This window comes from Phoenix dactylifera, chromosome 2 (genome assembly GCF_009389715.1).
Source record: "Phoenix dactylifera cultivar Barhee BC4 chromosome 2, palm_55x_up_171113_PBpolish2nd_filt_p, whole genome shotgun sequence".
Taxonomy (NCBI): domain Eukaryota; kingdom Viridiplantae; phylum Streptophyta; class Magnoliopsida; order Arecales; family Arecaceae; genus Phoenix; species Phoenix dactylifera.
The window spans coordinates 2872131-2937465 of NC_052393.1; the positions used below are offsets into that span (position 1 = coordinate 2872131).

The 65335-nt window shown below is 39.2% G+C and overlaps 5 protein-coding genes across 13 annotated transcripts in view; 2 read left to right on the top strand and 3 right to left on the bottom strand.

Annotated features, from left to right (window-relative positions):
• LOC103719904 overlaps positions 1–668 on the bottom strand; it is a 2796-nt gene extending 2128 nt beyond the window's left edge. The window contains exons 1-3 of the mRNA XM_039115816.1: positions 507–668; positions 323–453; positions 84–275 (exon numbers count right to left, since the gene is read on the bottom strand). Coding sequence (XP_038971744.1) covers positions 84–275; positions 323–453; positions 507–668 — 485 coding nt within the window. The remainder of the gene's footprint in view (positions 1–83; positions 276–322; positions 454–506) is intronic.
• Positions 669–4218: 3550 nt separating this feature from the next.
• LOC103719881 (protein SPA, chloroplastic) lies at positions 4219–9172 on the bottom strand. Of its 3 annotated transcripts, none has more exons than XM_039117347.1 (5): positions 8955–9171; positions 8755–8838; positions 8616–8667; positions 5803–5938; positions 4219–4607 (listed from the first exon to the last, which is right to left on the bottom strand). In XM_039117347.1, exons 1-5 carry the CDS (start codon positions 9111–9113, stop codon positions 4586–4588), a joined length of 453 nt encoding a protein of 150 aa, XP_038973275.1. In that variant the 5' UTR covers positions 9114–9171; the 3' UTR covers positions 4219–4585. The 3 variants fall into 3 exon arrangements, with proteins under 3 accessions (XP_038973275.1, XP_008807569.1, XP_038973277.1); XM_008809347.4 differs by having other exon boundaries at positions 5803–5959; XM_039117349.1 differs by lacking the exon at positions 8755–8838 and having other exon boundaries at positions 5803–5959; positions 8955–9172.
• Positions 9173–9815: 643 nt separating this feature from the next.
• LOC103719882 (probable diphthine methyl ester synthase) lies at positions 9816–16753 on the top strand. The gene is made up of 6 exons (XM_008809350.4): positions 9816–10101; positions 10198–10322; positions 11811–12040; positions 15029–15068; positions 15416–15507; positions 16381–16753. Exons 1-6 carry the CDS (start codon positions 9952–9954, stop codon positions 16563–16565), a joined length of 822 nt encoding a protein of 273 aa, XP_008807572.1. The 5' UTR covers positions 9816–9951; the 3' UTR covers positions 16566–16753.
• Positions 16754–28953: 12200 nt separating this feature from the next.
• LOC103719883 (putative HVA22-like protein g) lies at positions 28954–35950 on the top strand. Of its 3 annotated transcripts, none has more exons than XM_039117369.1 (7): positions 28954–29187; positions 29635–29735; positions 29896–29994; positions 30106–30162; positions 30270–30333; positions 30413–30631; positions 35322–35950. In XM_039117369.1, the coding sequence occupies exons 2-7, from the start codon at positions 29704–29706 to the stop codon at positions 35718–35720; spliced, it is 870 nt and encodes a 289-aa protein (XP_038973297.1). In that variant the 5' UTR covers positions 28954–29187; positions 29635–29703; the 3' UTR covers positions 35721–35950. The 3 variants fall into 3 exon arrangements, with proteins under 3 accessions (XP_038973297.1, XP_038973296.1, XP_038973294.1); XM_039117368.1 differs by having other exon boundaries at positions 29653–29735; XM_039117366.1 differs by lacking the exon at positions 28954–29187 and adding an exon at positions 29425–29443 and having other exon boundaries at positions 29653–29735.
• Positions 35951–36187: 237 nt separating this feature from the next.
• Positions 36188–54470, bottom strand: LOC103719884 (transcription factor E2FB-like). 5 transcript variants are annotated; one of them, XR_003388030.2, is made up of 14 exons: positions 54060–54467; positions 49858–50080; positions 49626–49679; positions 49430–49515; positions 49213–49301; positions 49083–49137; positions 39342–39394; positions 39207–39257; positions 39065–39113; positions 38905–38970; positions 38757–38833; positions 38421–38652; positions 38159–38345; positions 36188–37916 (listed from the first exon to the last, which is right to left on the bottom strand). XR_003388030.2 is itself a non-coding variant. In XM_026809551.2 (14 exons), coding segments are annotated over exons 1-14 (1314 nt in total). In that variant the 5' UTR covers positions 54270–54470; the 3' UTR covers positions 36188–37914. The 5 variants fall into 5 exon arrangements, 2 of the variants coding, with proteins under 2 accessions (XP_026665352.2, XP_026665351.2); XR_003388031.2 differs by having other exon boundaries at positions 49867–50080; positions 54060–54466; XR_003388032.2 differs by having other exon boundaries at positions 49888–50080; positions 54060–54465.
• Positions 54471–65335: the final 10865 nt, after the last annotated feature.

Sequence of the window (65335 nt, forward strand, 5' to 3'; positions counted from 1 at the left end):
AAACTATGGATTTTCAGTTCCAAGGAAAATCACAGCATTTGAAGTTAATTCACTACCAGTTAAGCCAAGCAATATGATGATACCTTTCGAAAAGCTTTTCCATTGATTGAAATTGCTTTTCTGAGGAAAGTGTGGTTTCTCTCACAATGATGTGACTGCTAAGGTAGGATGTCAATACCTCAAAATCTTTCTTTACATGACAAAGCTCTTGTTCATTTTCAGCAGCTCGTTGTTGCTGTCTAGGTGTTTCCTGTGCCATTTCTTCAACTTTTTTGCTGCATTTCATTCAACAATCATTTGCACAACACTGCAAATTTTAAACATCTCTTCAACTTTTGCAGACATGCTATCAATTTGGAGTGTCTTCCTTCTGATTTCTTCCATGCCTAGATTAACTCTCTCTTTTTCAATGGAAGCTTCAGTTTCTGCCATAATAACCCTCTTGGCATGAGACTGCATGACATCATTACCATTTTCACAGACTTTAGCATTTCACCAATTTATGCTCCATCATCTGCATCAATAGATTCAGGCTCATTGCCACTTGGCTGTAGTATTTCCTCATCTGAATTTTCAAACAACAAAAGATCAACATCCTTATACCAATCAGATAGAGGTATTCCATATCTGTCAACCAGTCCCACCCCTTTTGATGCTTGAACCCACATGAAGCACGGGCCAGGTGATGTGGATTAGCCATAATTCTTGCTTTCGACTTCAGGTAAGTTAGTAATGTGGCAGTTGTTTTGAATTTATGCCAAAGATGTTCGGACTCCCTCTTTGCATTATCTTCAGAAAACTTGATGCTAGCCTTTACCTCCATAAGTTTTTTTTTTTTTTTTTTGGAATGCCCTTTTTTGTAATGCTTCAGTTTGAGATTGGTGGCATTCTAACTCATGCCTCCACACACTGTTTGTTTGATTAAGCTGAGCTTTAAAAATCAATAGCACACCTTCCTTACAGTCCTCCATAACCTCTTTATGTTTGTGATGCTTACAGACGATGAGAAGGTTTGCTGTTGAAGAGGACAAATACTAGGCAACAAACAAAAAAGAGAGGAGATCAGAATTGTACGATTTTATCATTTGTTTTCATATTTTTCAATAACTAGTGACAAATCTTCAGTAAAACTAGGCAATGAAGAATGTGCTGGACTTGCTAGTTGTGTTTAACAGACAAATGGTAGAGACATGCACATAATTTGAAATCTAATATTGCACAGGAGAGAGCTTAATGAGTTAGATGAGAATGCCAACTGGATACAAATGCTAAAAAAATTTGAGTTCTTAATCCCTAGACAAAATCTACAACTCTGCTCAAGTAATACTCGGCAAATATTTTTGCACCTCTGGAAGCTTGCTTTCAACAGGAAAAACTAATTAGAATGTTCCCTGCTAGTCCACAGTCAATAGCAGCCTTGTCATCCTTTGAAGAAGTCAATCTGCAACCATGGAATCTTCTGATTTCTAAATTCCTGCTAACATGGACACATCAAGAATTTCCTGTGTGCTTGTCCACATTATCTCTGCCATAAACAAATACGATACAAATTTCGTTTGGACTTTTTTGTCCATAAGGCATTTATCACAAATCAAGTAGCAACTTCTCCATATTATACAACACCAGTTTTAACTTCTCCATATTATACAACACCAGTTTTGCTTAATCCATATCACTTTGTAAATGCACTGGCTCTGCTAAACAAACTATGTCCTCTATCCTTCCACCATTTTATGTAGGGAAAAAAATAGTGTGCAAACTAAAAAACTGAGTTAAAAATTTTCTGAAGATTTTGGTTCATTATGGCTCATAGTGACAAATTACAAAAATGTTGTTTGGCTACCTTTCATTCGAACTCATTGTGAAGAAAGAGATCATTCAGAAAACAGAATAACAAATTTATTTATTTATAGGTTTTCAATTAACTAGCTTTATGAAATTAGCAATCAAACATCTCTTCAACGATAATGCATGTAGCCCTTACAAGAACTGAATGGAGGGGAAGGATTTATTAAGATGGTCTCGAATAGTTAGGATGAAGCTTGATAGTTATAGTCAATGTTTATTAATGAGTGGGATTGCCACTTAACTGGCAGGTCATTTCTGAGGTCCCTTTTTTAGCAGGAAGTCCATGATTAAAGTTTCAGACTGAATGAAAAATTTCATCCACCACAGCTTATGAATCAGAATAAGTCCCTTGGTCAGAAAGGTGAATTATGCTCCTCTACCCATCCAATTTGCAACCTAAAGTTGAAAGTAGCCACCAAAGTCTTGACACCTTTAAGCAATCAACTCATAAACTCCCCTAAGGACCAATTACAACAAATCCTTCTACCTCCTTATATTCATGATTATTTCCCCCCATTGCTTTTATTGATACTCCAAAATCAACTTGGCGAGGCCAATATGAGGAAATATCTCATAGGTCAACAAATTGGAAGAAAAACCCCTAATTTAGTCTCCATCCATCCAGGTCTTTGTAGGATAAGAAAAGTCTAGAAGAAAGAGATATTTCGCTAGAATTAAGGACAAAGCCCTTGACTTTGACTTACTTTAAGAGCACCAAGATATGGCTTTAGAGATTAAGAAATTTAACATGGGTTTTAGGGCTAAGTAGTCTTTGGCTGACCTTCATAGCTGCAAATCTGCAATGGTTGGTGATGATGATTTTTACGATTCAACAATTTTAGTATGTATACATGTATATATGCATGCTTGTATCCATGCTGGTGATATCTTGGCTAAACTAAGCTTCAAAAATCGAAGGTTGCACAAACTTCGCCTGAAATACTTTTTTGAGTGAAATATTGGCCCAAGTCTAGCAGGCTTAGACCCAAACTTATATAACCCATGGTTGGCCTAGATACAAGACAACCCTACTCAAAAAGCCTTGAGTTAGGCTAGGCCCATTAATAGTCGAACCCTTGCCTTCAATTGGCCATCTGGTAACCTTTGCATAGCTCACACCTAGGTCTGCCGGCACAAGATATGCCCTAAACGCTGCGGCTCTTGCTCTGATTCAATAATCTAGCCATTCTAGTTTAGTTGCTCTTCCTCTCACTCGAAGTTTTTCCAATGCAAACTTAACAACATTTTGCACTGTGAGATACTGGCTTCAAAACCCAAACAGATACAAAAGGGAATACATGAGCTACGTGCATAAAGCTTATGGCTATCTTATAGGTAACATTAACAATTTCTTTGTTTTTTTTTTTGTTTTTTTTTTTCAGCTTCTTTTCTCAACATATATGTAAGACACAAATTAACTAGTATTAGCACGTGCAAACAACAAGAGGATGGGCTCCAGCTTCTAAAAATTCCTCTCCTTTTTTAGTTCATTCTTTCCACGCACAAACGCCCTGGCTCTATTATGGTTAGATTCAAAAGAACGGTTTTTCCATTCAATATCAACCAGCTAAGCATCTCATATTTGATTTCAATGGTATCAGCAGTGGTAGAAGAAAATATCAAAATGACAGTTAATTATACAAAGAAATCAACAGCACAATACATATTGTAGAAACTCTAGCCGAAGAAAACCCAAGGTTGTATTTTCAGACGATTCAGCACATAAAAAACCAAACGATTCCCTGATAAATAACTCGACTTTGTTCATCTTTGGAGAAACACAGTAGTCAAAACTATTCAAACACCCTAACCCTAACCCTAACCCTAGCATTGACCCTAATTTAACTCCGATTTCCAGTAGGAAAAACGGAAGAGCGATTGGACTAAAGAAATTAAAGGCCTTCGAATCCTGAAAAGTACCTATTTCTTCGACAAAAGAGCGTCGATCCTCCCTTGTCCTCTCTTCCCCCACCCTCTCTCCCCGCAGCTCCCTCTCCCTTCCCCCGTTTCTTCTTATTTGGCAGTCGGTGCGTGTATCTCGAAGCCAGCTTACAAACCCCGTCCTTGCCGCCATTGCGGTTTTGGTATAATAATTAACGTCAGAGCGACGCTTCGAGCCAACCAATAATCTTGTGACACGTTCGCCGTGGAGCCGTTTTCTCATTAGTATTAGTTGGATGAATGGATATGGAGGGCGTGTTCACAAGAAAGAGGAGTGGATTCATTGACAGGGGTTGTATCTTTTAGGATTGGCAAGTATCCACCGTTGGATTGCATCTTTTGAGTCCGTACGAAAAAAAATTATTTTTCTCCGCACAAATCTATCATTGGATGTGCAATAATTGCTTCAATATATATGCAACAGATGAATGCAGGAGTTTTGAATGCACTAAGATCTGCACAGAGTATGATCCAATGGTGGCCTCGCAAAACAAGACCAATCATACTTTTGTGCGAAAGATACAACCTGAACCTCCCTCGACATGACCAGTTTAGAACAACAAACTTCTGATTCAAGAAAAGAACTAATGTCTATGGCTACATCAAGGGAGATAACAATCATAATTGCAAAAACATTAAATACATGATCTTGGAATTCCCAAAATATTCCAAAAATGAATGAGAGAAACTATCCCAAAAGATGATCTTCCTTGAGTAAATGGGGATCCCTTGTGTTTTACAAATTTGTAACGGTGCTTGTACTGCCTCAGCTTGCAACTACCCCCTAGTTAAGGCTTCAATCATCATCCTTAAACTCCCTATTTCATGGACAAAAAAGAGAGGAAAAAAAAAATATATCATTGTCAACAAATTAAAGATATATATATCTGCATTGCATAAATCATAGGTCTAACTAGATCTACTACATAATAAAAATAATCTAAAAGTTAATTGTCTTCACTGACAAAGTTATAAGTATGATAGGTGAAAGCAGATAAACAATATCTACAGGTACGTCTCTACCAAAATATATGAACACGACCCTATTGATAAAATACAATGGAGAAATCAATTCTAGTAAATAATAAAGTGCAATATATTAAAATTATTATTGTAAAGAACACATAGGTACTCTTATAACTCTACATTGACCTAGATGACAACCTATCATATAACTCTTTACGATCATTTGGATCTACTATCAAGGTGCAGCATTTTAATATCCAACATTTTACAACTGTGCAGTAGGTTTTTCCTACTTTTCAGTAGCTAAATTTTTTAACAAAAATTTAATTATTAACAAAAAAATATTTGAAAATAAATACTAGTTTAATATCGATTGGATGGACTTTAGTAATACTATAGATAGAGGAATAAACAAAACAGTACTAGAGATCCAATGATACGAAAACGCAATTCCTATGTTCGTTTGATCTGACAATTAATTCCTATGTTCGTTTGAAATATTAAACTGTGTTCAAAGTCCATGTCTTAGGTCTCGCTACTTAGTGAACCTCGATGAAGGGTATATCTTCATCCATATCTTCATAAAATTATTTAAGAAGCAGATGATGTTTCATCGGGGAAAAGGAAACATCTAATTTCCAAAAACTGACTAGGCATGCAAACTTGGAGGTGATAGTTTCAACATTCATAGATTGTTAGGATAGTGATGGTTCTTTATTACGTGGAAGTATCTTACCTCAAAGCATATGCTCTCATATGAAAAATGTCAGCATCCTATGTCATAAATATCTTTCAAGATACTTAAATCATCATACTAAATGATTCTTGTTACTAATACAAAAATCAAATCAAAACTACTAATTTCTAGGGCATGCAGAGTTATCCCAGTTTTTTACAGCATCTCTCCTCTATATGAATATAGTTTTATGTCATGAAGAACGAATTAACGAAATCCATCTATTAGATCAGCCTGCACAAACTTTTATGTGGATAATGGAATATCTCATATGGAAGATGACTGCAACTGAATTTCGGATGATGTTTTACCTGCGATCAAGATAACGTGGTTGGATTCCAGTTCCTTGGCATGTGGTGCATGTTAATGTGCCAGCACCTTCACAATTGATGCATCGTGAGACTTCAGTTTCACCTCCCCCAAGAACTACAGTCACATTACCCGTTCCTGTGCAAAACCTGCATTGTTCTGGAAATCAACCATTTCCAGAAAAACTTCTCGGATGATTGTATGTTGACATTCATTTTGAGAAAACATACAAACTCAGACACTCAATATATAAAGGAAAAAACTGTTATGTTGATAAAAAGCTTACACCTCTTTTAAATATGTGGATTTGTGTGTGTAACAGCAATAAAGATATATTACCACAGTTACAATAATCTCTTCCAGTATAACGATCAACAGTTAATACGCTATCTGATTAATATATAGCATCATTACTCTATATTGCAGTGCCAAAACATTTACAAATTTATTGGCATCTGACATATGTGACATTTTCAATGCCTTCCATGTGAAACCAGGACACCTATCAGCTAGTTGAGCCTTCACAATTGTGATTGTCATTGTTAGAACCTGATTTTGATGGGAAAAATGTTTGATCAGGAATGAATCATGACAGGTAATATACTTGTTTTTGCATATTGATGTCAACATGTTAAACTAGCATATTCAGTGTGAAATTCTTGCTTGCCTTGCTGAAGACTGTTGAACGTATTTGTGATGTTATGTAACATAACTTTTTGGTTACCCCCTATATGGCTATTTTGTTTTAGAGCTTCAAATAGTGAAATTGATGTCACAAATTCTTGTTTATAAGGCAATTCGTATATTTTGATACCCACATAGTGATCTTGGAATTAAATATAGGATGCCTATCACATATTCCGAACCACATATCTCAACCATCCATGATACTTTAAAGCACTTTGGTGCCTAAAAACTCTTCTTAGTGCATATGTTTTTATGAAAGTTCATAGATGATGAATTCTGATTATCCAGCCAATTCTTGTGAAGAACATTTGCTTTATAATTGTAATTATCCTCTATCATTGGAAAATTTACCTTTAATTTCGGAGTCCATTATAAAGGATGAAAACAGTGGCTATATGAACAAAACCTCAAACAAAGTGGTAGAGAATATTTTAAAGCAACTACTAGTTCGCTATCACAGACAAAAACATTATTGTCATCTCTATGAACACTAAAAGATTCGTGCTGAATTTATTTTGTGCAGCTATCAGATATTTGCGAAGGCTAACTATTGCCAGCCCTTTCCTATAACTCCACATTACAGAGCTACGAGACAGAGGATATGGTGAGAACTCAGCATTCAACAGAGTCACCATTTTGGTGATTCTTAATTTTCTGTTTTGTAACTCAATTTTAGTGGATATCTAGCAGCTGAAAGTAAGTACTAATGGATTTATCAGTTTTGCTCATTAAATATTTTGTTGTGCCTCCATAAAATCAGGTAGTGCTTAAAAACCTGGGTAGCATATGCTTTCACCCTATATAAAATCTTTGAAATTGCACATGGCCGTGGGCATCATCATGTCTAAGTGAAATCAAACTGCTTAAAATCATACTCACACTTGCCAACCATGTTGATCTAGCATGCTAGACGTATACTAGGTTCTATGCATAAAGAACATAGCGGCTCAGTCCCTGCTCCGCCGCAGTTATTTTTTTTCAGGATTTAATTAATATAACATGAAACATACACAAAATCCTCTCGATACCCGACCACATTGATTACATGCATGGTATACTGTACCAATCGGTACCAGTCAGTACCAGACGTACCGTATCCGTACCGATGGGTACCGGTATCGGTACGCCAATATCGGTACGCCTGGCATACCGCATACCGTACCGTATCGACACTCGGTACGCCTATACTAGTGCGGCACCGATACGGGGTTCGGTACCGGTATGGCGAACCTTGGTTACATGTATCCTCATTCACCATTATTTCCTATCTAAGACCATGTCTTCTAAAGCACAAAGTATCATCTTTTTATTTCTAAGTGCTCTGTTCGCATCTTCTCTAATCTTCCCCTCCCATTTTCAACCCTTGCATTCGCCTCCCACCAACAATGGTGAGGTCATATCTAGCCTACCCTGTGGAATTGTGGACTATCTAAAACCAATTATGACTAAAAGTCTATTTTTTGTACTCCAAGTCTTCTTCAATACGCTCTTCTACGACTAAGTTATATAGTTTCACAGAGATGTGCCCAAAGTCCTGTACGCTCTCACTTCATATAAACTCTTGATATATTTATAGTGCTATGTTATGAGCCAGATCACAATGCTTAACAATGTTGGTCTACGAATAAAAACTAATCTAAAAAATTCTCTATTTTATATCCTTTCAAATCCCATCAATTTTAAATGATTGCGCAACTGTTCAGCAGCAATCCATTAAGTCATCCATTATGCTTGCTTTCCATCCAGAGGCACTCTTTAATATTTCTATCCTTTTAGAGAACATATTTTAAATTAACAAACGAATCTTAATGAGGATGTCTCTCAATCAACTTTGAGGTAAGCTATCCTGATCAAACTTTGAATTATCAAAACAAATGCAAGAAAAAGTTCATATGAATTTCTTCTTCTTATTCAAGTAGAATCGGAACAAATAATTACCGAAAACTTAAATTGATCATATATTATCTCAGCTTATAAAAAGTATCAAGTGAGAAAGTTTTGCCAAAAGAATGCAAAGAAGAGTCAACTCGGCCATGAGCTGTCATTCATAACTGATAGAAAAAAATATGATACCAGGACTACTAGCTAAAGAAAAGGTGGAGTTAATCTTCAGTAAATGAGGCCTTACGGGCACCGGAGCCATTACATGGGAAGCAAGGCTGCGTATTCTCCCGCTTAGCCTGCAAGACAAAGCCTCCTACCATCAAACTCCCAAACCTTTTATCTGTTCATTTATTTTTATCAGTAACGATCTAGGAGAAACTAACAGAATTATCTATCCGAGACTCGTAGAACACAGGGATCCCGATGCCCACCGCGACGCTGACGACCCCAACGGAGATGGCAACGATCTAAAAGAAAACATCGTTCAGATTTTTTTCAAAAATAGAGAGAGATGGAAGAAAAAAATGAGACCCAGCTGGTTAATACTAGCAGTGGAAAGGAGGAGGGGAGAGAAAGAGAGTACCGTGTTTTGGTCGAGCTCGAGGGCTCTGATGCGGGGATAGGAGAAGACGGACTCGCGTTTTATGGTGGTGGGGGGCTTGAAAGAGTGGGAGAGCTTCGTTTGGGGAGAGGAGAGGAGGAAGGAGGAGCGCAGGCTGGGAACCAAAGGCGCCATGGCCATGCCTCTCTGCCTGGGGAGCGCGGCTGATGGCTTCCCTTTTCTTTTTTTCGTTTCCTTTTCCAGGGAGGGTGAGCTTTCGTTCCCGAGAGACGTATCCCAGCCGCACGTTTAGGATGAGGCGCACCCGCATCCGAATTTGCCTCTTTTGTTGTGGGCCCCAGTTGGGAGCTGCACGATTTTCCACACCACACTTGTGCCTTGAGGAGCTTAATGAGCGGCCCCCTCTGCCCCTATATCGCGAAGGTACGTCCTTCGGCCTTCACCGGGCCAACTAAAGGTGCACTTCAACAATAGTCTGTCTGATACTAGAGTTGTATTTGTGATCAAAAACTACGGTTTCAGACCGATTGCTATGGAGGTGGCATATCTTTGAGGCATTAGTTTCTAAGGTAGAATCAGAGCTGTGTGAGAGAAAATCTTCTATATGAGATGAATGATAGAGGCTAGAAACATCATTTTTGAAAAAGACTCAGCGGAGGTAATTGAGCGGATTTTATAAAAAAGGCTAGACGGGACAGATCACCCGCTTCTAAATGATATTCGGAGGTTATCGAGAGAGTGTGGTGACTTTCAAATGGTGCATGTATACCAAAAGATCGACAAAATTGTTGATTAAGACATCTTCTTTGTTGTATATTATTATTATTACTATTATTATTTTGGCTTAAATGGTAGTGCTCGCACCAGATTAGCGCGAGTAGCAGGTGTAAAAAAGAAAAATAAAATAAAACCGCCTCCGCCTAGGTCTGGTCGCTTCGATCGCAAAAGATAGAAAGACTTCGCCTCCGCCATCGCGGCCACGGTCTTCTCCCAGTCCTCGTGGAGGAGCAAGAGGAGGATGCTATATATCGTGGGGTTGGGGCTGGGGAACGAGAGGGACATCACCCTCCGAGGCCTCGACGCCGTCCGCAGCTGCCACAAGGTCTACGTCGAGGCCTACACCTCTCTCCTGTCCTTCGGCATCTCCTCTGACGGACTCTCCCGATTGGTACGCCGCCTCCTTTCTCGTCTCCTCGCCCTCCTTTATCTTCATATCGGATTACGACGGAGTATTTGATTCGATTCTATTTGGCGTGCGTTTTAGGAGAAACTCTATGGAAAAGAGATCACGGTCGCTGATCGGGAGATGGTCGAAGAGCGGGCGGATGTCATGCTGTCGGAAGCTTCGGAATCTGATGTTGCTTTCCTGGTTGTGGGAGATCCTTTTGGGTACGGTTAATTTTCCTCTGGTTTCTTTTCTCTTCTTTTTTCCCCCCTTTTTGTATTGAAGCGGGGTTCTTTTGCATGTGATAATGTGTCTATTTTCTTCGTATTGTGAAGTTTTACATTATAGCTTACGTTATAGCTTGCATGTATATTTACGGTTGCCTCGAAGAATGCCACAATGGAAGCAAAAATAAGATTGTTAGTGGTGGATTATGACCATGAGTCATTTCCAAGGTCGGGCATGAATCTAGTGAAGTGATACTGGGCAATTCTTCTCTCCTTAAGGATGCTAAATGGTACTAGAAGACTAATATGAACGTGAGCTCTAGATATTGATTTTTAATAGCAATTTACTATGACTATAACACAAACATGTTAAACATCCTGTCGTCGAACTAGTGTCCCCCGAATTATTGTTTTAGAGCCTGGTTCGTTTAGAATTTTAAATTGTCACTGAAGAGTGTACTAAATGTAAATATGTAATGAAGCATATCTTTGTTCATGTGTCGATTAAATTTATGAAGTAAATGGGTAACTAGGGTTCAGTCATTTATCTAGCCTTCATGCAAATCTAAAACTCCGAGGCTGTAGGTGAGGTTTGGAAAGGAAAATTTGCCATTTTACTATTCACCTCGCCTCCGAGACTCTCAAAAAATGAAGGAACAGGGACATCAAACTTATAAATTATAACATTCATGTACTACAGAATTATAACATTTTAAGTAGTTGCATGAATGCACTACATTTGATAACTTGGATCCAAATTTTGTTCTCTAGGGGGATTTGGATATGTAGCCTTTGGTTTTCAATCAACTACTTGAATATCTTTTGAATCTCTAACTTGGTCAAGTAACATGTCATTTGAGGAAGTGATTTTAAAATAGTGTTGAGGTTGAGCCTTGGCACAATGGTAAGGTTGAACTATTGTGACTTGGGTGGTACAGGTTCGAAACATGAAAATAGCCTCTTCACACATGGAGCAAGGTTGTGTATATTTGACCCTCGTAGGCCCTACAATTGCGGGAGCCTCATGCACTGGGCTGCCCTTTTTTAACTGTCCACCCTCTGGAGGTGCCTTTTTTAACTGTCCACCCTCTGGAGGTGGATAACTGATGTTGATATCCATGTTTGATGTGCTTTTGTGTGTGTTACTGCACTTTTTATCTTGTTTCCTCCATCCTTCAAAAATTTAGATATCCCTCTAATATGAGATTTCAATTTTTAATAGTTTCCTTGATAAAATTGTAGTTTTGCCTAATGAAACTAAATAGTGTGCTGCCTCAATTAATTATTTAACAACACAAGTACTTATATTCGTCAGCCAATCTCAGGTAGTTTTTTGTGCTATCGTATTGGCACCCATGCTGTGCTATCGAATATTCACAGAATACAATATAGTTTGGTTTCTTAAATGTCTATGTTTTGGATTTTTTTCAATGGTATGATTAACTTTAGTTTTTTATTATGTTCACTTCCTAACATGGCTTGCAGAGCAACGACACATACCGATCTTGTTGTCCGGGCAAGGAAACTGGGGATTAAAGTCAAAGTGATACACAATGCCTCAGTTATGAATGCTGTTGGAGTTTGTGGCTTGCAACTTTACCGCTATGGCGAGACAGTTTCTATACCTTTCTTTACCGAGACATGGAAACCGGACAGCTTCTATCAAAAGATTCAAAGAAATCGGCAGCTTGGATTGCATACACTTTGCCTGTTAGGTTGGTACCTGATGCCTCTGATCTTTCTTGTAATCTAAATGTCTTGGTAATGTGCCTGACATATAGAAATTTATATACAATTATAAAGCATCAGCTATAACCAATTTTTTTGGTTACAGTAGCTATATAGCCAGTTAAAAAAGTTTTGCACTGCTAATAACTGAATGCAACATATATTTCAGTTGTATATAATGCATCAAAGTTAATCCACAAGCAGCAGAATCACATATACTCACCACTTTTAATATCCCAAATATGCCCCTTCTGGGCAGTCTGTCAAGTTGTATTAAATAAAGGTCAATAAATGCTGATGGAGGTACATGCCTCTATGTAGTCAAATTATAATGATAAGGTTAGTGGCAGTCATAATTTATACTCTCAGTGGATAGAACTCTGCAGTGTAAACAACCTGCTTTATGTTATCGTGCTATTGAGCAAGTCCAACGTATAGTAAATATGCCTATCAGATTTTTTAAAAATACTTGGGATCAATAATATTATTTTTTTCTCCTTGAGTAAAACTCTTCACTGACCCTAAGTAGTTTGGGATTAAGGCTTAATTGAGGTGAGTTCCCCATGAATAAATATCTTGATTATCATATAATTTACTGCAGTTATATGCTGATAATTTGACCAATAATCCACATGTCATCTTGATTTGTTCAACTAATCAATTGAAATCAGTTTTCCTAGATGCAATAATTGGAGGTTGTTAATGTTCACTTTTAGCTCAAGAAAAGATAATGATAAAAAAAATTGTGGAGATTATTTGTAGACCTATAAGTCTTTCTATGAAGATTTGTTAATTCTGGTCACAGTAATCTATATCTTGACTTATAGAAAATGGTAAAAAAGTTGCATGGGGGAAGATGGATGAGCTTGAGGGAGAGCAGATGGACTTGTTTTATTCTGTTGCGGGTAATTAAGTGGAAGGTTCACAATGTGCCAGGAATCAAGAGAGGAAAAGAAACCTTTATGGTACTTGGGACTTTGAAGATCCAAATATGCACAGCACCTTTATTGTTTTGGGGGAGGAGATTTTTTTTCTTTCTCTATTTTCTCTTCTTTTTCTAAATATTTTTTTGGGGGAGTAAGATCCCGTGAAGCAACCTTACACCCCCTGAAAACATTTCTTCTCTACAACAAACAAAAATGGAGGTTAGGTCCAGCCATACTTTGTTTTTGGTTTTCTTGTGTGTATTTTTCTTCTTTGGGGAGGGTCGGTTTCAGTGTTGGGAACTACAGAAAAAAGGTCCATCTTCAAGTAGTAGACAGAATTTGTTGAGAATTGAGATTCACTAAAAGTTCATCGTTCCATTTTTATTTAAGAAAATAAGTGATGAAAAGCCATGAATTTAACTTAAGTGGTTCAATTTTATGGTGATTCTTTTTAGAAACTTTATGTGAGGCTGGATCTAGTCAACTGCAAATAACATTGTTTAATTTAATATTTCTTAAGCCTTCAATTTATACATTATATTGACAATGTAAGCTGAGACTAAATTTAAAAATGAAATCATTACATAAATTGCTGTTTTTACTAGCTCAGCAGCTCTTTTTTATGTGGGGTGAAGGTATTTAGTTGTATGATGGTAATAAACTGTCAAAGTTTTGCAATTGCATACTAGGTCAGCTTTTATATTCTGTTATTATTCAGAAAGAAAGTTTAGAATTTCAGAATCTGATTACCTCCTTCTAGTTTGGAGATTAGATTTGAGATTTTCTTGCTTCTCATACTAATTGTACACCTTAGAAATGTGTAGATATTCCCCATTCCCAGTTTGTCTAGTTTGTTACCTTTTCTCCCTAACTTGTAGATAAAAGGATGGAGGTGCATGTGCCAGCCCAACACAGGCATGGTGTGTACTTCGTCATGTTGTACTAGTGCTTGGCATGCACTGGCACCTCTGTTTGCTTGAACACACTAGAGCCTAATGTAATGTTGTGTGGTAGTGAGCGCTTCTAGGCCCCTTCCATGTTTCAGCATGTAGCTAGTGCTGTGCCAGTGTTGCATGCCAGTAAGGCACTGAGACAATATATATCATGCTGAGGTGTCATGTGCCGGCCCAATGCAGGCACGGTGTGTACTTCGTCGTGTTGTACTAGTGCTTGGCATGCACTGGAACCACTGTTTGCTTGAACACACCAGAGCCTAATGTAATGTTGTGTGGTAGCGGGCGCTTCTAGGCCCCTTCCAAGTTTCAGCATGTAGCTAGTGCTGTGCCAGTACTGCATGCCAGTAAGGCACTGAAACAGTATATATCATGCTGGATTGTGCATGCCAACCAGCATCTTGGTCCATGCATAGAAATGGTCTTATTAATTATGAGGCTATGAGAAGGCTATATCTGTCTCATAACTTATTGCTTATTCTCTTGATGGACCTAATAATCAAATTAGCAGAACACATGTGCGTTGTGGCATATGGACATTGTCATAAATTTCGATAGAGTCACTTTGGTTTCAACTTTGAAGTATTTGCAATTTGAAAAGGCCCTTTTGGTGATAATTGTTAAATCTATGTCATCTTTGCATGCAACTGTTCCATAGTCAAATTTATTTTGCTGGAATTTATTGTCTGGTTGCAGAACCCAGGAATCTGAAACTTATAATCCTATTCTTAGTTTGAGTATCAAATTTAGGTTGTCCTGCATCATTTATCCACATCAAAGACACTGAATGTGAATTCATCGATAATTGATATTGCAAGAAAGAACACACAAAAGAGTGAATGTCAGAAATTGGAACTTGGAAGCCTGCTTCTCTTTCCTTTTCTTCTTTTCTCTCTCTCTTTGACTTGAATCTAACTACAAGATTGGAGCATTGTTGAAATGATTCAAGAAATATGTCTAAATTTGAGATTTGAAATGCCTGTACCATCCTTATGCCTAAAACTTTAATGCGTTTGCTCAATGTATACTTTCAAAAGAGTTTTTGAGCAAATCATTTATATTTGATTATCTAATGGAATGTATTTCATGTTTGCAGATATACGTGTAAAGGAACCTTCCTTGGAGTCATTATGCAGGTTTAGTGAAAAATATTTATTCTTATTTTTGATTTTTCATTCTTCTTCTATATTTTTTTGTTTTTTCATTTTTTAGCAATGCATATGCACCTGAAGGAACTTTTTTATATAAAGATAATAATTCTTGAAAATGATTAAGAGGCTTTTAAATGATTTTGTGCTTACAAGCCTTTTAAAAAAAAATATGCTCCCCCCCCCCCCCAAACAAAACTCTCCTCTCACACGCATGCAGGTGCATGAATAAACATGTATATGCATACACAAGCACATGATTTATTTGTATATGCATGCATTTTGCCCAAATTGTCATACCAACTCTCTGTATCCCATGGCTCTTGAATTTCCAGAGGAAGGAAGTGTTATGAACCACCAAAATACATGACAATCCACACTGCCATAAATCAGCTATTGGAGGTTGAGGAAATGCGCAGAGAATCTGGTATGCTGTTTACCTGCCTCCATCATTGTAGAATATTTACGTTGTGGTCTGCCTATTATTTTCTTGTATTGGCAAACTTAACTAAACCTTTTAGGAAAAAAAATTGTAAATGGAATTGAAATTCTAAATTTGACACGTGGATGATCCATGTCAAGTTATTGTGATTAATCATTACATAACATAAAAGCCTTAAACACATACAAAACTATTATTTGGATCTTTGCATTTTGTTATTCATAGACATGAAATTGTAGTGGTGACATAGACCTCACTAGCAGATCAATACAAGGAATATTAGTATAGTATATTAGAATTTACCAGCATTCTCTTGTCAAATATTGAAATTATGAGAGTTCCTGTCGCCCCCCATGGATCCTCCATGTATTTTTGCCTGTTGGAAAATCTCATGCTATGCCTTGCACACCTTTGCTTGCACACTTTTACATGTTACTGCTGGTTTATTCTCCACGGTATAGAGATGTAGCTTCGCTGTGAAAGATACATTGCTTATAGATGTCGATTTCCTAATTTGATTGTTGAATGATATATAAGCTCCCATCTGTAATCCTCATGGACAATCAGAAATTATATCTTTTTACTCCATATTTAAAATGAATTTGCTGGTCCTGGATTCTTAGTCTTGGATCTTCATATGTGTTTCTGTAATTTAATTGTTTGAACTGGCATAGATAAAGCATTAACTACCTAGTTAACAAGCAGAATCTTGACTCTCAAAATTCATATTTTAATATTATTTTTCCTTTTTTGTGCATCTAAAAATTCATATGATCCTCATTGTATTGTACTTCTTGCTTGGTGGGTTGAGGATTGCAATGTGATGATCATTTTGCCTGCCTTTTCACTGGCTGACAGCTTATAGTGAAGAGTCGAAATGCATCGGGGTTGCTCGTGTTGGGAATGAGGATCAGATGATAGTTGCTGGTTCAATGAAAGATTTACTTAGTGTTGATTTTGGTCCGCCACTTCACTGCCTTATTATAGTAGGTGAAACTCACCCAGTAGAGGAAGAGATGTTGGAATTCTACAGTATCAAGTGATAAAATGAACGGACGAAACTCTTGGCATTGCTGTTCTTTTGTCTTTCTTGTCTTGGAATGAGGCCATGGTATTTTGAATTTGGAAAAAAACAAAATCCAACGGATTTTTTTCTGATGAGATATTCAGGCGTGCGATTTTTTTTTGTAAAATTATGCACGTTATATTTCTTTTCTTGATATCTTTGAAATCGGCTTGCCAATCCGCTACTTTGTTAAATTCCCTAGGTGTGAAGCTGCAACTCCTAACTTGTAATTGCACCATCAAAACTCTAATGTTGTCTAGATCATACAAAATATGGTAACAATCTTTTTATTTGGACATAAGCTTGCTAAAGCTTGATTATCAGTTAATATTCACTTCACGGAGTCGTAGATCTTGTGCCATTAACAATCCTTGATATAAGGATTAATTAGCATCTACGACTAATTGGTATTTTGCCTTCGAATAATCTGCAAATTCTCCCAACACCAGATTCTGTCAAGAATTTGGTTCTACTGGAATCATGCATAGATGCATTTACGGTCAGGCCTTGCTGTAACCAACCTCACTGATCCCACTCAATCTTGTACACCGCTGTTTCATACTCTCTTTACTGAAAAATGTTTTCGAAGTGAGAGAAGGAGGGAAGGCGCATTAGCGCGCTACAACTAACAACCTGCCGAAAAATGTAAGATTAGCATGCCAAAGCAACTCTAGTTTAAGTACTAATGTCCTCCTTGTTGCTTGCCTCAGCCAGACATGGCTTATGTAGTGGTCGGCATTCCTACATGCTCTGACTTCTTGGGCTCCCTACTAAAGATGAGATGACGGGGAACTTTTGGAAACTGTTGTGATGCTTTGGTGACGAAAGTCATCGAAGTGACGGTTTATGGATGGATTCCGTGGCAGTCTACTACTAATATGTCAATTAGCCAAAGCTATCGGCTATCACGCAAACTATTGCGGAACTAGGCTTGCCCCTCAGTCTGGAACAATAGCATGCTTAGAATTAACGGTTTCCCGTTGTTATAAGAAACTAGTCTTCTCAAAACGAATTTTTCCGAGGAGACGGGGCTGCTCTCGCGTGCCAAGTTCATGCCAAGCCAACCTAAGCGATATACCCCCCTTGTTCCGCAAGCCTAATAAAGGGAGATTCAGCCCAGGTAAAGGGAGATTCATGTACGGAATACGATGCGGATTAGAATTAGAAACCCTCAAGACTCTCCTAAAAATAAAAAAATAAATATTTTTATTTACACGTCTATCCATTATGAATATTTTAGTTATTTTAATTTAATTTTTTTATAATTTTTTAACGGTGTTAAATAACATGGATATATATGCAAAAATAAAAATAAAAGAGGATAAAATAACAAACAAATATTTTAAAAAAAATATACATATAAATATTAATTTTAGAAGGATTTTTTTTTTTTTTTTTTTGCTGCAGTCCCAAGACCCTTCCAACTTTGCCTTTTCGCACCTATATATACCGCCGTCTCCCCCCCTCTCCCCCCCGCCCTCTCTCTCTCTCTCTCTCTCTCTCTCTCTCTCTCTCTCTCCCCATCTCTCGCTCTCTCTCTTTCTCTCTACTCGCCATGGCTGCAAGATTAGTGGGCTTAGCTCGTCTTGGTTCGGTCACCAAGCAACTCTTCGTTACGCCGAATGATGCTGGAAAAGACTGTTCGATATGTTTGGAAGAGCTCAAAACTGGGGACAAGGTCAGGATCACCGCATGCCATCATCTGTTCCACGCCAACTGCATCTATAAGTGGTTTCTTGCTCGAGGCCGTTCATGTCCTGTCTGTCGAAGGATCCTCGCAAGTGCCCGGTCGGCGACGCCATAGCCGTTATCTGCACCTCGTGAAGATGATCATCGTCGTAGATCGAGTAGTCATTAGTGCAAGCCAGCATTGTTCTTGAGAGTAGAGGAGATGAAAAGCTTTGTTTTTTTCTAAATGTACGAGGAGTTGATGGTAAGGTTGATCCAGAATCTTGTTTTAAAAACAAAAAGAAAATAATTATCATTCTTCTTCCCTTCTTCTTCTTAATTAAGCCAGTAATGTTTTTGAGAGCGTGTGTACCCGTTAACAATCTTTGTTATATATAAGTTTATGAGAAGTTAACAACAAAATTAATCAACATCTTATTTTGAAAACAAAAAAAAAAAAATACCACCCAAGATTCTTCCTCCCATCTTCTTGTTATTGATTTTTACTTTTATTTGTTTGTGCGGCGCATAGATAACTCGGGATTTCGCAATAAGGTGGCCTTGTTCTGATAATATTAAGCTAAAGTAGTTGGTAATTGGTTTGGACATCCATATCAGATCAAGTTAAAATCTCTACTCCATATCGATCTAGGGATTTGCTAAGGTGCTCCTTTTTTTTTTGCCTAAAAAAAAGGAGAAAAAAAACAGCCTAACTGCTCATTATTTATGGTGTTTTGTAGAATTTTATTGATAGCTAGTTGCCAACCGATCACCCATTTAATATTCGTCTCATCATTCCTCTCCCCCTCCTTGCCATCTTCCTCTAAGGGGCGCCGCAGGTCCAACGACAAACGATAAGGATCCCTGCTCCACTACATCCGCCTCCGGATCCAATGATTCCTAAAAATATTGCTGAAGTTTTAAGAACTCGTTGAGTCAATATGTGACCAATAAACCTACACGGGCTGAGAAATCAATCCTAGATTGGATTTTCTAAACATCTACATTGACGACCACCAATTAACCTGCTGACCCACTATTGACTCGTCTGGTCAAACCTATCATTCAAGGGCCTTTTCTTTTTTTTTTTTATTATCTGATTGGTGCGATAGATTCCATTTAAAATTCTAGTTGTTAATCTATAAATTATCTTTTTCCTCTTTTCACCAACGGGAAGAATATATAAAAGATATGTGCTTATATATATTATAAATTTGTTGCAGAATAAGTAGCGAGGATCGGAAGACTTTTACTATTTTATATCTATCCACGATATAATTAAATATTTTACCATATTTTTATTATTATACATTTTTAATATTTTAATATTCTTAAATATTTTTATTGTACAAGTTTAAATTAATGTATTTATGATATCATGGGTTAATGGATCAACCCAAGGTCAATCCGCTAAACCGTCACCAAGATACCTGATATCCATGCCGGATTTCTTAATATAGTCTCTAGGATCTGTATTTTTTAAGTTCTTCGATATTTTTATTGTTCAAGTTTTAAAATAATTTATTTTTGATATCATGGGTTAATGAAATCAAACTGACCCTTAAATCTTCCTTTACGGCCTGTTTTCTATTGTACTAAGTTTGAAAATTTTATAGAATTCATGGGTTGGTCATACATTTAAGAATGATTTTGTATCAACTAAACTCTATCCAGCCCAAATTCTATGAAAACCTAAGAAGTAGAATCTGAGTTAGATTCGGATAATCTCTTAGACAATACAAACTAGATACGCTAACAAGATTAATTTTTACAGAATTTTTAGTTTAATTATGTAGAAATATTCAAACAAACTATTAATTTTTAGCCTTCAATAACTACCTGCAGGCATCAAGTTCCAACACGGTACAGGAAGCGTGGTTGAGTGGTACTGTATGAGCGCAAAAGATGTCCATCAACCGGTTTGGAAAAGAACTTTAAAGAAAGAGACAATAGCATTACCAAGCATACGAGATTTACTGTAGAAATAGATCAAAAATCTGCTTGAGTGTCAAATAACATAACAAAATGATCAAAAATTCCTCCTATAATAGCTAGGGCTGGAAGTGGGCCGGGCCGGGCCACACCCCTACCCAAATCCGGCCCGAAATTATTTTCCAGGCTTCCGACCGAGCCTAGGCCCGAACAGTTTTACAAAAACTCAGCCCGAGCCCAATTGGGCCAGCCCGATTGGACTAAAGTCCGCCAGGCCCGATCACGAGCCCGAGGAGTAGCCCACTTCCTCCGGTACTTCTGCTTTTCCCCCACCGAACTCCTCCTTCTCCGCTCCTCCCTCCTTTCCCTCGCCTCCGAGGCTCCGGCTACCCCTTCCCACCCTCATCCCCTTGGACCCCTTCCTTCCTCCGCAACAAGCTCGCTCAGGTCATCGCCGCCCTCATCCGCCTCGAGAACCCCACCCTTTGGCCCTCCCCCTTCCTCCAACTCCTCCCCTGCCTCCCATCCGCCGACCCTCTCGCTGTCGACATGTTCCCCCGCCGATCTCCTCCTTCTCCGCTCCTCTCTCCTCTCCCTCGCGACTGCCCCTTCCCACCCTCATCCCCTTCCTTCCTCTGTAACAAGCTTGCTCAGGTCATCGCCACCCTCATCCGCCTCGAGTACCCCACCCTCTAGCCCTCCCCCTTCCTCCAACTCCTCCCCTGCCTCCCATCCGCCGACCCTCTCGTTGTCGACATGTTCGCCCGCCTCCTCGCGGCCCTCAATGACGACCTCCTTAGCCAGGACTATCCCCGCTCCCCCGACGAGGCCGCTGCCGCCTCCCGCGTCAAGGACTCCATGCGCCTCCAGTGTGTCCCCCAGATCGCCCGACACTGGTTCAACGCCGTCTCCCTCTACCGCTCCTCCGACCCTGACCTCGCCGCTGCCGCCCTCGACACCATGAAGCGGTACATCTCCTGGATCGACATTGCCCTCGTCACCAATGATGCCTTCATCCCCCTCCTCTTTGATCTCATTCTGGCTTCCAACAAGTTCAGGCTACTCCTCGGGCTGGAAGTGGGCTCGGGCTCGAGTATCTCATTGGCCCGGCCCGAGCCAATGAGATACCCGAGCCCGGCCTGAAATGCATTGGGCCTAGCCCATAGCCCGACCCGCGGGTGGCCTGACCCGATGGGCTTCGGGCCGGCCCGAGCCCACTTCCAGCCCTAATAATAGCCACAAGAGTGGTTGATAAACTTAAGCCTCTACCCAAAGAACCTGGAGAACTAGAAAGGAGACAATGGGATTAACAGTGCAGAGTTAGACCAGTAGAGTGATTTGAATTGATATTATAATGCTTATTGCCTATATACTTATGCATCTAACTTATAGTTAATGTCTAACAACTTATGATCTAATTTAAAAAAACTAGTTGGAAGGTATTATTTAGATTCTTTGGCCCAAAATATGTATCCAAGATCTACTCGGTACATAAATGATATGGAACTAGACATATGTCCTTACAGATACTCCCCAGTTTAAACCTTGGCATCAAAGAATCCATGCTATAATATCTCATGTTTCATATGGGCCACAAACTGGATCTGCTTTAATACTATTTATAATAACTTAAAACTTCATCCAAAAAGACTGGCCATATATATATATATATATATATATATATTCGAGATATATCCAATGCATAACTAATCTAGAACTACATACATGTCCGCACATATCCTCACATCCTAATTCAGTTACTAGCATTAAAAATCAAAGATTGGATATATTTAACAATTTGGTGATCAAAATCAAATAAGATATGATTGCCCTGCTTACCGAGTACAGTAACAGGAAATGTATGAAATTGGAAGCATTAGTTGAAGCTTTTATTGAGCGCAACCAACCACAGTAATTTGAGAGCTGGTAAGTTCGGCCCATCGTCCAACTAGAAATCCAAAACATGCCAGCCACCAATGGGCAAAAACTTCTGCTCTGCTGCGACTTAAAACATGAAAACCTAAAGCCATCTGAACCTATACAAATCCCAAACTGAGGCACATATAAGCTACGGGACATTTACAACTTCAACCATCAACCTCTTAACAAAGTAAATGCAGCCAAAGTAGTAAATGCTGATGGTCAACTAATTATCAGATTATATGAATGCACTGCACCTTGAGCTATGGGAGGAATTGCAACGAGTGGTAAAGTAGAACCCAAAAAAAAAATCATGCAACTACGGAGGAATGATGCATTAAATAGTTAATTTTACTATTTGCAAGAAGAAAAAAGTGTTTTGTGACAAATGTAAGATGAATAATCTAATGTACATTGCAGGAAAAGAACCTGACCATCATCAATCTGTGACATGATTTTCAGACGAAGAGATCATAGTCCACTGAATGTCATTTTCCTCGTACATTACATTTGTGCTTCAGTGGCACGTCCCAAGAAGGCCACTTTTTCTTCTGAGAATGATGGCAGAAGTAACAACAATTATTTTTAAACAAAAGATGCTGACAATGGACACACAAAGCCTCTTCCAAATGGAGTGGTTCAACTGCCCGGTTATAACTCAGTTTGCCCAAGAAGCACTATGTCACACCCCCCGCCTATGCGGGGCACGTGAGAGAGGACCGTGGGGCTCCCCTGCCAGATATTATTCGATTCCGAGGTCCGCACGGATGTTGCATACGCCGCTCAGACCCCTTTCTAGTTTTGTTTTTTACCCAAAACGCATCTGCAGAATTTGAAGATACTCAGCTCATATGCCCAGGTTCTGAAACGAGTCTTTTCTATATCGGACTATTGGGCCTTGCATCCTTTCCTCCATCGAACAAGAGCCGTCCTCAGATCTGATACCAAAAGTCACGCCCCCGTCTCTGCGGGGCACGTGCGGCATCCAGTGCCCACGTGGAGGCCACATGATGGGGGGAATACGAGGCTCTCCTGCCATATATTATCCGGTTCTGGGACCGCATGCACCGCTCAGACCCCTTCTCAGTTTTGTTTTCCATGCAAAATGCGTCTGCAGGATTTGGAGACACCCGCCTCATATGCCCAGGCTCCGGAATGAATCTTTTCGATGTGGAACTATTGAGCCTCACACACACACACACAAAAAAAAGGAAAAGAAAAAGAAAGAAAAGGCGGCGGGGCGTGACACACTATTTCTTATTTCTGCAGTTGAAGGTCACTATCAGTATCAGTAGTTCAATCGGATTTGTGAGTTCATATATCATGTACTGTCCATAGTAACACAGATTAACCAAAAGGGGGCCAAAGAGTTAGAAGCAGGCATCATATACCAAGGTCATTGGGACACCCCGGATAGAACATTAAAATCATTAGCCTAGAATTATGCAAGGTAATCTCCAGAGCTGAACCAACAAAAGACAAATCTACAGCAAGCAGTGGAGATAATACATCCACACCAACAAAAAAGGCCTTGTTACTGAAAATGGTTTGGATCTCTATGAATAAATTTGTGAGAAAGAATTTCAAACTTGCCTTCAACTAAGGTACATAAATTAGGTAGGAACAGATCGTAAAAGACTGTAAAAGCTTCCAAAAATCTGGAGACTTAGGCTAGTTAGTTATGATTATTCTTGACGCAAATGTCTTCAGACCAACACATAGAGATGGAGTTGGTTATGATTATCTTGACATAAATGCATTCAGACTCACAAAGAGACAGAAAGACCGCCTAACTGCTGAGTTTTATTTACCCGACAAATATTCAAATGGCTGATTTAAGTAATTCTATATCACATAGTGTATGAAGAATATTATTTACAAGACATGATATTGCCATGGAAGTGAAAAATAATTGCAATTATACTAAAAATAATGCTTATAAATCTAAACAAATACTTAAAAAATATAGCAAAGTACCTGTTACAATATGTTCGAGATGCAAAGTTATGATTATTGCACTTAGTGCACATCCAGTCCCCATCCCGCCATTGTTTTGCCCTGTTAAGAAGAACAGAACTTCATAACTGAGATGGAATATAATTTGCAGCAAAATGAATCAAGAATTCCCTAAGAACGGGAACTAGACTACAACCTCATTAATTTTACAAATATAATGTAATTGAAAAGTGATCTCTAAGAAGTTTAAAGAAAAGAATGTGCATTACTTGAAAAAATATCTGTAAGTGCTGAAGTCACTGCTGAAGAGGATGCGCCAGATGGTATAGGTGCATTGCATTCTTTGCACTGCAAAAATTAGGAAAAAAATTATGGATCAGAGTTCACCATTCACATGGAAGTGAGATTCTTGATAAATTGGTAAAGAAATTATTTTAATTTGCAAATATTCTGAATGCATCAGGATCTTGCATATTATCCTAAAACTTCTTGTCAGATAGCAGGTATTTTTTTGGAGAGAAGCAGACTTGTTTTGGTTTATTTTAAAGAGAATAACAGAAGAGTGGTTCATGGAAAAGATTTTTTCCATTTTCTGTTTCAAATATCTTGTAATCTAATTTCTTCAACTAGCAAGTTCATGTTCGAGACCACTCTCTAACTAGAGAGAGCAAGACTCAGATACCACTGTGATCAACTAACATATTGGAGCACGCATGTGTATGAGGGTCTTGTGTGCAAGAGTGCTGAGTTCCATCCAGATATGAATGGTGATGATAATTTGCTTGTTTAGTCGACAATTTTTAAGCTAAAAAAATTTCTCTCTCGTTCCATTGATTCAAGTTCTCATAAGAAGCAAAATCAGTAAATTTATAGGGTTTGAGACGTAAAGCTGGACCTTATTTGAATGGCAGGGAATGCTTAACGTAGTAGTTGATTGAGAAACCATTTGCCTCTCAAAGGTATCAGTACCAGAATTAATACGTCAAAGAAATCTGTGAGAGAGAGATCAAATGCTTCTCATATTTAGAGGCTGCAAGACCAAAGATCTCAACATATTACATAGCTACACATAATGCTATTGAAAGGCCAGTTAAAGCAAAGACGAAGTGTTGGAAAGGACAATATTACAAGTTGTTGGTGAGTTAATGATCCAAAAAAGGTTGCCTGAGACAAGCCAACAAAGGACACAAAGATGGTGGAAAGAGAGAGAAAGATGGGAATTATTTCTTGATTTAGATAATTTGGCCGGGTCAGGTTTCACGTTTCAAATGTGATTCAATCTAATACCCCGGCCCAACATAATAAGTATTGTTAATTGTAACTTCAGGTTAGTTTTGGATCCGGTTAATGGGTTGTCGCTGATTCTATATAGGAATTGCAATGAATGACAAGCCAAAAGGATAGTTTTTTTTTTTTTTTTTTGTAGAGTAGAAACCACCATATAAATATTTTGAAACATTTCTCAAAGTTTTTTCTCCATTAATATGTCAAATATATGATTCATGAGATGTCTCTACCATGTTTATTGATTTAGCTATCTTATTAAAATGAGAAACAAATGTTATTATTCTGTATGTCAAATTTTATAATGTCAAATGTCTCAACATCCTAAGTTTTGTTAGGTTATATTATTTTTGCGGATAAATTCCTATTGTGGCCAACTACTCAGGGTACCCTTTAGGTGGAGGAGGAGCTATCTGCTGTGCTTCAGAACCTATTATTTTTTGACTTTTTTTAATTATATCCATAACTGTAATGTATGATACATCTGTTTTAGCCAAAAAAAAAATATATTCTATCCATCCTTTATCTGCATCACAAACTGATGAACGTAAGTCTTTCTTATTCCTCAATTCTTCGGACTCTTTTTAATTTATTTTTTAGCATGCATTGCACGCATCCGTTGCTAGTTTTGATAAATGCATAGGAAGTTTCTTTACAGACAATTTTTAATATTTCTATTTTTTGGGCAACTTACCAAATATAATAGCTGTTATTTACTTTTATCATCCTTTTGGTTAGATAATATATTGAAATAATAAATGGTTGTTATAATGGACAATTTTAGCATAATAATGAGTAACAACTATTTTGATAACTAGGTCGGCTAAAACAAAATTTTAAGTTAAAAAAATAATATTTAAGTTACATGGTTAGAGAATATTTTTTTTAGCAAGAATAATGAACATTTTATATATTATTTGTTGATCATCTTATGTGACAGAATTATAGCATAACAAATTTCTATTCTTAGTCGCCCATGGCTATAACCATCAAGAATAGTTCATTTGGCACCTTTTACAAACCCCCTTTTTTTTTAAGGATGTGTTTGGATAATCCAGAAATATTAGGCTGGTGTATTTCCTACAGCCTGAGTCTCGTGCATTAGGAGAAAATAGGATATAACATTAGAAAAACACACACACAGAAAAAAAACAACAACAACAACAAAAAAAAAACAAATGCCATGAGATGTTCAGAATCAGAGAGAGAGAGAGAAGTTTCAAGTTTCAACAACTTCTAGATAAGGTGGTATCAAGTGAGATCCAAGTTATATATATTCTAATTTTTTGAAGTTGACTCCTTCAATGCTTGAAAGTTCTACCTTATTAGTCAACTAATGCTACACCTCCCCAACAATTCTGCTGCCAGTTTGATATTTGATAAGGGATACTGTTACGGGGGGTTCCCCGAATTTAGTCCCACATTGGCCGTGTAGCGGGAAGGTCTATGCCATATAATGGGGGGCTCAATCACCCTTCCCTAAGGAGGCGCCTTTTGTGGGGCAAAACCGTGAGGCGCCGTGAGGAGGGCTCCGGATACGCTCGACCCCCGAATCGGACCCAAAGCGGACAATACCTTCTGGGGGACACTCTCTCTTCTGCTGCTCGGCTGGTGTGTGGGCTCTGCTGGTGACGGGGTGTAAATCCCGCATCAGATGGCGTTAGAAGGAGGGCCTCGGCCCTCCGCCTATCCAGCAAGGAGCCGACCCGAGCACAGGACCTCCCCGCTGGGGAGGCTGTGTTACGGGGGGTTCTCCGAATTTAGTCCCACATCGGCCGTGTAGCGGGAAGGTCTGTGCCATATAATGGGGGGCTCAATCACCCTTTCCTAAGGAGGCGCCTTTTGTGGGGCAAAACCGTGAGGCGCCGTGAGGAGGGCTCCGGGTACGCTCGACCCCCGAATCGGACCCAAAGCGGACAATACCTTCTGGGGGACACTCTCTCTTCTGCTGCTCGGCTGGTGTGTGGGCTCTGCTGGTGACGGGATGTAAATCCCGCATCAGATACAATGATTGATGTGATTCAATAAAGATCACAGATGTTTTCTAGCATAAATTTTGTTACCATGTTGAACAAAAAATTGAAGGAGAAGCTGAGGAGGTGCATCATTTTCACAGTGCAATGATTGAAGGGGAAATTTTCAGATCCAAGCATATTATCACAAAATTTTTTACTTTACAATTGACACCTTGCATGGGACAATAAAACCAGTGCTTCATACTCCAACCCCACTGCGACCAATACTGTTCAAGTGTACTGCATCAATCGTCTCTTATCATGTGCTATTGTACCAGAGTTGAACCCAAGAAATTTAGTATTGTACCAAAAGAAAAAGAAACAATCCAAGAAATTACTTGTCAACATGCAGAATTGCAAAAGGTGACGAGCTAAAGCTGGATAAACCTAATGCTAAAGTGGCTAAAAAATAATGGAGGATTCCATCGAGTGGAGTGATTGAAGCAGAGGGAGACCAGCAAAAACAATAAACCGAGTGGCCAGAATATTTAAGGCTTTGGATACCTGCTCATGTGTTGGAAAGAGCCTATGATGTGATTAACCTTTTAATTAGATTAGAAGTTGATTGGAGCTTGCCATCCATTATACTATGGAGCTGGTTAACAAAACTTTGGACGAACTCTCTTTATCACCAACTACCAGAAAACCATCTCCACATCCGCAGCTTAGCGAGCCTGCCCCAGTCATCATCACTAACAGAGTTGATTAATTAAAACATGTAGCTAAGATTAGGATGGAAGAATAAATAATGAGGGGATTTTCTTAGCACCGCATGATGTGTAGATAGTAAAGGTAACGGACAAGATCTAGTTTCCGTACATGTACGTCCAACACAAAAAAGGCTCCACCGCCCATCAACAACAGCATCCCCTGCCGGCTTTATCTGGCCAGGATTTTAACCATGGTAAGCATAGCATACATATATATGGAGGGAGATTTAGGGCATGTTTGATCGGGGAGAATTGGATTCTGAAATGAGAATAGAAATTAGTGGTTTCTATTTTAACTATTTGATTGAATATGAATGCTCCAAATATGATTTTTCTCTGATATTGAAATCTCATTCGACTTCGATTCGACTTGCGGATAGCAATTTTGATTCTGATTTGAGTCGCGAATCAAATGCATCCTTAGATTTGGCTATAATGATATGTTATCAAGAATAAAAGCAACTCTTACTTGCTTCAAAAATCTATCCTTCATGATAATCAGGAATTGATGAGGTACACAGGAATGGTGTGGATGGCGATGGATCCTGCGCTTTGTGGAGGGTTGAGTCAGAAAATAAATAGTGGGAGCTGTTTCTCCCACTTTGATAGGTGATAGCCAACGACATAGAAAACGTCATGCCGATCTTGCGTGGCTACAGCAACGTGATAGAAAACGTCACGGTAAAACGCCGTCAATCTGGTACCCACCAATCAGACGGCTAGTAACCGATCTCCAAAAGACATCTTGCACCTCCAGCCGTCCGTTGTTTATCCACTCACTCGACCGTACGCGCGGACGGTCCTCCACGTAGGACGTTAGGATGAACCGCCGGGGACACGATACGCCCTAATAAGGAACCAGGCACCAGCCAGTCTCGGCTTGGTCATATCGAGACGGCCGGGTGGGGCGAGGCGACGAGCTCTCTCTCTCTCTCTCGCTCGCTCGCTGGCTCGCCGTTCTCTGGCTTTTAAAGGAGAGAAGGCGGACGGTAAAAAAAGCTCTCGCTGGCTCTATTTCGTACCCTTGAAGGCTCGGGCTTCTTTTATCGCTGTCGCTTCATTAGAAGGATTTTGTCTTCCTCTTCCCCTCGAGCGAGCGGGTGATCTCGGAAAGGTATGGATCTTTACCCCCATTCCTTTGGTCTTCTTAGAATTAAATCGGCGTAATCTTGCGTTTCTTCTCGGATTTTCGAACCAAATAAGGGTTCTTTTCTGGTTGTTATGCTGATTTTGGATTTCCTATTTTCTTGATCAGTTTTAAGGGTTTTCTTTCTCTTTGCCGATGGAAATAGGTGGCTTTCGGCTCGGATTATGTAATGTGGAAATATCTGGTGTTGATTTCAGTCGGATCTTTAAACCCAGGTTTTTCTGTACGGTTCTTCTTCGTTTTCTGGGGTTTTGTTGGTCTGATTTCGTTGCACTCTGTTTTCTTGTTTTCCTATAAACTTTTTGTTCGATTTTCTGGTATGTATATACTTCAAATGATCTGAGGAACGCAGAACGTTGATCTGCGTCTGTTGATATAATTATGATGTCGGTTTTCTTTTTCCTTGATTTCTAGTCTTTTGGGTTGCTACAGGGGGCTGGCCGAGAGAGTGGTCCTAACTTTGTACATGTTTGTCGGATCAAAATGATGGCAAATTTTGTTACAAGATCCTTAGCGTAAGTAATCCTGTCTTGAATTAGTTTTAGTTTTCTGGCTGTAACATTAGATCCGGATCCGGACAGTAGATCTTCGTTTTATCTGTTATGTTTCTTGTCTTCAGAAATCCTTTTCAAGAAAGTGAATTTAGATGAGAACTCAGAGCGTTTCTGTCTATAGGTTGGTTCTTGGCTATGCTTATCCGGCATATGAATGCTTCAAAACTGTGGAGTTGAACAAGCCGGAGATTGAGCAGCTGAGATTCTGGTGTCAGTATTGGTACGTTCTTGCTACTTGTCGGGTGAAGGATTTCATTTTTCAATTCTATCTTGCTTCTAGTAGTTACTTGTGACTAAAAAGAGAGTTTTGGATTCTTATTCATTTTTCTAGGATCTTAGTCGCTGCGCTGACCATCTTTGAGAGGGTTGGAGAATCTTTTATTTCATGGTAATGTAGATCAGTGGTTTGGAAAGTTGGGATCTATACAGCATGCTTTCTTTACATTTATTCTCCTTTTCCTGCTACAACTTAGGGTCTTATCTTCTTTCTTGAAGGTTACCAATGTACAATGAGGCAAAGCTGGCATTCTTTGTATATCTTTGGTACCCGAAAACAAAGGTGAGATCTATGTTCTATCAAGTTATAACATATCGTCTCATCATTAATTATAATTTTTTGATGAATGAATTTATGACAGGGAACTGCATATGTCTATGAAACTTTCTTTCGGCCATATGTTGCGAAGCATGAGAATGAAATAGATCGTAACTTGCTTGAGCTGAAAACAAGAGCTGGGGATATTGTTGTCCTTTATTGGCAAAAGGCTGCAAGCTATGGCCAGACAAGGTTTTTTGAAATCTTGCAGTATGTTGCTTCGCAGTCACCCTCGGAATCATCAAGATCACGCCCTGTTCAGGTACTTTTGAACTGAGTGAATAGATCTTATTTCTGTCGCTCTTTGTTTTCTTTTCTTGTTATGATATAATTTGATAGAGTTTTGACTGCCCACTATGCCTGACAGTTTGAAAATATAGCTCTTAGCTCTGCCTCTAGCATTTGCTTGCTTCTTTTCACATAAGAATGCACGTTTATCTGTATTGTGGTCATTCACTATGTTACTTCTATACATTCTAGGTTAAAGTGAAAAAAGATTTGATTGCTCCAGTAATAGAACCTTTTTCTTAATTGCAATATGTCAATGACATGTCTATCTCCAGAAGACAACCATAAGATAATAGTGTCAATCGTCAAAAAATATACACCCTCTGTGCTAAAGTTTTTCGTTTTTTCCTCCTATTTCAAGTAGAGATGGTGAGGTTACTAAAATGAGTCTTTTTTTCCATCTTTGGTAAGTAGAGATTTCAACGATAAATTTATATTATTATCTTCTAGTTATGTAGCATTTGACATGCCATATCAATGCATTCGTTTCTGTATCAATGTAGCATTTGATGTGATCAAGCATATTTGAGTGCTAAGGATTGTCATGATATGCAAAATAACCTAGAAGAAACTTTGTTCCTTTTAAAAATAAGCAAAAAGCAACAAGCATGTTCCATATCTGATGCTAGTGACCAGAAAGTGTAAAGTTAAGGATACATTGCAAGGATTAATAGTGGTTGCTGATAGACTACTTTAATAAGTGAAATAATTGGGCATCGCCCTGAGGATTGACCGGACGTGCCCATCTTTCTTGCGGAATATTGCCACCTTCCCATGCATGTTGTTGGGGCCTAGATGGTCGCACAACAACATTCTCAGGAGAATGCCCTACGCTGTTTCTATGAGCATTGTGTAGCATATTGTCTCCTATGTGGATGAAGACTTCTATGTTGATTTGTGGGGTTGAATGTGATGGAACCGATGATTTACATGCCTGCCATATGCTAATGTATGTGGCCGCTAGCATATGATGAACCCATTCTAGTCACCCAAAAATTAAACAGATAATGTTAAGATAATAAAAATATGAATTAGTTAAGAACCGGAAAAGATAACAATTTCTAGAAAGTAAGGGTACTTGTCTGTTCTTTTTTTAATTACATATCTGACAACTATCAGGTATGGCATCTGTGATTTGAAAATGTCTAAGACACTGTTCATTGTGGCTACGCATAAGCATTTCACAACTGTTAAGTGTTTTTTCTCAAATATAGTTGTAACAAGAAGTAAGGGTACTTGTCTGATCTTTTTTTAATTACATATCTGACAACTATCAGGTATGGCATCTTTGATTTGAAAATGTCTAAGACACTGTTCATTGTGGCTACGCATAAGCATTTCACAACTGTCAAGTGTTTTTTCTCAAATATAGTTGTAACAAGAGACATGAATCTTATTCAATTATAGTAAGAGTGTTCCCTATTTTGTTTCTTTCCCTCCTCCTCTCTCTCTCTCTCTCTCTCTCTCTGTGTGTGTGTGTGGGTATGTATGTGCATGTGTGTCACTCAATTCCTTGCTTTAAGGACAATGATCCAAAAAAATATAAATGTGATTTGAATGCCAAAATGTTAAGCATGCCACCAATATGAAAAAGATTAGTTAGTATAGCAAACTCATTGTGGATCGTACATAGTTTGTTGTGAAAGAGAAAGTGGACTAGTGTGTGACTTGATGAACTTAGAAAGGCAATTTATAAAGGAACTATGTAGCAAGAAGTGGTCTCAGCATGATGGCATGAAAGAACAATCTACCTAATATGCTTGGTACATTACGGAGTATCAGATCATTCAAAATTTAGCAACATCTTGCTTATCACAACTAATGGTGTTAGTCATGTTTGAAGATGCCCTTTGTTTCAGTAAATTAGGAATCAAACCTAGGCATCCTCAACAGAGGTATCGATTATGGTGCTGTACTCAGCTTTAAGCCTTTAACAAACTGAGAAACAATGTCTCAGCTTTAAGCCTTTAACAAACTGAGAAACAGTGGCTTGCTTCCTTCTCTTCTATGAAGCTGTAGCAGAGAAAGGATGAGAGACTTAGTGCCAAGTGGTGGTGGCATGACCAGAGATGGCTAAGGATACTCTTGAGGCTAGATCATATGGTTTCATAATGAACTTGTTGACCACAGGAATGACATGGACAATGTCATGAAGTGGTCAAAGGGTTCCAACAAGATGACATTATCAGATAAAGAAAAGGGTCACCATCATCCATACCTGAACTTCAAATGAAGCTTAGTGGGTGCTGAAGTAATTGCAGTGTTGAGCACTGGAGATGATTGTTAGTAATACACACACATTTATGTGTGCAGGTGTACATATATTCCTTCTTTACATATACATAGGTGTGTGTAAAAAGAAATCAACATTGTCAACAACTACACATCAAGCTTCAGGAAATAACAAAAATCAGGAAGATTCTTTATATCAAACTGCCTTTGAAGATACTTCTTCGCAGTTTAATGTGATAATACAACATGAATTGTGATGATCATATAATCCACATTAAGTAGAAATTTTAACAGAAATTGTGGGATCATTAGAGGGACACATGTCCATTTAAACTCGTTTTACCATTTGCCCTTTTGACTGGTTAACCTAGACAGGAACTATAAATTTAAAATCCAACTCGCAAATTCAGGAGAGGCAGTATTAGTTTGAAATTTAGGAACTGTTTCCCAAGTATTTGGACCTGGGCAATTCGATTTGGTGGGTTTTAAAAAGAAATTTTTTTCCAGTCCAACTCTCTCTCTCTCTCTCTCTCTCTCTCTCTCTCTCTACATTAGGTTGCTTACCCCTACAATATAGGAGATTCAAATGACTATAAACAGCAAATACAGTGCATTTTCTTAGGGTTCCAGTAATGTGAATCCAATAACTTGAGGCTCGCTCCCCCAGCTTCATAAACAGTCTGATATCAATGGTCAACACAAATTCCGTAAGCCCCTTTCTGTAGATGTTTCGACGATGAATTTTGATTGGCCTATTCAAGAACAAACCCACAAAAATGAAATTTTGCCAAGGGTATCATTGTTAAGGATAACTTAGATGAATCCGTTAAAATGTCAGAATTATCTTCAATTGATTCTTTACCTTTTTCCTTTTTCATTTCCTTGTCTTTTACTTATTTATTGGACTTTTTCAGATCAAGCCCCTGTCCCCTCTTCTTCCCCTGATATTTCTTTGTATTCCCCATTCCCTTTGCTTTCTATTATAAATCCTTGTATCTACCATTTCCACCCACTTTCCCTTAGGCCCGTGTTGTACTTTTGATTTCCACTTCTTTCGTCCCTTTCGTTTGTTCTTGCTAGCTCCATTTTGTCTTTTTTTTTTTTTTTGGCTAAACTTTTTTTCCTAGTTTTCATTTTCGATTTTCTACTCTTGTTGTTCTTCTTTCTCTATTGTTTCTTGTTTCTGCTTCATTTTCCTTTTCTGTCTTCCATCTTGTCTTCTCCTTCCTCATCTACGTTTCCCTAAAAAATGCACCCTGGGATACCTAAGCAGTATATGTTGGTGCCTGGAAATTTAGGGACCATTGTGGACTGCCTGGCTGCATTGACTCCTTTGTTGTTCTAAATGAAGTATTCTAAAACCTCTTCTATAATTCTGACATTTGGTGTTTGTGCATATGCAAAATCACCACTAAAATGTCTAACAATGACTCCAAATTTTCTTATGTGGAAAGAAATGCACAAAATGAAAATTAATATTAAACTTTATACATAGTGAAAAATTCTAGAACCTCTACATGATCTTAGGGATTAAAACTTGAAATTCTTGTACCATAAGAGACGATTCACACATAAGCATCCCCAAGAAATATGTACTCATTTGAGGATCTAATCAATGAGTTGATGCTCGCTACTTAAAAGTTGAGTGATAACTAGTGCATCATCTATCATTAACTTTTCTGCTGCATGATCAATAATTATTGTATTTAATTGTTCCTGAATGCTCATCACATAATCATTAGGTGTGAACAAGTGCTGTTTCTTTTGAATAAGTACTTTGTTCTGAATCAAGAAAGATTATACTCTCATGTATTGGTTGTAAGAGGGTCATACTTGCGCGCTTCCTAAGATGAGGGGATGTACTTGTAAAAGGGAGATAGTTGTCGGTTTTGATGTTGATTTTCTTAAACATGACAAAGTTATCTTTCTTGGGGACTTTATACGTGATGCTTTGTTCCATTTTTAAGTTTCAAATGGTATAAGAAGTGCAGTTTTTGAGGTAGAAAAATGTATAAAAGCCATAAAGGATTTAATGCCATTATTGTCTATTATCTATATAAGCTAAACAAATTGCTGGCATATCTTGAAGTTATTGTCACGTGGGTAGGATCTCAAAATATGTAAGTGATATGGTAGATTCTTGACTCTTGATAACCTTTCTTATTGAGTTTCATACTTGTTTCTATATGTTAAAAAAAAAGGTAGCCAGAGCATGAGGCTTCCGCCACTGATGGGGTTTAGAGAGGTATAGATGTATGCAGCCTTACCCCTGTATGTGTAGAGACTATTTTTATATTTCGAACCTGTGACACTTTGGTCACAATAGAGCAACTTTGCTATTGCGCCAAGCTTGCCCTCATTTGTTTTATCATATAGCACCAGCTTTTTTGACCACAGAATTTTATTGATAAGTTGTTATCTTGTCATTAAAGCCACGGCAGCAGCCTCAGCAGATCCGTAGAACGACATCTACGGCAGCTGCTCGCCAACCAGCAGTCTCACAACAGGAACAACAGCAGACTTGTGCACCACCCAGCCCCACCAAGAGCCAAGTGCAGGAACCGATAAAGGCAGGTGTCCCACCACCAGCCCCTCCAGTTGCCCAGCCGCCAACTTCATCAGCAGTTACCAGCTTACCCACTTCTGAAGCCACTGCATCTCCCACTGCTTCAACAGGTGACGGAGAAGCAATGCAGATCGAAACCGCTAATGCTGCATCCAAGGAAGACACAAATCCTCCTGCACAAGAGACTCTCATGGAAGAGTCGATTCGCATAACCCGTGGCAGGTTGAGAAAAAGAGCTGCTACTGCTGGTCCCTCAATTCGTTAGCAGCATCTCATGCCTGCTATCTAAGTATTTCCTTGGGCTTTGCTTGTTTGTTGGTGGAGAGATGAGATTGATTTCATCAACACATGTAAATAACCTAGAACAAGGTGGAGATGCATGGTATATAGGCAAGCATCTACTTGATGATTTTAGAGGGTGAATGATGTCTGGTGGCAGTGTTGATGATATCTATGCACTTAACTCATTGGTTTTGAATGAACTGCATTTGGATATGGCGAGCAGGGACTAGAGAGGGGGATGGAGCTGATATTTAATGTGAGGGTCTACCAAGGGGAAGAGGATTCACGATGTTTATGATGAATGGATACCAAAAGATGAAACAAGATCGCTGCATCCGCATGACTGAGTTTCAATTCGCTAGATGCTGGGGCATAATCACGGTTCCTTGCACTGCGGCTGTTTGAGTCACTTTTTTCTTTTTCTTTTTTTTTTGGGGGGGGGGGGGTTAATTGTGGTTGGTATTGGATACTTAGATGTTTAGTAATGGCAAACAGGGTGGGACCTTTATCGTGTATTGCCTTTTGGACGGCTAGGCTATGCTAGCTTTGACGGTGGTGCAGATATTGCAGTCGGATGCACGGCGATGTACTGGCTGAAGGATGCCATCTCGATGTGTTTTGGAGCAGCTTGCTTCCATTTCTATTTCTCTACCGCGGCTTGGCATCGTTTTTATGGCGTGGACTTTGGTCTTCTTCCATTTTCAACTAATCTCGCTTTGCAGCCACGCATTGAAAATATGAAGATACCTGATTCTGAAGGTTCAATTATTTGTCGGGTGGAAGTGGAACCTACGAAGTAATCTGGGTTAATATGGAAGAAGCCATAAATCACCTCCTACCGATGACCGGTCAGTTCACTGACGAACGTGGAAGCCCGTTATTGGCTATGGTACAGGTGGCGCTCGATTCGACACGGCCGGCCCGTGTTTCGCATCGATCCCCAGCTTCCATAAGTGAACCGAGCGGTGATCGTTAACTAGCGATTGGTAAATACATCGAAACCTTTGTTCCCATGGCAACTGTTTTAGGTCATGCTAATAGCTGACGCTTTATTTTCTGCTTGTTTCCTCTCCTGGTTTTGTTTGATGGTGAAGTATAATAAAATTCAACTCCCGTGTGTAGTTCGCTCTGGCTTAAGAAAATACAGATCATGTTTTTTCCATTTTTCCGGGTAAATTAACACCATAACGTTTAAGGTGGAAGGACACAACGGAGCAGACCTAGCCTAGCTGGGCCTGTGAAGTGGTCCAATGTTGTCTCAAAGGAGTATCCTATTTTATCTCAAAGTGGGAGATAGAGAGCCATAGGCGAAAGATTGGTGTTGGACCTTTCCATCATTGTGCATGATGTATTGAGATTTTACCCTAGTAGGAATGTGAATGAAAAAACACTTTAAAAAGACCACAGTGACCCACTGCAGAAGAGGAAAAACAATGTAACCTACCGGTAGGTATTCAGGATGAGTTTGATGCCCCCTCTAGTTTAGCGTTGATCCGGAGATGTCCTATGTTGTACTGACGGCCCATGATTGCATATAACTCGTGGCCGTGGTACACAGGGCAGCTGCACAATGCTGCGAGCCCATGCAACCATTGGGGTCCATGCAATCATACATGGACGGCCGGCGTTGGCCTGGAATGTTCCAGTTCAATCTGGAGAATCCTGACACTAAGCCAAAAGAACATCAGGATGGCACGAGCAGGGTGCGGGTGAGAAAAAGGTTAAAATATGCATAATCTTGCTGGCAGCTCATCACCCGCATCCGATTATCTAGAGTTCAGAAAGGCGATCCATTTCCGTTATTTAAACTCTCAACTACTCTTAATGGCAAATTCCAGTGCTAAAACTAAATTGAGAACCTACCGTCACAATGATGTAACTGCTAAAATATTTATATGCCTTTTATTTGATCATTGTAGAATTAATAGGAAGGACCATCATAAGCATTTACAATTTCACAAACCTGAGGGGGTGAGTTAAAAAGACAAAAACCCCTTCGGCTCTTTTCCATTAGATTGTGCAGCCTGTTATGATCTAGACATCCCAGGGGCATCCCCCGGCGGGCGTGCACAGGAAAGCAGTCGAGCCTCCAGTCACTGATCTTGGAGCTGCAGGGCTGTAACATAGCTTCATCTACCATGAAATGCTGATCTAGAAGATTTCCTTCTCCAACGTTATTCTGCATATGGCAATAGTTAAGGAAAATTAATCAGTTTGTGTTACTTCATTCCACACAAGGATCTAGTTGAAGCGGCACTAGGGATCAATTTCCCTTGACAAAGATGAAAAACATGCGGTTAGTTTCTTCTCTTTTTTTTTCTTTTTTTTTTTTGATACAAAAAAAGCATGTATTTAGTTGCTTCAGCTATCAAGTGGAAAAATTAAGCTTTCCGACCTCACAACTAGGACAAATTGCCTTACCCCGCATGGTGGATGTCAGACTATGTGCTTGTGCGCATATAGAAGTGATCTATTATTGAAAGCCCGTGCATTTATAGGAAGAACATGAGAAGGGGTAATTGGGCTTCAATTCCAGGATACATTCACTTCTCCATGTATCTGTGATACTGGCTCCAAGATCTGTTAGAAACCAGTAATCAGCGTCCATCTGCAAGGACAAGCATATCATAATCAGCAACCTGTTGGCATCTCTGGCCCTAGTTTGTAGCCTATGAATACTTACATCATTATCTGATGGGACAATCTTCAAAATGCCAGCCATGCATTCTTGTGACGTGATTGAAGCAGAAGAGTTATTTTGAGTGACTTGGTCTTGTCCTCTCTCAGACGTTCCACCTGTATTTTGGTCTACCGGGGGAAAAGACATCTCATTCTTGCAGCTGCTCTCAGCACACAAATCCATTGCAGCTGACTGCTGGTTCTCATTTGAAGCCTCATAAATCTCTCCATGATTGCTGTTAACAAGATGACAGCCTATTTCAAATTCATTTTTCAAAAATAAAAAAAAGAAAGAAAGTCCAAGAGACCCAGCAATTTTAGTACTTCCTTCAGAAATTACCTGATCAAGTACGTATCAATGGGACCCATTGAGCTTCTGAAAAGTATTTGGTATCGTCTTTGTGGAAAATCAAGACCCTATTCAGAAAAATAATGTCATGCAAACCTACCAAACTATAAAATGTCACCTTCCAATATGTCTTGCTCACCTCATCAGGATTTGGGACTTCGATACTAGTTCCATGAGGTGCTCTTATTGCAATGAGAGTAGAATCCTGTCGTGATGGACAACAGTTCAAAACATTGGGATACAGGTTAAGATCATGGCAAGAAATATAACTAAAGCTACAGGGGTCCAAAAAGCCAAACCTCAAAGCAAGGAAGGTTATTGATATCATCATTGGTGAGATAGAGCCATCTAAACAGATTAATGACCATTAGACTTCAGTTAACAAATAAAAAAACACCATGTAAATTGCAAAGCCAAGAATCATAAACAATTTGAGTTTACTTTTGATTGTTCTCATCTTCTGTCAGAATTCTGAGATTTTCTTCCATCTCCCTGCAAAGCAACAGATTTTGGTTAATACATGGAAAAAGAACAGATTTTGGATCTTGCATCTCTGCTGTTTCACTGGGAACCCACCTAATCATTCCATTCAGCTTGCAATCTTCTGTATACAGAGTTTCAACTTCAGCCTGTGAAAATGTTAGGATGAAAATCAATGATTGCAAATTATTAGTTATTATCAGCAAAATTCGAAAAGAGGAATAGTAAAAATTGTCACAACATTTCATCTGCCTTCTGCTGACAGCCCACTTAACAACCAAACTTGAAAACTGCATTAAGATTATTTCAAGATGGCATTATGAGTCCACAACTAACCATATGTTTTATTTATTTATCAATGGAGGTTTGTATCAGTTGTAGAAATGCATGGCAAAAACAAGATTTCCAGCAAGTCATATAGCTGCTGACAAGCCCATGTGGAGCTGAGGACTAATGGTCAAGTTGGTACAGGTCTGAAACTTTGACCTCCAAAAATGCTGACGTGGTATATAAATAGTAAAGAGCTCATGTATGAGCCAACAGATAATGAGTTGATGACTATGGTAAATTGAGAAGGACATTTACATAATTTTCTAGAAGTTTGTTAGCCTTCAATAAATCATCCATAACTTCCTCATCCATTCTCCATTTTAGGAGATTCCAAATGCTTTGTAAAGCTAACTTGATATAGTAAATCATGTAAGTAGTCCCATCTAAAAATATTAAATATGATGATGTGGTGAAGATTCTTAACGAACTGATGCATGTTGGTCTGTTTTTCTTAATGCCGCTGGAATATGAACTTCAAAATTTGAGCTCATTAAACACCAAAGGTAAGTGTCATCGTGTATTTTTATTTGAGGGAATGCTTATCAATCAGGTGGTCTTCTAGGGTGTTTCCCATTCCATCAGTGGATTGTAACATGAATTTCAAGAAATTGGCATTTCATCTTGTTTAAATGCATCTTTCAGTATAACCATGCTATCCTTTTAAGCTTTGGCAATCATCCATCACATGGGTTACTCTGATGAAACCTCTTTACAAGAATTTGAATCCTTATTTTGGATAACAAGCAGATATAGATACCCTCAATTGCATCAATTCCCCCCAGCCTGAAAGATTCGTCTCCAGATGAATTGACGTAGGATAAGATGTAATAGCATTTGAATTTATTAGCATAGCTCGAGAATTGATGTGTATCCGAATCATAGAAGCTGGTAATCACCGATATGCTCATATTGGCGACGTTATTGTTGCTGTAATCAAAGAAGCAATGCCAAATATGCCTCTAGAATAACTTTCCATATATAGAAATAAATAGACTATAAATGACATTTCTTATGTCAAGGACACCAAGGGGATATTAAATGAATGGAATTGGGATATAGATGGAATATAATGAAAAAAAGCCACTTTGAGAATCCCGATCACGTTCTTCCTTTTGGGAAGGGAGGATTCGGGACAACCATCCAAAATCCAGCACCGACCAGGTGATATGAACATAAAGAGGTCACACACTTCAGTCTCCTGCATATTAGGGTCTTCTTCTTTGAAGTAGAGGTCTTCTTTAGTCAATGTATTTGTCTTCAGGTTACTCATCTTCTTTTTTCACTAATACATAGACAGCTCCAGAGTTCTTGCCTTCGTTCTCAAATCATCTTACTGTAATGATGGAAGGCTTCCTAAAGGTAGGAACTGAAGGTTACTTCTTAACCGGAAGCTTCTTTTCAATAGGTTCAGCTTGCTTCTTGGTAGGAACAAGAAGATCCTTACGAAGATACAAGGTAAGATCTTTCCCATTGATCTTGAAAGTGTATGTAGCAGCCTTTCCTCAATGGGTGATCGCTGTCATGGGTCCAAGCATGGTCAAGTGGAATCTAGCTGGCATTCATAAAAAGAATATCGACCCAAGCCTCATCTATGTAGTTTTTGCCCCATTTAAAAGTAATGAGACACTTTTGGTTCACAAGGATTACAGGATCATTTACCCAGGAGAAATTGCAGGGCCTTGGATGTGACACTATTTGTTTCCCTACAAGCTCCTTGGGGCTACATTCATGTTACTTCTACCATCAATGACAATGAAAACTTTCCTATCATAGCATTCCATATTGTGATGGAAGATATTGTCTTAATGCCGTTCTACATCAACTTCTTTTGGGGCAGCGAGTAGGAGAAGAACCGGCACCTCTATTTCCTTATCAAAGGCTAGTTGATCAGTTGAGAGTATAGGTTCAGCAGATTCTTCAATGGGTTCCTCTTCAAAAAAGTCATTGGGTACCATATAGATAGGCTGCTCCATACTGCAGCAGTTCAGATCACAAGTAGGGCATCTGTTTACAAAGTGGCATTGCTTGTGACATCTAAAACATTGAACTTGACCCATATCCTTCTTGAAAAGTACAATAGAGGTAGGATGACTAGGTGGTTGAGTAATAATGCTAGATCGGCTAGTCAACCCCCCTCCCCCCCGCCAGCTCACCTTTTTCGTCGGTCCATAGGCCATGCTGGTATCTTGCTATATGATGTTCATCATGGTCACCAATTCCACACCTTGCAGTCAATTCATTAAACTGCTCAATGGATTCAGTGACAGCCATAATACCCTTCTTAAGTTGTAGAAGCCTTTCATAAATTTGATTTTGATAGTTACAGGACAGATCCTTCTCTTTCAGCTTCATGCGCATCATCTCCCCAAGTGTTAATTGATTCATCATAGGCATGAGCATGATCTTCGACTGTCTTCCACCAAATTTTGGCTTGAACTTTGAACTTGTTTTTGGCAAACTCAACATTTCTTGTCCATTCAGCCTGTACCAATCGAGATAGACTTCAATGGATGTAAATGAAAGCATCCAGGTCAAGTTTGCCTTGAAAGTCAGCTACGTCGAGTTGAAACTCCTATAGACGCCTTCGTCGGGGTAACAAACTCTTTGTTGGGCAGCTAGTGGCTGGGGACATTGATTTCATTATATTGTTGAACTGGACCTAGAAATGCATGCCTAGTGGCATCTACTTGTGCCATTATGTTGCGCAAGGTGACCTTACATCATCATATCAACATGGGCATCAAGAGCTGGTGGGTTATTATTGTAGATGCTAGGGTTCTAAGTTGTCATGGTTGGCAAAACATAGCCATTGTGCAACTATACATAAGGTTCTAGATGAAGGGATATCGGGTGGGCATGGGTGAATGCTATTTTTGGACTCTGTGGCCCCAAACCTCAAGCATGTTGAAATCAAGATTGGAAGGTAATGGGTATGCCATCCAAATCCTAATCCTAATTGACTCAGATTAAGCCTCGTATGTGACGATATCAGCATGCCGTCCAAAGGGATATCAGAGGATTAGGATTGGGATTGGGATTGGGATTGAAAACCTTAAGGGCAATAGTTGTTCTCTCTCTTTTCTTCTCGGACGAAGCAAAAAAGGATCGCCAATCATATAGCAAGGGAAGGTAAAGGAAAGTTGTGGAGGGATATATCGAAGTAATGGAGGAATCAGGGTATTAGATTTGGCTCTGATACCAAAACTAATGAAAGCAAACCTGCATGAGAATATGGAATCAATAGAAGCAAACTTGAAGATGGGATAAATGATAGCCTCCCACTAACTTCTAAAGAGTCTTCATTGTTGCACCCCTAACCTCTTTCGGGAATAGTTGAAGCTTCCAGCCTCACACCAGTCACCTCTCATGGGATTGCAGTCTCATACTATGGAAAGCAAGGAATTGAAGAGGAACTTAAAAAAAAAAATAGGTTTTTATATACATACCCTCCTAAATATTAGAATTTGCGTGAATACCTTTTCAAAATTGATATTTGCGTGTATACCCTCGTCAAACACTTGTTTTGTATGTATACCCTTTTTTTCTTTTTTTTGTTTGCGTATGTACTCATGCCATCTAACGTCGTTAAGTAGCGGTTTAAAGTTGAAATGATAAAAATACCATTAATGGATAAACATGCAAAAGAAACGTTTATAAGAGTATACATGCAAATAGCAATTTTGGAGAGTATTCAAACAATTTTATATAATTAGGAGGGTATACACACAAAAAAAATCCTTAAAATTTTGCATAAATATCCTTCTAAATATTGAAATTTGTATGAATGCTCTCCAAATTGATATTTACGTGCATGCCCTCACAAAACACTATTTTTATATGAATACCATTGACATAGCAATTCAGTTAATGTGATTAGCCAAATTTATATTTATTTAAATTAAAAATTAATTAAAATTTTGAAAGTATCTTTTTATTTCTGAAGCAGGTAACAGGTTAACGGATCTCACTGAAACTAATATCTTTACCTCCTTTGAGAAATTTTTCAATCTCTCTCGACCCTCTCTTTCACTTCTTTGTTCGGAATCAAAACGATTCTCTCAAGTCCCTTCTCCATCATAGACACCCTTCATTGTATCCTTTTTTACATAAAGATAGGTCCTGCTTTTAGCTTTATGAATTATTTAAAGAAAAGTGTTGTGAGAGATTTGTAGCATTTATTTTTAGTGCATGAGATTTGCGATGTTTATCTTTTAGAGTTGAAAAATTTTTCATGTGTAGACTGGTGGCTGATTTAAAATTACTATGACAAGATGGGCCCCGTACACAACATCTTTTCTTCTTCTAGAAAATTGAAGCTCCAAAAAAGTGGCTTAAGATACACAACGTAAGGGGTATCCTTCTACCATATGGCCGCAAAGGTTGTTAATAAGTCTTAAGGGTTCGAAGTCCTTCAATGACTTTGCTTAGGGATGATTGATGATGTTCTTCCAACTATGAGCATAGTAGTAGAAAGGAAGCTTGATCATTGCAATCTATCGTGTGCTTTTACGAGATTCTAATCATTTTCTATATTCTAATACATGCCCTCATATATGCATCTACAATAATAGATATTATAAGCTATGTTTCGATGAAAAAAGATACAGTGGCTCTAATAAATAAAGAAGAATAAAGTAGACTAATCCCAGTGAAAAACTTTCATAACTCTTTTTGTTACCTAATTATTGAATCAATTTTTTTCTTTAGTAATATTTTACGAAAAATATTGAGGAACAGGCACTAGACAAATCCGAATGTTAAAATAGGTTAAAAAAAAATAGATTTTTTTTGCATGTAAACCCTCCTAAATATGTGAAATTGCATGAATACTCTCACAAAGTGTTATTTGTATATATACCCTTATAAATTTTTCTTTTTGCATATCTATGCATTAAGAAAATTTCAGTCATTTTTAATTTTAAACTGCTAATTTCTTAACGGCGTTAGATGGTGTGAGAATATATGCAAAAAAAAATATAGGCTATATATACAAAACAAGTATTCTATAAGGGTATACATGTAAATATCAATTTTGGAAGGGTATTCGTGCAAATTTTAATATTTAGGAGGATATGTATGCAAAAAACCTAAAAAAAATACAGATGCTTCAATGATTTTTAAGAGTACATGGGAGGTATTTACAGGACAGATTCTCTAGAGCCAATAGGCTTTCCTAGTTCCCGCAGGATACAAATTTCCTAAAGAAAATAAAAATAAATACTAAATAAATGGTAAAAATAGATTCCGAACTCCTACCACACTTCTAGGTCATCTAATATGAGTTTTTAGAAGAAAGAAACATAGAAATTCAGACAGAGATGAAAGAAAAATCATCCTTGAAATTATGGACCATGGAATGAACTTACAAATTTTTTTGGAAGTTTATCAGCAGCAATAAATCATTCATAACTTCCTTATCCGACCTCCATTTTAGGTCATTCCACTTTGGAAAGCTTACTTGATATGGAACATCATAGAAGTAGTCTCACTAAAAATATTAAATATGATGCTGGTGAAGATTCTTATCGGACTGATTTATGCTGGACTGTTTTTCTAAATGCAGCTGGAATATGAACTTCAAAATATAAGCTCACTAAACATCCAAGTTAAATGACATCTTGTCTTCTTATTTGAAGAAACGCTTACCAATCTAGTGGTCTTCCAAAGTATTTCCTATTCCACCAGTAGATTATAACATGAATTTCGAGGAATTGGCATTCCATCTTGTTTAAACGCATCTTTTGATATAACCATGTAATCTTTTAAGCTTTGAAAGTCTTCCATTACATGGGTTCCTCATTACAGGAATTTGAATCCCTATTTTGGACAACTGGCAGATATGGAGACCGTTAGCTGCATCACTAGTGGCTAGCATCCAAAATTGCTCACTGTAGATTTCAAAAAAAACTGAAGCATCTAGATACCTTTAGTCATATCTGATTTGTTTATGGTTTACGCAAAGAAAATTTAGGTATTCTAGGACCACATTTCTATGATTAATCTAATCTTGGGCCAGATATGTGAAACCAAGAACTAGGGATGTAAACCGATGACTTCAGCTGGATCAAGATAGCTTTGTAGCCAGGTTGCATTGGGTTGACACTGAACTATTCCTGATGTAGCCTATTTGAATCCCCTGCTTGAACCAAGCCCAGTATGAAGCTCAATTTACATGGAAAGGATTGATCTATCAAATTCGACAGTGTTAGCAATGTTACTTTGTTGCAATGAAGCCTTTTTCGGTCATCAACGGAATAATTCAAGGCAAGAGAGAACTCTTGACATTCTATGTAAGAAACGCATGCAAAGGTTTCAAAAGACTAGCTTATTTTCTTCCTCTTCTGAAGTGGTTTTCATCCTCCCTTCTCTTTGACTAAGTACTTCGAAGATTAATACTGTATCTCACTAAAGCCTAGGTTGGCTCTCCTATCCACTACCTTAGCTGAGCCAGCTCCCTGCTTATCGCTTGCAATAACCTCCTATAACTGAACCTATTTCTAACTTATTGCTTGTTGTAGAGCCCTCAATACCTAGCTACTCATTGTATTCCATGCAGCCCATGCATATCCCTACCATATTGCTCATCATGGCCCCTTCTGGTCCATGCCACTCAAGTTCTTAACACCCAACCCCATGCCTTTCTTCTTTAAGAGGAACATGTGGACTTAAGCGAAAGTTGGACTCAAGCGTAGCTTGAAAATTCAAATTTGGGCACCCAAGTCAGTTTATTTCGACTATGCACAAGACAAGGTCGGTTGGCCCAATTTAAGCCTAGGTATCTAAATCAACCCGTCCTATGAATCAAACCCAGGCCCTCAAGGAAAAGACAAAGCATAGGCTTTCACATAGGGGAAGTTGTGATCCAAGCCAAATTAAGAAGCACGTCACCCTTTTCTGTTTGATGCAAAATACATCACTGTTCTATAACTTCTAATTTCTAAACTCAAAGAAGAAAAATGTCCAAGAAGCCATATGGAGAAGGAACAAAGTTCGTATTTGTAAAAACAAGCAACCTTATTAAGCCAAGCAGATTCCAGCCATAAATTGCATTATAAAAATCTACTGTTAAGGACATCACAAAAGTTATATCGAATCAGATATAGCCCTTTAGCCCAAAAGATATGCATAATTATTCCTATGATATATCATTAACGTTCATAGGTTGTGCATGCACATGCTGGAACATGCTGTCATGGGTTGGACAGCTTGACATCAAGTAAAAGTTCACAAGCAATACAACATGAAACAATATCATCCTCTATCTCAGAAGAGAAGATAGTTTCAGTAGTCATAGATTCAGACGAATACTTTGTTCCTTATGTTGTTTTACTTCAATGAAAGAATTCTGCATCAAGGAAATATGTAAACTTAGTTAAATAATTGATTCTGCTTTATTAAAACTTATGTCCCTTTTATCCTCCTCTTTCATATTCATATATCATCATGAATCATTTAAAATTGGGCATAAATTTTTTAAAAGATACAAGAATCTGCATTTCATCAAATTATGTCCCTTAAAGTACTTCCTAGATTCTTAGAAGTCATAAGATAAGATATATATTATGAACTGCTTAGACTAGAAGCCAAATTACAATAGCAGTAGATTTTCAACTGAAGATTCGCTCACACATACACACAGTTAATGCTTTATGATTTTGGCTGACAACTTAGTGTTGTCCTACATCAAAATGATTGATATACCATAACCATCAAGCCTTGTCCCAACTATTTAGGATCAATGCATTGTGACTCCTCATTTACCAAACACTCCTATTTAAGGTGACGCCTAACATTATTTGAAGTTTTTCCATATCCTATATCACAACTTCGAGCCTCGTTACCTAAGGCCTTGCCCTCTTTATATTTCTTTCAACAAAGATTGAGGCAACCTTCTTGCTGAAGCCCCCTAAGATCGAACTTTAGCCCAAACACGAAGTATAGCTGGACCTAACCTGACTAAGCCTAATTTGGCTAAAAGCTTGGGCCCTAGCCCACAGACCTAGGGGAGAAGGGGGACGAGAGCTATGGGGGTTCAGATCGACAAGATGGGTTGAAGAGCAGCGGACCTTCTTCACTGTCTGCATCTTTGGAAGGGGGAGAGGAGGAGAAGTGGCTTCAGCTTCGGCTGAGAGGAGGCAGCGGCGACAAGGAGGGATTCAAGTAGGTTTTTTTGGAGGGAGGGAGCCTAAGAGAGGCAGAATGAGAGAAAGAGGAGCAAAGAAGCAGAAGAGGGAGAGAAGGGTAAGGGAAGAGGAATGGGCAGGGAGGGGGGGGCGAGAGAGAGACAGAGAGAGAGAGAGAGAGACTGAGAAAATAGGATGGGGGCGAGTGCATGAAGTGGTGGCATGGGAGGTGGGTTGATAAAATATTACAAGGGCTTAGGGTTTTGGGGGCAAGTTTGGGCCTAGGCGTGGTTTGAGTTGGGCTTCAGCCAGGCTCAAGCCGAGCCTACTTTTCATTAGGCTCTATAACCCAAGCCTAAACCCAACTTGGACCCTCTTAGGCCCAAGCCAGAGCTCAACCTGAAGACGGCCCGATCCAACAGGCTAGCCTAGGCCCGATTCTAAACCTAACTACCTTTGTACATAAAACATTTAAACTTAATAATGTCCCCAGATAAATTAAGTACTCTCATCAAGCATAAAGCTCTTTATTCATGTCAGCATTGGGATTTAACGCTTTCCCTTTTTCTATGAGAGCCCAAAGTACATATTGAACATTTTTTTCCCAAAAAAGGTGTCCCATTTCTAAATTGGTCAAATTTTAAAAGTCAAGGTAACCCATAATATGTAAGGTTCCCATGGTATTGCTATTGCATGACCTCCCATATCATTACACTTTCAAAAATAGTTATCTTGAATCCTGAGTAGGTTTTCTCATGAGAACAAACTTCAGAAACTCATGGGTTTATTGGAGAAAATCTAGAGAATAAGCTAGTTTAGCAAGGTATTTTTTCTAAACAGAAGAAGGTGAGATACTTAGCAAAGCTCAATTTGAGCACAAAGAATTAACTCAATCATCCTTATTAGCATCCAAAAATAAAAAGTAAAGCAAACACACATGCCAAAGAAAGCACCATTTCAAAGATATATTATAATGGCACGCACAGATTAACTAAAAGTGCAACTCACTGTATGCCCATTGGAGAAACCACTAAAAGAATTATATTTTTAACATCTGATAGAACAAAATGAATTAGAAATACAGCTAGGAGCTGTCTTTCCAATATTAAGATACACCAAGATAATAGTGTATTATCTCATATTCTTATCTATCACCATACTAGTATGTAAACTGCTGATTAAATATGCTAGAAGTGTGCGCTAAATGCAAATTATTTCAAACTGAAAGCAAGCTAAACGAAACTATCGCCGTGTATTATCTTATCTCTCTCACATATTAGGATGTAAACTGCTGATTAAATATGCTAGAAGTGTGTGTGCTAAATGCAAATCATTTCAAACTGAGAGCAAGCTAAACGAAACTATCGTACTGAAAAATTAGTACCTTGAAAGCAGTAATTTGATCATCCACCTCCTTGGGCCTTGACATATCAATTCCCCTTTTGCAAATGGCTTTTGTTAGTAAATCACTTTAACTAATGAAGGAGGAAAAAGAGAAGGATTAGAGTGAATACTTCCAACGTATCCTATTCTTCAATGTTTTTTCAATCAACCCTACTCCTTCAAGAACATTTGTTATATCATAGATCCTCCTCTTTTGGACCTGGCAAAGCAATTGAAAACAAAATCTAGATAACTTAAGAATAGCTCATTGTCGGCACGAGAAAGTTAAAAATTGAGAAATTTGGACAAGTGCAAGATAGTATATGTGAAGCATCACAAGAGTCATACATCCAAAATTTCTGCTGCTCTGTTCAAATCAAGAGTCCCATCATCGGCTTGCTGAAGCAGATTGATGAATTTCTTTGTCAGCAAACCTGTCAAATCATATTAACCCTTATTAAACATCCAAGAGTGTTTCACAAGAAAGCAATAACAGAAGCATCTCCTACAATCATCTGCATAATTATCTCAATGTAAACTTTACCTAAAGAACTGTCATAGCGGCAGCTGCTAGTGTTTGAGATATTTGAAGGGTTCCCTGCAAAAATGTAGCATCACCAATCATTATCATCTTTTATTTTGTAAGCGCTCAAAAATGCCCTTTTTATTTCATCAAGATAGGTAAGCATAGCTGAAGCTAAATGCCATTTCAACCAAATAAGCTCTAAACACAGCACATCATATCTGGAATTAATATGGGATATGGAAGCATGTACTGCAACGACCATAGGTTCCACAGGGATCACCCTCAGCTGCTTGAAGCATCTGCTGCTGCATTGTTTTTTTCTGTTTTGAAGGCTTTGGTCTTCTTGGACGCTTAGCACCTGTTGCTGACTCAGTTGGAAGTATATGAGAGCCAGTTTCCTCCTGCCCTAGTCCAATAGCCCCTTCACCACTTTCAACTTTGTCTATTTCTGTTCCATTTGTTTGTTTTTTCACCTGCAAAGAAAAAAATGGAATACATTCATAACAAATAATTGGTTCTGCATCCCAAAAAAAAGGACACAGAAGTTAGCATTACTTTCAGAAGATCACTGACAAAGGGGAAAAAATACTCTTGCACACTTGTGCATCTCTCTGTGGTTGATACTGTGAGATGACCACTAGTAAATTTTTATTCATTATAGAGGTAAGCAGGAATGCTCACTCAAAGAGCAATATGTCTCAAAAAAACAAGCAGCAATGGATTAAAAACAAAGTTAAGCTAAATAGCCAGAGCCCCTGCATGGCCAAAACCATTGAGAGGTAAGCATCCAAACATCTCTATATTAAAAGGTGTGCAAACTTAGAAGCCTCCCATCCAAATTATGACCAATGACAAAATGAATCTGAAAACAAAACATTGTGATATCTCATCTACAACAAAGATAAATTGGTTTTACTAAAAAATGCTCTTAAATCATTGTCTATCTCCAATAGCAAAACACTAATGTTGCTAGATACTTCAGTTTTCAGGATTTCTGGAGTCCCAACAATTCTGAACACTAAAGAAGTGACACGAATGGACAGCACTCCTAGAAATCGTAGAAACAAAAGTCTCCTACTTATGTCGGCACTAATGTTGGCACTTGATATGATTTCTGCAGAATTCTATTGAAAGAGATCATATTTGAACTTATTACATTTGACTGCTCGACTGTCTCAAATGTTGGACAATCAAATGCTGGAAGTGTCAGACCCTTCTAGCAAAAAGTGTTGTATTTTTCTCATACTCATCATTGTGTTACCTACACACTTGGCACAGATGCCAATTGTCGAGGTCTCCAAAGTTTCCAATACTTCAACCTTAAAAAAATAACATTTTTACAAAAAATTTATATTCATATTAAACGGTATGTACAACACAGACTAAATTTTTCTTTGACTAGTCAATGGTAATCAATCATTGAGGTTAAATAAGTGTTCAAAGTCAAACAACTTTTAAAATTTAAGAAAACAAAATTTTAGTTGAAGCTTTGACAAATCAAGGTCTATTATTTTTATCTTGTTGCTAAGGACTAATTTGAGACTATTAGGTTTCAAAGAATGCTGTTAAAGGTCTTCAAGTAAGTAACATACATCCCGTCTACCTTTGCTCATGGATTTATTCCTTTAAAACATTAAGTATTCCACTTATCAAATTTGGACTGAATGGTCTCACCTAGATCAATTTCTGTACTATCTTTACGTAAAACATAAAATTTCGAAACACATCTCTAATTCAAAACAAGACTATCGTCTTATAACAATATAATCCAAAACAAACTACCCAACAGGAAAGGACTTCTGAAACATCATTTTTTGGTAGAAAATAGTCAACTCAAAAGCCTTATGATAGACACCATGAGTAACATCGGTGCTCTGAACTTGCTGGCAATAAATCATTCAGCCATTTCACATTTGTTCCTCTTTACCAAAAGACCAAATTACGCATTATATGCACAAAGACATTTTAACCCGTCTCCAGCTTCCCAATTGTCATAATTTATTGAAATATTCCTGTATATCCTGAACAAGAAAATACTAACAGACCCTTATCTCCCATCATGTAATTAGGCACATATCTAAAAAGGTTCTACAATAATTAGTTTCTTAACTCTATTAAGTAATTTCAAAAGGCAGATTTTATATAACTGCCATTGCAACAGCTCATGAATTAGTCAACATAACAGATTAACATGTCCATGTCCAGTCAATTTTTCTTGTCTTACAAAATATCATGGATAAATATAATATTAATTCATAGAATTTATCAACTTTTTACAATCCCCAAGTAAGCAAAAGGAAGTGTCATCAAGGATGTCAAATCACTTGAAATATCTAAATCCTGATCTAGGCACCCATAAGTAACTAATTGAGTCCCACAAAGACAAAAGATAGTCATACTATAACATATATAGGCATCCAAAGTTCATTTATAAACAGAGCATCATTTAGATTGCCATTGGTATGAAGAATAACTAATTGAGTCCCCCAAAGACAAAAGATAGTCATACCATAACATATATAGGCATCCAAAGTTAATTTACAAACAGAGCATTATTTAGATTGCCATTAGTATAAAGAATGAATATATTTTATGGTGTTCTCATTTATGATACTAAAATGAAGGGCCAAGTAACATGAAGGGCTATTGACAGCCATAATTTTGAGCTCGGATTTTTAAGTTTTCTAAATATATCACTTGTGTCGCATTTTCAAGCGCCACAAATCCCTTTTGCATAAACTGATGCAAGCAAGTAATATTCATGCCAATCTTTCAGCATTCAAAAACAGATGATAAATGCTTTAATAAAGGCAGTGTTAAAAGAGTTACTTGGTGGCACCAAGTTAAGCATCACCTAAAGAAAAGGAAAAAAAAACATTTCTGGAACATTATTGCTGACTCTCCACATGAATTATATGCAAGAGCATTTATTAAACATATTTTTATAGTTATTCCAGAATTTCCATGTCAGTGGAAATTGGTGAGCATCTTGGTTTTCGGTTTGGCATACAATATAATGTGAAACTCTAGTTAAGCATATTGCACTGACCTGTCTCCATTTGGCCATTTAGTAAATACACTACAATCTCAACCAAATGCGTAATATCTCTTGAACTAAATATCTTCCATTGCACATACTCGAGTGAAATCAAGATGTGAAGATCGAACTGATGCAATGGATGGTCTTTGATTACAGCAACAGGCATCAAGCAAATAGAAGGCATGCAGCCATGGCAAAATCAGGTTGCTAGCAACCAATTTGGAAAGTCAGCACATACGCTGTTTCAAGTCCACAAATCACATGGAAAAGAATTATAACTAAGAACCCAATGTCATTACTTTAGACATGTGAAATCAGAAAACCCTATCATATTATGTCACTCGATCTTGTGATTCCCATATAGTGCTTAAAGTTAGTCTTTGTTACACAATAAGTGTATTCACCTTTGCAGATTGTCTCTCCATCTGATATTCTAGCACACCTTCCACACACGAGCATCAAAATTTCAATGAAAGTATATGCTTGGAAAATTCCCAATAGATTGTGAAGGTAAATTTGTATTCCTTTTATCAATAATGCATCAAAGTTTGAGGAAGAGAATTGCTGAAAAAGAGGTCAAGTAATTTCAGTCTACAGTCAATAGTGGATTAAAGTTTCAAAACAACCTCATGGGGGCAACATACACAATCACCAAAGATCACCACCTATCACCTCTGTCTACAATCCACATAACCCTAGCAGCTACACTCTTATAACCTACGACTTTTGCTTGCACAGTATGACATTTGTCTAAGGGTCCAGCACCATAACCTCGTCAATATATTAGTCAAAACTCCTAACCCAAAGCAGCCCAGGATACTCTAATTCATACACATATAAAAAGCATGAAATTTAACATTCTGATGCATTTTGCCACTAGAACTTGAGATGATGTCAACTACAAAACCATAGCATATGTCAAAAATGCGCTCTCCATCGCCCAGAACAAGACTCATATCCCTGACAAGATTTTAGATGAATACCCACAGACAATTTCTATTTTGTTCAAAAGGCCTTCTCTTTTTTTCTTAGACCTCTTATGCTGTACCGCCAGACTCATTAAAGACTTAAAAACTTTCCCACTCTCCACAGGATGATATATAATCTCGGGTCACATAACCAATTCCATAAACTATAAAACTTCATGGCATTTAAGAAAGTAATATATCATCATCGGGCAAACAATTCTAAGAACATCATGCAAGACTGAAAAAAGCAAAGAAAATCAAAATCCATATCAGCGTGAATCGAGATAAAACCGAATAAGATCAAAGGATGAGTAAAAGGGAGAAACATCCAGATGATCATGAAAGACACGAAAAAAAAAATACAAGAAAGACATAAAAAAAAAAAAATCAAGAACACGACAGCGCCTAAGCAAACAAGTGTAGAGCGAGCACAGCGGCACCCACGTCGGCGATCGGGTCCTTGTCGGCGAGTCCAAGCGATCGGCCAGGAAGAAGGTGGGGATCGAGGCCGGGGGAGGGGGAGGAGGGCCTGGGTGCGGGGGAGAAGGGGAAGTGGCGGTGGGCCGCGGGGCGGAGGATCTGGGGCGCTCGGTGGTGGGGCGACGGCAGCCGGAGCTCGGCCGGCGGGAGGCTGGAGCCCTCGACCCCGGACATGGCAAAGGAGAAGATAGAAGGGAAGAGGGGGCCGGGAGGTAGGGTTTTGAAGGGGGAGAGAGGGAAAAAAAAGAGGGACGGGAAGAGAGAGGGAAAGTTAGACGCGGCGAGATTTTGGTTTTCTTTTTATTTCTTGATGATCGGGGAGCGATGCGCGCTGGATTTTTTGTAGGCAACTCAACCGAGCCGGGGCGGAAAGCGGCGAAGCCAACGCACACGGGTATTGGGTTTTTCTTTCCGGTAATGCTATGGATCCCAAGATATAATAACCCCAAAGCAATCTAGGCCATGTGGCAGGAAGATATTGGTGATCTGTTGTATAAGCACTAATCGTGTCGACACATGCGAGCGATGGAAATATTGGTGCGGGAATTGGGCGAAGAGTATTTTAATCTATTGAGTTGGTATTGTGCACATCACGAAACAGCGGGAAGGGAGGGGAAGGGGGCGATGCGGCGAGTTCGAATCCGCTCGGCCCGCCTTCTGACCGCCTCGAAGGTACAGTTGGGGCTCTGGTGGGTTGCGGTCAAGTGATCCTCGGTGGCAAGTATTTCTTATCGTCCACCATGTATAGAGACAAAAGAAAAAAAGAAATAATAAAAAAGGCTATGGTTTAGACTTTAGAAGCAACGGTCTGCCCGGTAAACACAACGTACTGGAACTCGAACTGGGCACGTGGAGAAGCACAAGGTCGGCTTGGAGTACCAGCGCCAGGACGTGCAATTCACGTGAGCAAAAAAATATCAACGGTTAGGGGATTGAACTTCCCACTTTGCTAAATTAGCACTCAGGTTTATCCTTATTTCGTAGGAGCCCCCACTGCTTGGCCATCTCATGATGAACTTTGATGATAGTAATACTGGTGATGGAGATAGAGCAGATATAGATTTCGTAATTAGGAGTCATGGCACATAAGTCATTGCTATGGACAAACGATATACAGAAGGACTGACATATATAGAAGTGGAGCTTAGGACAATATGGAAAGATATCTCCGACGTGAGACAAAGGCTAAAGGCGGGCCACATATTCTTGGGCTACGTGAGGAGGGACAGAGAGGGGATAGGAGTCATCTACTCGACGATATCTTACGGATGGTGAGAGACTGCAGTGCCTTTCAAATAATGTATATACATAGAAAGGCGAATAGGGCTCCCAATTGAGTCGCCTTTTATGCAACACAGCATTCCGAAGAAATTCTGTAGACTGGCCAAGATATCCTTTCTCCACAATTCTATCAGGTTGTTACTCTTGATTCTATTGATTGTACCTATATTAAAATAGGGCGAGCAGCTGTTGTATAAAAAAAAAAACCACTTCTGCTTTTATTTGTTCGCGAACAATGGAGCGCACTGTAATAGGAGATGGTACGGATTCTTATTTTTATGTTGGTATGAAAAATTAAGTCGACATCTCTTTTTATTGGGCATACATTCTTTCTATCTCACTATCGCTTAGAGCACAGTCATCTTACGGAAATAAAAATATGATATGATAATTTGCTTTATGGTAACAGACAGGGTATGCAAGGCAAACAGTGATTTATATATATATATATATATATATATATATATATATATATATATATATGAAAGGAGCAAGGCCCCCTATCTAATAGATGGTTTTGAACCTCTAATTAAATCAAGAATTTTATGATTAGTTATATATTTTAGAATTTTTTTTGCATAAATGCTCTTCTAAAAATTCAAATTTGCATGAATACCTTCTTAAGAATTATATTTATTTTTGTACCTTCATCAAACACTGTTTTTGCACAAATGCCCCTAATATAATGGTTCTTCTAACACCGTTAATAAAAACCATATTTATTTTAATTAAAAATAAAATAAAATTTTGAAATTACTTTTTTGTCTTCTATTATGATTGCCTTATAAATGTTTCTTTTTGCACATCTATTCATTAAAAATATTTTAGTTATATTAATTTAAAACCGTTAATTTTTTAACGGCGTTAGATGGTGTGGGTACATATGCAAAAATAAGAATAAAAAAGGGGCAAAATAGCAAAACAAGTATTTTACGAGGGTATACATGCAAATATCACTTTTGGAAGAGTATTCATAAAAAAATCGATATTTAAGAGAGTATTCATGCAAAAAACCACTATATTTTATAATGTATTGATACTCATGCCCTACTCTGCTCCTCTCCCGGATGGTGGAAAAAAAAAAAGAAAGAGAATTTGACTAAGTGCGTGTATTCATCTAGGAAATATATGCTTGAAAAAACTATGCAGATTTTAATCATACAATTTTAGCCGTGTTAGTGTTGATTTTTGAAACTATATTTCACTAGAGACATAAATTCTGGCATTTGGCTGCATTAGACATCAGGAGGTCGCCATTTAATTTGGTTCCAAGAACAAAATTTTTATGCAAGCTCGCTATCAATATAAGCTCTCGTTAGTTTTTTCCCATTTGCAGCAAGGCAACTTCTAAAATTAATCACTACATTGGCTAAACTTCTATGGTTCCAATGGTCATGCCACCATATGCCTCCTACTTAATTGGGAGTGGATATGAGCTTATTTATTGTATAGCATGTGAATGGTATACACTTGCGTGTAACGAAATGGCTTAAATTAATTTTAGAAGTGTACTTTCTATGATATGCTTTGGTTTCCTCATTTATAGGCTGCAGGAGGCTTCGTTTGGAAGAGTTGGTGGAAGTAGAGTTTTCTGAAGTAGAGTTTTTATAAAAAAGTTATTTGTCTGCATTTCTAAAGTATTGTGTCACTTTAACATGTATTTGGTAAACAAACTGAAAAAATACTTTTGGTATGACAAAATGATCATAAAGGACATTGCATAGTATTATACAACAAAGCATTATAAAATATAATATGTATTAATACATAGATATATAATATAGTATAATATTATTGTAATGTAATATAATATTGTATACTATAACATAATAATTTAATATAATATTAAATTATTTAGCATAACATATCAATACATTATGATATAATATAATATAATATTATATTTATAATATAATATAATAATAAAGATATATTATAATTATTAGCATAAATTATTTTTTCATAATATAACAAATTTTCTAGCTAGGTGTTAAAATTGGTTAAACAATTATTAAAGGGACATTTTGTGTAATTGTTATATTTTATCATAGATATTTTGGTCAAAAAACAGCTTTCCGACTTGGACCTAAAAGTGCTTTTCTGGAAAGCTCTAAAATGGAGCTTCTCCCAGAAAGCTGTTACAGCTTTCTGGAAAGCTAAAATAGCTTTTTGAAATTTTTACCAAACATTTCTATTTCATCTAAAAGTGCTTTTGGAATGTTAGAAAGCGCTTTTTGGCCATCCAAAAACTCCTCCAAACGGGGCCTTGATAATATTAATAGAAGTTTCTTTAAGGTGGGCTGCATAAATTGCAAGATGGGTCACACCAAGATCAATGCTGAGTATGTGACAAATCTATGGACATCGAGAAAACGTATGCATGATGTAGATTTAGCAGACATTTTCAACTTTGCATACGACATTAATTAGGCGTGTATTTGTGTCGTGCACCTAACAACTATTGTATTTTAATGGCAAGTGTTGGCATACATACTTAAGATATGCTAAACTACACAAAGTTACAGTTAGAGTAGACAATTGAAGCTCTCTTTTTTTTCTAGCCCATTTTGTATCATTTAAATAGTAAGCAGTATATGTCAAATACAATATAAAGTGTTTGGTCTGGAAGAACGTGTGTTTTAAATCATCGCGGACAAGCATGTTGCATTGAGCTACAACTACAAAGATTTCTTTTGGTCTCAAATTATATGTAGCACACATGATTGTAGATCGGGCGTAATGCATTGGGACAGATAAATGTTTGTATTTATGTATATTAAGTTTAGGATGGCTTTATTAGTTATTAGTTATTACAAAACTTTTGAAACACATCCTGTGAGGATCCATGCGGGCGTGTGTTTAGTTCCACATCGGTTATTCACTGGATAAATCTTGGGTACTTATAAAGGATCAAGGAACTCAAATAATACTTTCCGGCTAGCTATTTTAGGTAAGGTCTTAGGTTGTTATACATCCTAGCTTAAAGAGGTGAGATAAATAAGCAAGGAAATATCAAAAGAGAGAAAGAACTACGCAGAGACATGTTGTGGCAATCTATTAAACTCAAGATTGATGAAAATTATAAGATGTGTTTGTGTTGCGGAGGAGAAGTGGTGAGATGTAGAAAGGTAGGGGGAAAGAATCAAGGATTGAGAATTTTTTTTTTTTTTTAGAAGAAAAGGAAAAGAAAGAGAAGTTGGTTGTTAGAAGCAACAAAAAGCCATGCGACATTTAGCCTTGCAATAGAAATTAATGGAAATATGCTAAGAAATATTCGAGGAGGGCAAATATGGACAGGGAGATACATGCTGTGTCACTCTTCTTTTAGCTCAGAAATGAATAGAATGATGAAGGTTAGAGCAAGAAATGTGTCCTAGTGTAGAAGAAAAGGGGTGAGGTAAAGATTGTATAACCATACATAGTGTGAAAGGAAGTAAAACATCAAATTCGAGAGCTAGAGAAATATTGATGGGGTTAATGCAACTAGAAGCAATATGGTCTAGATCAAATTAATGATATCCAGGATAAAACCATAGTATTGCTAAACTAGGATTTAAGTATGTTAGATGAAAATATTGTGATGCTAAAAACCTGGTGAAAATACAACCTTGACCTTTTATGTAATGGAGCAAACTTCAATGTAGCTTAAGCTAATTTTTCAACTAAAAAATAGTTTGAACAGGAAACAAATAACTATTATTTAAACCACCATGGAAAAATGCAAACAAGGCATCACAAAATACATGCATGTATGTATAAATATACAATACTTGCACATACGCATATATGAGACGAGGAGACTTAGAAATAACATCATAGAAAAAATCTTGGCTGGTCTTAGACATGCCCTTCTTTAATATTTTAAATTATAATAGCTAGAGTCTAGAAAATTTTCGTTAGCAAATAGCTCAAAACGACAACGAAGCAAAATATATGAGAAAGAAATCTAATAAAGTACAAAACGTACAGTTACTTTACGGTTTTCAATATGGGTTTGCAATCACTTGAAACCTACGAAAACTTAAATACAATGGAAGAAATAACAATTAATTAAAAAAGAAAACTCTATGCCTAACTGTCGGCGCTAACATTGACTATCTTTCTTAATATTAAAACAATGTATATTGTTTCCTGTAGAAGTTTTTGATTTTCTTTTTTCTTTTATCTCTTTTTTTTTGTTTTGAGGACTTTCTTTATTTTTTAAATAGCCAGCGTGAGAACTGACTTTTCCGGCGATCGTATGAACAATGCCGTGATTGTGGTTGTCGACCATTTCCTCAAGCTTAGTGTAACGTTAGAAGGGAAGTTTTTGGCATTCTAACATAAAAACAAAGTGGACTTTTCCTCCGCCTAAGCAACCCATTGCTTGAATAAACTATATATATTCCCTCGATTCATATGACCAAGAGAAAGGGTTACCAATGAAACAATTCATTCATTAGCATTGACAGACGTTGGATTGGAATTTTGAAGTGTATGCTTAGCAGTCTAGATTGATTTAGAGGGGTGAAGAAACAATTTTCAGAATACCAGTTGTTCTCGTGATAGAAAAATCACCGTGGGTATGGAATGATTTCGAATCTTCTTCTTTCTTCTTCTTCTTTTTTTTTTCTTTTTTTTTTTTTTGTTTAGGAAAGACAAAGAGAGAGGGTGAGGAGGACCTCACCCGCATAGCAACACCCACTGAGCCTCTTTCCCGCCGAAGAGTGTTTGATAAGGACAGACAAGTTTTACTCATATCCCCTCCACCCACGGAGGAGCCCCACCAACGTGGCAGCCCCTTCCACGTGCGAGTATGTCACACCAGCACCATCTAAGTACCGGCAGATCAGATGGCGACTCCACCGGACAAACCAGACGGGGGGCATCCGGTCCCTGCATTTAATCGACGCCCACTATGGTGGAATTTTAGCCCCTGGCAGACAAGTTTTACTCATACCCTCCCCACCCGCGGAAGAGCCCTACCAATGTGGCAGCCCCTTCTACGTGTGAATACATCATACCGGTACCATTTAAGTACCGACAGACCAGATGACGATTCTACAGAACAAACTAGATGGAGGGCATCCGGTCTCCGCATTTAATCGACGCCCGCGCGTTTCGAACCTAGGCCACTTCGGTGGAAACTTAGCCTCATTCTAACCGCGCTACCACCTCGGTGGTTGAATGATTTAGAATCTTTCAAATGATTGGCAAAAAATCCTAAATATGGTATAGTACTTTTTTACCACCACCCCAACCTCAACACGTATGCACCCATACTTATACATACATACATACGTGCAGATCAGTCCCTTCCACCTATATTTGTCATAATATACTTCCACGAGCTCGGCGCGACGCGGACAATTCTCGCAGTCAACCAGTTCCATTAGATGCTTATTGTGACACGGCAAGTTACCACGACTCAACAAAGAGATCCATTTAGAAATTTGGGATCTCTCCTTTACTACTACTATTGGGGGAAAAAATGGACCACCCACAAATTAAAGCACCCAAATCAGAAGGCTGCCGAGCTCATCCAGGCTGCCGAGCTCAGAAGACTGAGCTCATGTAGGCCGAGCCGAGCTCATGCAAGCCGAGCTCAGAAGGCTGTCTAGCTCAGAAGGCCGAGTACAGAAGGCTGCCGAGCTCAGAAGGCCGAGCACAGAAGGCCGAGACCAAAAGGCCGAGACCAGAAGGCCGAGCACAAAAGGCTGCCTAGCTCAGAAGGCCGAGCTCAGAAGACCGAGCACAGAAGGTCGAGACCAGAAGGCCGAGCTCAGAAGGCTGCCTAGCTCAGAAGGCCGCCTAGCTCAGAAGGCCGAGCACAGAAGGCCGAGCTGACCTCAGAAGGCCGACCTCGTCGTCCACATGCTGCGGCCATGCCCTGCAGCAGCCTCACCGCACCATACTTTACTTGTCGGCCACACAACGACATATCAACCAGGGACCATACCCTGCTACGACTGTCAATGTCTCACCATTTTCAAGAATGTACTGCACTGCGCGCCACAAGCAAGCTCTGGCTACACGCCATCTCCTCCCATGATGGAAACGGGCCATCCACGGCAACTCATTATTTCCATGCCTACGTCGAATCGTGACGGTAACCCATTAATTCGCCCAGTCACATCATAGGTAACCTTGGCACTCCCCCTATAAAAGAGGAGCTTCTCCCTCTAAAAAAGGGGCTTCTTCCTCCCAAGAGAGGGCTTGGGACTTTTACTTAAAGTCCCTCTCCTTCTCCAAAATTAAGCCCCCCTCTGACTTAAGCATCGGAGGGCCGGCGCCGGAAACCCCGGCCACCGGCTTTTTGCAGGTCTCCATGAAGGACGCCGCCCGCCGACGGATCGCCGCCCGCCAGTGTTCGTCGGAGCTCCTCCTCCTCGGTCTGCGGCCGTTCCCGGGTCCAATTTCCAGCAACAACTACTACTATTATTATCATCATATGCACTTAATTTCTGTTTTCAAAACAAAGTATGCAACCAAGAAGTTTTTTTTTTTTTTTTTTTGATAAAAACGGCATTTCATATAGCTCTAACTTGAGTACATCCAACCATATCGGAAGCAAAAAAAGAGTACAGAGTAGGGGGTATCCCTCCTACCGATGTCCAAAGGATCTCTCCGGAGTGTCGGGCTACATAGGAGGCCACCCAATCAGCTGCACTGTTTGCCTCCCGAAAAACGTGTAGAGCCTGAAAATCGCTCAACTCCTGAGCCAACCTACGAATATCACGGATAAGGGGATGGCCATCACCATATCTATCCAATCCTCGAGCCCAGTCAATCACCACAGAGGAGTCCCCCTCAAGGCATAGCCGATCAGCACCCAGTATCTGCCTGGCAAAGGATATCCCTTCCCAAGCTGCCCGCAACTCCGTCCCAACAGCAGTGAGTTCGGGCGTACGACGACCACCAGTTGCTATCATCCTCCCGAGATGATCCCTGATCACAAAACCGACGCCTCCAGCCACTCCGTCCACCAACATACTACCATCGAAATTCACTTTGAGATAACCAGAGGGTGGGGGTACCCAAGAAACAAGGACGAACCTGGGCGCTGTGACAGCGAAAGAAGTACCCCAGATGTCCCCGGCCATCCCAGAAGAGAACCTCGCGGTAGCTGTGGTGATCTTCCTCGCATGACGAATCGCTCTGTCCACCACCATCCTCGGCGGTAATCTTCTGCCTTCAAACAAGCCAGAATTTCTGTCCAACCAAATATGATAAGCCAGGTATGCCCAGCGAATCCCCGCATCAACAGTACTAGGCCTCCGCATAGAAACCCTCAACCAATGAATCAAATCCTGTACCGACTCAACTGAGTGGGGCAATAGGTCCGGTAACCTCCTCCAAATCTCCTGGTTCTGGGACACTGCAGTAAAACATGATCAATAGTCTCCTCCGTATCTATGCACACCTCGCACCCCTGAGTGATCCTCATCCCACGCCGTGCTAATAAACTCCTGGTCGGTAAGCAGCCCCATGCCACCTTCCAGATAAAAAGCGCCACCCGCGGATGAGTCCGCATCCTCTAAATCCATCCCCCCTCTATCTGCCGGCCTGGCTCACTGCACATCAGCTGATGAATATCCCTGGCACGCACCTGAGACCTCCCTGTCGGCACCCAGACTAGTCTGTCTGGCCTCTCCCTGACAGGAACTGGTAGGGCCAGGACCATCTCTGCCAGCTGCGCCCCAAACACCTCCTGAATCAACTCCTCTCTCCATCGACCACCCTCCAGCTCCATCAGGTCTCTGACCCTGAGACCAGCTATCCTCGCCGTGTCCACCATCACCGGCAACCTACTAATCGGCTGCTCTGTCACCCAGCTGTCCTCCAGCACATCTATGGACCGCCCATCCCCAATGGCCCACCTGATCGCCGGTAGCACCATCCCTGCTCTGGCACAAATCTCCCTCCATATCGGTGAGTGGCGGCGGCCGCCACGAATCCCAGGCGCTAGAGCACCGTACTTGGCCCTCATCAAAGCAGACCACATACCATCCGGCTCTAGCACAACTCTAGCAGCCTGTCGAGCCAACAAAACCTCCCGTCTCATCACTAGGGACTGAACCCCTAACCCTCCACACCTGGTCGGCTGACATACAACCTCCCACGCCATCAAATGAATACCCCCTCTACCTCCATTCCTTCCCCAGATAAAATTCCTGAAGATCCGCTCAAGATTCCGCACAGTCGCTACTGGGATGAGGGAATTGGATAGTAAGTAAATAGGGATTGAAGAGAGAACTGACCGCACCAAGGTAACCCTGCCCATCATGGATAGTGAATGCATCTGCCACCCCTCCAATCTGTGCCTAATACTGAGCTCGAGAGAGGAACAATCCCTGCTGCGTAACCGCTGACCAGAGAGCGGCACACCCAAATACCTCAGCATGCCCTCCTGCTCCCCCACTCCCAAAATCTCCAATATAGAAGTCTTCACCGCCACTCTGATCTTCGGGCTAAAGCATATTGCTGATTTGGATAAGTTGACCCGTTGACCAGATACAGAACAATAGTCCCGGAGAATCCTCTGAATGACCCGTGCATCCTGCCTCGTAGCCCGGGCTATAAGTAGACAATCATCGGCAAAAAGCAGATGGGAGGTCGGTGAAGCGTCCGGCACGGGCCTATAAACATCCAGCTCCTGGGTGCTCACTGTCTGCCTGAGAGCTCTAGAGAGAGCATCTGCACATATGATAAAGAGTAAGGGAGATAGAGGACAACCCTGACGTAATCCCCCGGAAGACTCGAAAAATCGGAAAGGCGTTCCATTCACCAAGATGGCAAAGGAATGAGCTCTGACACACCCCATCACCCATCTAATCCATGTCTCATGAAAGCCAAAATCCTGCAAAGACTGCTGTACAAAGTCCCATCTCATCCTATCATAGGCCCTCTCCATATCAAGTTTGATCCCCATCAAACTCCTCCTACTCGATGCCCTACGAAGATCAAACATAAACTCCTGAGCAATAAGCACATTATCAGAAATGCTCCGACCTCCCACAAAAGCCCCCTGCTCCGGGCTGATAATCCTCGGAAGAATGTCCCTCAGTCTGACTGCTAGTAACTTCGCCGTCACCTTGTACATGGTAGTACATAAGCTGATCGGCCAAAAGTGACTAGGCTCAGAAGCATCCTGTCGTTTCGGTATAAGAGTGATCAAGGTCCTCTGCCAATCTGTAGACATAACGGCGGTGCTAAAATACTGCTGTATGGCTGCCGTCACATCCTGTCCTACTAGCATCCAGTACCTCCGAAAAAACAACGGTGGAAAACCATCCGGCCCCGGCGCCTTGTCCCCCTCGAGAGACCACACAACCTCCCGAACCTCCCTCTCCAATACCGGCCTGATCCGTGCCGCAGTGTCCTCCTCTGCCACACGTGCCGAGGGCGGCATAAAACCCTCTGGACTCCCACTGCCTGACTGCTCAGACCACCTGGCCCTGAAAAATCCCTCCAACACTCTCTGGATCATGTCGGGGTCCTCCACTATCTGCCCAGCCTCATCCCTGATAGCCCTGATACTATTCCGATGCCTTCTGATCAACACCGCCTGATGGAAAAAACTGGTGTTCCGATCTCCCTCCCGAATCCACTGTATCCGTGATTTCTGTCTCCAAAAAATCTCCTGCTGCCTCAAAAGAGAGTCATGTAATGATAGAAGTGACCTAAGCTCCCCCATCTCCTCATCCTCCAAGCCCCCCCTTCTACCTCCTGGGACTGTAATCTAAAAATGGTCACTTCAGACTCCTCAATCCGCCTAAATATATTCCCCACTTCCTCACGGTTCCACCTCCTCAGCCTTATCTTTGTTAACTCCAACCTGCATGATACCCGATACATAGCATCCCCTCTGACTGGCACACCCCATGCCTCCCTCACTATCTCCCAAGACTGTGGGTAGCATAACCAGAACTTCTCAAATCTAAAAGGGGAATGACTCGAGACAAGTGAATCAGTACTAA

What these genes read in the sequence shown, in the direction of transcription:
- LOC103719881 (XM_008809347.4), bottom strand. Translation starts at nt 9,113, where the DNA reads ATGGCCATGGCGCCTTTGGTTCCCAGCCTGCGCTCCTCCTTCCTCCTC. An exon ending in ATGTAATGGCTCCGGTGCCC is followed by an intron (nt 5,960 to 8,615) that starts GTAAGGCCTCAT and finishes GTTGATTTCCAG; the next exon opens with AACAATGCAGGTTTTGCACA. An exon ending in CCACGTTATCTTGATCGCAG is followed by an intron (nt 4,608 to 5,802) that starts GTAAAACATCAT and finishes TCCATGAAATAG; the next exon opens with GGAGTTTAAGGATGATGATT.
- LOC103719882 (XM_008809350.4), top strand. Translation starts at nt 9,952, where the DNA reads ATGCTATATATCGTGGGGTTGGGGCTGGGGAACGAGAGGGACATCACC. An exon ending in GTTGTGGGAGATCCTTTTGG is followed by an intron (nt 10,323 to 11,810) that starts GTACGGTTAATT and finishes CATGGCTTGCAG; the next exon opens with AGCAACGACACATACCGATC. An exon ending in GGAAATGCGCAGAGAATCTG is followed by an intron (nt 15,508 to 16,380) that starts GTATGCTGTTTA and finishes ACTGGCTGACAG; the next exon opens with CTTATAGTGAAGAGTCGAAA.
- LOC103719883 (XM_039117369.1), top strand. Translation starts at nt 29,704, where the DNA reads ATGATGGCAAATTTTGTTACAAGATCCTTAGC. An exon ending in TTTGTTACAAGATCCTTAGC is followed by an intron (nt 29,736 to 29,895) that starts GTAAGTAATCCT and finishes TTCTGTCTATAG; the next exon opens with GTTGGTTCTTGGCTATGCTT. An exon ending in GGAGAATCTTTTATTTCATG is followed by an intron (nt 30,163 to 30,269) that starts GTAATGTAGATC and finishes TCTTTCTTGAAG; the next exon opens with GTTACCAATGTACAATGAGG.
- LOC103719884 (XM_026809550.2), bottom strand. Translation starts at nt 54,269, where the DNA reads ATGTCCGGGGTCGAGGGCTCCAGCCTCCCGCCGGCCGAGCTCCGGCTG. An exon ending in AAGTCCCAAATCCTGATGAG is followed by an intron (nt 38,834 to 38,904) that starts GTGAGCAAGACA and finishes TTTTCTGAATAG; the next exon opens with GGTCTTGATTTTCCACAAAG. An exon ending in ATTGATACGTACTTGATCAG is followed by an intron (nt 38,653 to 38,756) that starts GTAATTTCTGAA and finishes TCTTGTTAACAG; the next exon opens with CAATCATGGAGAGATTTATG.